The sequence below is a fragment of the Calypte anna genome, chromosome Z (assembly GCF_003957555.1).
Source record: "Calypte anna isolate BGI_N300 chromosome Z, bCalAnn1_v1.p, whole genome shotgun sequence".
NCBI lineage: Eukaryota > Metazoa > Chordata > Aves > Apodiformes > Trochilidae > Calypte > Calypte anna.
The window spans coordinates 48,352,497-48,424,240 of NC_044274.1; the positions used below are offsets into that span (position 1 = coordinate 48,352,497).

General features: G+C 42.4%; 1 protein-coding gene across 4 annotated transcripts; it reads left to right on the forward strand.

Annotated features, from left to right (window-relative positions):
- The first annotated feature begins 9,172 nt into the window (after nucleotides 1-9,172).
- KANK1 (KN motif and ankyrin repeat domains 1) lies at nucleotides 9,173-59,281 on the forward strand. Of its 4 annotated transcripts, none has more exons than XM_030466858.1 (11): nucleotides 9,173-9,246; nucleotides 32,317-34,968; nucleotides 43,833-44,051; nucleotides 44,295-44,403; nucleotides 45,652-45,861; nucleotides 47,850-47,937; nucleotides 50,703-50,922; nucleotides 53,682-53,824; nucleotides 54,377-54,577; nucleotides 57,574-57,672; nucleotides 58,278-59,281. In XM_030466858.1, exons 1-11 carry the CDS (start codon nucleotides 9,210-9,212, stop codon nucleotides 58,338-58,340), a joined length of 4,041 nt encoding a protein of 1,346 aa, XP_030322718.1. In that variant the 5' UTR covers nucleotides 9,173-9,209; the 3' UTR covers nucleotides 58,341-59,281. The 4 variants fall into 4 exon arrangements, with proteins under 4 accessions (XP_030322718.1, XP_030322719.1, XP_030322720.1 ...); XM_030466859.1 differs by lacking the exon at nucleotides 9,173-9,246 and adding an exon at nucleotides 9,972-10,045; XM_030466860.1 differs by lacking the exon at nucleotides 9,173-9,246 and adding an exon at nucleotides 12,251-12,274.
- The last annotated feature ends 12,463 nt before the right edge of the window (nucleotides 59,282-71,744 follow it).

Consider the following 71,744-nt stretch of genomic DNA (forward strand, 5'->3'; position numbering starts at 1 on the left):
CGGTCAGGGGATGTGACAGGAAAAATTGTGCATGCATGCTGGCTGCTCCTGAGGGGTGTTGTGTGATGGGGTGGGAGTGAAAGTAGCTCAGAGAATGCTTCCAGTGTGTTCCTTGGTCAGGCTGAAGCTCTGTGTTTGTGGTCACTGTGCAATGGCATCTTCCTGCATTTCCAAAGGCCACAGCAACTTAAGGGAGAAATTGGCCTATGTGTATCTACAACAATTGAAGTTGTAGATGCAGCTTAGCAATTATTTGTGGTGGACATTGGTGGTGTGGGCTGTAGAGCTGCATGGAGGGTAGAACTATACAGTCTTATGTTGGAAAGTGTGATAGAGGAAAAGCGAGAAGCTGGCCCTTGTAATGTTTCCTCCTTGATCCTAAAGGGTTCTGTTTCTCTGTGGGAAAAGCCCATTATTTCTCTGTTCCCATATAGTATGAACTGGTTGATAGAGAAGGCTATAATACTCTTATTAGTAGGGAAAAAGATGAAAAGAGCTACTTGGACTTGGGTCTTGTTTTGGGGCAAGAAGCAGCATTTAGGGCTAGGTGAGGACAAATCTTCTGATGGAGATGCTTCGTATAAAGACAAACCTTTAGCTGGGACCACCATGAAATAGCTACAAGGGCAAATGCTGCTACACAAGAGACTTTAAACTTACCAGTTGTACCACAGCATCACAGCTGCAATGCATGCCACCCTTTTATCATAGCAGACTTATGATTGCTCTAGCTATGTATAGCATCTCAGAACTAAATTCAGAATAAGAGACAGACAGAGATTTGGCTGTCTACCTCTAAATATACTTCATGCTTGTGTCACTTGGGGACTTTGTGTAAGAGTTAAGCTTGTTTATTTACCAGAGTTTGTGCCCTAAAGTCCTTGCAGCTTGTCTTAGATGCAAAATTTAAATGAGATCATAGTGCAGTTCATGAGTTGTTTATTAACATCCTTGATTGGTTTATTAATCTCAGTCTTCAAGGTTATCTACCTTAAAATTTACTTCAAATAAGGAAATTAATTTTAAAGTACTGGGATCTGCAGATGTGTTTTTACAAGTATTATTCAACTTCTAACGTTAAAACCAAGAGAGCAAAAAGGATGCTGTGTTTTGTCCTGCCCCAGTGAGTGACAAGATATGATGGATAGTTTCTGTATGTGCCATGGAGAAGAAGATGGAACTGCTTCTTGTACCAGGCACAGTAGCTCTGTTGACAGCACTGGGAGTCCACAGGTATATTGAAGCTGCCATGCATGCATCATCCCCAGTATGCATTCATTCCTCTCTTAACAACTGTTCTGGAAACCTTTTCATTTGTTATTGGTGCTGGATTTGGATCTTTGTCATGGCAGATGAAAACACTGCTCAGCACACACAGTATTCCACTTCCCTCTTGAAGAATTATCAGACTGAACTACTTCAAGTCATGGAAGTCTTAGCCCCCCCCCCCCCATTTCTCCACAAGAAAGATGTAGATAGCCCAGTTGCATCCTTCGGGCTCCTTGTCACAGCAAGCATTACAACCCATGGCCTGAATTAATGTACTTTCACGTGAGTCACTGTTCACTGCCATAAACCAAAGGGAGTGTCTTCTACATCACCCATTAGGAATTCCAGGTATAAAACAAAGTTGGCTTTTTTTCTGGCCTGGATTCTGGTGTGGTTGTTTCCTAATTTTTTTTTTTCTCTAATATAAACAGAAATTGATTTCTAACTTATGACACAATGCAGCATTCTGAAGGTGGGGGGCGTTATTGGGTTTTTTGTTTTTTGTTGTTGTTGGTTGGTTTTGCTTCTTTAATGTAAGGTGATGACATTTATGTTGTCAGGAGCAATTTCCAAAAGAGATGGGTGGTCTGAGAATGTTAGCAGCATGCAGGAAGCCTAGCAATACTGTATGATGGATGTCACCTAGACATACCTGCACAGGTGTTGCAGTTGCAGCATGTGAGCAGAGATCACATTCTTGGACATTAGACATGGGCCACAACCTCATCAGCCTGGACAAAGCAAGAAGATTTTAGCCCAGTTCTTTTGTCACAGGAGTGATGCTGGAGAAAAGTCTATTAGGATGACCTGGTGTTCGTTTTGATAGTTGGAAGGGGTTGGACCCCTATACTAGGAAATGCTGCTTGTGCTGCAGGTTAAGTTCTAGGGTTTTTAAACTCTTGCTTGAAAGAAATTACTAACCCAAGGTTTTCCTTCCCACATTAGATGGTTTTTGGAGATAAACACAGGTTAAAAAGAAATATTGAATGTATTTTACACTATTTTATAAGATAATTCTTGCACACAAGTTTTTAGTAAAGTGCTGTTTGTGACAAGTGTCTTCTCCATGGTGAGTATACATGAAAGGGTACAAATAGGACAAGTAAAATGATCTGAGGATGGAGTTGTGAGGGAATAATGAGGTTTAAAAAATCACAAAGGGTGTGGATAACCTGCACTGATAAGCCAAGCCCTGCAATGCAGGAATTTGCTAGCACTCAGTAAAATTGTAGGACCTCAGTTTGAAACAAGGAAACAGTATGCAGTGGGTTTTGACATCCTGAGGCAAGTAGCATCAGTAGAGTCAGAAAAGGGCTAGTAAAAATTCACAGGCAACTTATGTGGATAGTAAAATAACACATTAAGGAAAAACCTTTACATATTCAGTCATTGTTGGTGTTCAGAGACCTCAGAAGCTCATCATCAGGCACATCCACTCTCCTTGAACAGTTTCAGCTATTGAAAACAAGATAGTTTAGATGGATAGTTTAGCAGACACCTTTGTGTCTGCTGGGTAGTAGTTTGAAATCCTTCCCCTGTGGCTTGGTACTGGCAAGTCAATGAGTGGCTTGTGTAGAACACCTGATTCCTTTTCTGGCCCCTCCAGACCCTCTTGGGCTAATAACTCCCCATGAAGGGAAACTGAAATCCAACAGCTGATAGTAAACTATTGCTGTCATGACTAAGAAATGTGACAAAGCAATACATGGGGAACATCAGAAAATTGCTGGGTTATTTAGAGTACCTAGAAAGATCCAATGCCTTTAAAAGATTTTTTCATATATATCCATTTCCTGATGCATTTTCTGTACTGAAAGCTGCGCAGTAGAGATCAGCTCTTGTGCAGGTGGCTTAGGAAAGTGAAGTAGAAGCATGGCTCAGGAGCTGAGAAGGAAACCATTTTCAAGTATGCAGAAGAAAATCCTTCAGTAACCTCATGTTACTGAAGGTTGTACAGTTGTTCTCTACTTGCAGGAATAACTAGGCAAGCAGACAGCTTAATGCAAATCTGCTTAGGGATAAGGCTGTTCAGGGCATCCCCACGAAACTTGAGAACCAAACCTGGCATTGCAGTAGCTGTGAGTCTGTGATTCAGAAGATCAGAGCTGAAATTGATTTTTTGGGGGGGTTGTGACAGAAGGGAAGCAAGTGCCCAGGTTGAGAGCTCTCTGCTCTTTTCAGCTTGCTGACTCAGGCCCTAAACTTTCTGAGCCATCACTCTCTTTTTAACAGAGCTTAGCTCAGCTTTTGCCTGGAGCTCTGCCGTAAAGAGATCTCTTACAGACCAAAGCCATAAGTGGAGGGAGTGAGGAAGGTATGCATTCATGCTGACCGTAGCCATACCTTGTTAATTAACTTGCCTGTTGAAAGGATTTGCAAGGATTCTTTTGCTCTCCTTGTACTGCAGATCCTGCAGAAAAAAAAACCAAACCAAAAAAAAAACCAACACGTAACATAGTGAGAGTGGTTTCTTTGGTTGCCCACTTAGAAATAGTCCAAAATCAATTGCCTGTCATATTGCAAATGTGAGAGTTGTCTCTGTGTCATTGCTACTGATGAAGGAGGCTGAATCACAGCAGATTGCTTCCTGAGGGAGGCTCAAGGAAACACTGGTCCCAAGGTATTTTTACTTTTGCATTTTAGGATGGCCTAAGCAAAACCACCCTGTGATAGTGATTTATTTTGTTCAGTTAGTGAGAAGTAGCAGCAATTGTACTTGCACAGTTCTGCTTGTGATTTGGATTCAACATTAAAAAGACATTTGCTCTACAAAGTGTGCGAATGGGTGATTTTTTAGATGATTATAAATAATTAGGTGAAATTTACAAATGGTCATAGTTTACCCTTCTCTCAGAGCTGACTGCTGTGTGTCTGACCTGAAAAAAATCCTCACATGCCTGCGTTCTTAGTTGCTTTTTAATTTCGATTAGGAAAAATAGCAACCAAAATATTATGTCTCCCATACTAAATTTGCCTTTCAGTGGTTTAGCTGCCTGTTTTGATAAACACATGGATAAGACAGAACCACAGCAGGAGTACAGTTGAAAATAAAGTGTTAGTGAGATACACAGTCATTCTCTCAGGGTAGATACGAACCATAGCACATCTCCCCACATACTTTCCCTGTTGCTGCTGCTGGCTTTGGCCCTTGCCTCATTTAAATTGCATCTGGCATATTTGGTTGAGGATAGAAATTAGGTTGCAGACTTTCCTGTTTCCTGTGGAGCCGCACAAGTTTGGGAAGTGCTGGCCCCTCTGGCTGAGGAGGAGGAGGAGGGATTTCCAGTGCCAGTTTCTTCTCACAGCTAGAGAAATTACCATCCATGTGTTTAGATCAGTTTTGCATGTGTCTTGGCTCTTGTTTGCAGTAGTTATCAGCATCTTAAAAATTAAACCAGGCAAGTTCTACTGCCAGGGCAACCCACATGTGAGTAAAGTGTCAGGCAGAAGTCTTGTTGCACTGATGTATTGCAGGAATGGAGCACTACCTGTTCTTCCTCGAGCATTGGATTTTGTGGGTCGACTTATTCAGTCAAACCCCTCTATCCCAGGCCTGCTTAATCACTGCTTTGCACTTGTTGGACAGGATTGAAGAGCTGGTTTCCCTCATGGAGCCATCCTTTGACTACATCCATTTGAACAACCAGAAGCCAGTGCCTTTGAATCCTACACAGTTCTACCCCACAGTGCTCTCACTTTTAGTTCAGATCTTAAGCAACAGCATCTTAGCGTCTCAGCCACACTCACCCTGTGAGTGGCTGAAGATATCTGCAGATCTGGAGCTTCTGTTGAGTGGTTTATGTGACCATTTAGATTTAGCAGTCTGTGTGTGCCATGAGAAAAAAAGTTATATCCATATCTATTTAGCCCAAAGCCCCACTGCCTGGGAAGCCAAGGCCTGTCTTCTTGAATCCCACAGACAAGAGTGTGTGCATCACCATTTCCCAGACATGACTGGCCACTTGACAGGACAGACTTTCATGATTGCTTTTCTGAGTTAAAAGCTGAATTACTATTCTCTACTAATTACCGTGTTGCCAACATGCCATTCTACAACCACTTTTAGATCAAATTCTCCTGTGTGGATGCCTGTACTGATGTATATGTACTGAGATTTTCTGCTGCAGAAATACAAGCATAGGTCTGGGTGACCTGACAAGATGCAGCACAAAGGAAGAGCAAGATTTTTGTCCCTCATGATTAGGACAGGATTAGGACATAGGCATTATGTTCTGCCATTCTGGAAAAACCTGTAGAAGCTGGGTTGTCGTGATAGTTTGTAGAAACTGAGGATCATGTGTGTTTAAGGTTTCTGCTACTCAACCTCAGGGCAGAAGAGAACTTGAATATCTTAACACAAAACACTTTAAACAACTGCTTCATTGAGCAATAACACTTCCTACAGCTAGTCTCTGCTTGTTTTGCACTTGCCCTAGGGTCTGTAAATCACAGTATTCACAGGCAGGCATGGGGTGAGCATGTAAAAACACATGGGCAGAAAGCTGAGGAGCTGGGAACAGAATATATATATATATATATTAGCTGTTCTACTAATATTCTTTTGTAGGATGTCTGCACTGGAGAACATGCTTTGCTGTAGAACAGGCTGTGTTTTCCTCCTCTGTGCATTCTAGCTGTCCTCCAGTGTCACCCTGCACCTTGACCGCACTGGAGACTTCTATCAAAGTGCAGGTATAAAGGGGTGTGTGTTGCTGTGGAATCACATAAGTCCTTTCTAAAAATGGTCCATGGTAGCGATTTCAGAAATTCAGTTCCCAATGTATAGTTGTGCCTCAAAGCTGTATGAATGCCTTTCTCCATGACTCTGCTGAGCTAGATCAGATTTTTGCATAGTTCAACAGCTTTTTAATAGGCAAGCTTTCAGATGCAGTTATCATTTAATCTAAAAAAAAAATTTAAAGTTAAAAATAATAGAGGAACCAATTCTTCCATTTATCTTGGGGATGCAAACCATTTGACCCTATGGTTTTCTATTTTTCCCCTTTTTTTCTATCTGTGGGACTGCATTTTCTACCTGAAATATTTTATTAATCTGCATTTAAGCTCAGAGGCATTATTGTTTTAACTAGTACAGAGTTTGTTTCCTAGTAGAGGTACTTAAGCCTGCACAACTATGAAATTAATAGATGCATACCCAGAAGGGAGTTTGTACCTGGTCAATTACAGCTCTTTAAGCCACAAACAAATGTAGACCTGAGGCCCTGTTTTGGTTTTGGCAGTGTTTTTATTGATTTTATGTCTGCTCTTACCCCAACTGTATTGGCTTCTAGTTGTATTAGGAAACTCTCTTTATGCATGCCCATGACAGTGACAAGCATTTTTGAAACAGATGGGATGAAGCTTAACAGATTTTACTTTTAAACTCTTTATGAGTTTCCAAGCACACCACAGCATAGTGTTTCCATAGCATGGGTTGTGTGTCGGGGCTCTCTTTTGTGGTTAAGCTACTGTCATCTGGGGATGTGTTCTGCCCAAAAGAGGTGGCTCCCTCACAGGGCCCCCTCCTACCAGTTTGCCCATCCCCATCCATGAGTGCATTTTCCCTTGTGGAAGTGCTAGTATGTGTAAGCCAAGCAAGCTCCAGCTGCTAGTTAACATCCAGCCCTGCAGAAGCACTGAGAAAGGACACAGGATGACTTTGACCAGATGGATGCAAATCCGGTGTCATGTTTCCCAGGCATGCTTCCCTTGATCTTTCTTTTCTTCAAGTGGGATAGGAAGCTGAACATCAGCAGAAAATTATTAGGTTTACAGTGCTGCAAGCTTTCTGCTTCCAGCAGATGTGTGTAGTGAAAGCAAGGAAGGACACCTCTTACAGTGCTTTGTCAGAAGCACAGAGCTGTGCTGAAGAAATGAGAAGTCTGTGAATTAATTTAGCCCTGTCTTCTCTTAGGTGTACTGCTGGTAGAGACTTACATCCAGCTAATGACAGTAGCCCTGAGAAACTTAAGGTGGAGACAGAGATGATTTTTCCACAAAGATTCACTGTGACTCAGTAAAAGTTGCCTTTCTTGAACATAAAATGTAACTTTATATTCTGATGGAAATGGCAGGGATGAGTGATGCTTTAGAATCTCACCCTTTGGAAGGGAGTCGTTAATGTTTTCCTGAGAGCTCACAGATTTCAAACCCTTTTCCTGGCTGCAAACCAGCCAGCAACATGCTTTTCTACTGTTGTTTTTTTTCACCATGCTTCATTGTTTCAGAAATCTGATAATTATTGTTATGCCTGGAATCTTGTCATGGGCCTCTCTGCATCATGGTCTCTGCTGGATGCCTGCTTTTTTTTATTTTGTTGTTTGTAGCCTTTTGCATCTACAGTCTTCATGACAGCCTCATGTCTGACATTGCCCTCCTTTCAACAAGATCAAAAATTTAAGAGTACACAGTAGAGCCTGGGGAGGAGGAGTTGCATTAGAGGTCTTTCTGTGTCTTTGGAAAACTGATGTCAGGATTGTACTTAAAAAAAAAAAAAAAAAAAGTCATGCTTTTGTTCCTTGAAGGGGACAGCTAAGCTGTATTAGCCTGTGTGAGTAGCATCCTGTCAGCTGTAGGAGACAGACATCTTCTTGACCATACCTTTTGACTCAGATCCACATTGTGCTCGCAGTAATTAATTTGTGGATTTTCTTTTCCCTTGCCAATCTGTGTAGCTTTTAAACAATTCCACACACACACTGTCAGGGGCAAATCAACTATAACAGCCATAACTATAACTCGGCAAACAGATGGGTTTGCTGAGGAGTTGTCAGCCTAAGTCAGGATGGGGTCAGCAAAGCAGAGTGTTCTTGCTGCACCTAAGCTCCACCTGTCTGAGTCAACAAACTGAAATGCTGCTTGAATTGTAGAAAACATGAAACCGAGCCAAGCGGAGGCATTTCTGCAGCCTTGGATGAGTCAAGTTTGTTGCTCTGAGGGTGGTGATCAGGCTGCCCCTATGGTGGGCAGGGAAGGAGGATCAGGAGAGGTGCTGCAGAGAGCAAGGCTGGCTTTGCAGAGCCAGACAGCCATGAACTGCTGCTGGTTTTGGTTCTGCCTCTCACTTTGCTTCTTCAGTCACCTGCCCAGGGTGACTGCACTGTTTTCCTGTACTCATAGCTGGAGCTTCAGGCAGGTTTGAGATGGCACATGTGGGCTGAGGGAAAACCTCACATCCAGAAAACCTGTCTCCACTGGGACCTGCAAGGGACAGGTTTCACAGTCTGCCATGCACCATCCTAATGGGGGTCAGCACCAGCTCTGGTTCCCCCTCCCTGCTGGCTTCCATGTCAAAGCTGTTGGCCACTGGGGCTCATGTGCTTGGTAGGGGCTGCATCTGCTGTGGGGTGGTTCTCCCCTCACCCCACAGGGGGGACAGCAGAGCTTGGAAATAGCAAAAATCCTCTCACTGGTACAGCTCCTCTGTAGATGCTCTTCCCCTAAAAATCCCCTGACCCTGCCTACATGAATATTTGGGTAATCTAAAACTTGCATAGATGCCAGCAAATGTGAGTAAGCTGGCATGGTACAAGGGAGGCTAAGGACAAACAGCAAAAAAACTCAGGGAGACCAAAAAATCCAAGACCAATTACAAATTCAGCTCATTACCTCCTCATTGAGGACAGATCCAAAGCAATGGTCCTCCTTGGAAAGTTGTCAGAGAGCCACAATTCCACTTGACATAACAGGACAGCTGTTTTTTGTGGGAGCTACGACACTGATTAAGAGGAATCCAAGTTATTGCTATGGTGAAATTTAAGCTGAATATGAGACTTTCAACATTCAGAAATGTCTATTGCTTCATCTACCTAACTTCTTAAAATGGTATGTTTTTAACTGACTTTTTCTTGTCTGTTCCAGGTTGCATGTCTGGTTGGACTTGATATGTGACATTTGCATGACAGCTAACAGCCTAAGTCTGGATGTGTCACTGAGCAAACATGGCCTACGCAGCGAATACTAATGGCAGTGTTACAGGTAACTAGTCTTACCCCTTTGGATTATTGATTTCTCTTTTTTAAAAACTTTCTTCTTAAATTGAATTGTGAAAGTAGCAGAAAAGGAAGTAGCAGCAGCTAAAACCAAATACTGAAAACTAATGAGAGCCTGTGTGCTCTCCCACAGCCACCCTGATAATATTATACATATTTAAAGTGTTGAAAGTTGTTTGCAAAGATGTTAAGGGCTGCCACTCATCTGCAGCACTCTGTATGAGGGCTCTGCATACAAGGGCCTTAGCAGGTTTACATCCAACTCTGAGAGGCCTAAAGATTTGCTGCAAAATGTCATGTGGTTGTTATCTTGTGTTTGTAATTAACTTGTGAGATTATCCAACTCCTGCAGTCCCCCAGCCCTTGTGGTCACCCTTACTGGTCAGGCTCATTTTTGTTTCTTGCTGCTCAGGAAAACATAAAAACCATTTCTGGAGCAACATCAAGAGAAGGTGTTCAGTAAATTCCACTTTTTTGTTATTTTAAGAAGCTCCTGATGTGTCTGTTTGGGTTGAGTGAGACTTGTTGAAACAGATCATTTGGTATGTTCAAAGGTTGCTGAGGAGGACTGAGGGTCAGGAGCAGGCAGAGATTGCAGAACGATTGATAACAGCACAGCAGCAGCGTTCCTCATGCCGTTGTGTCAATATTTTCCTGTTCTCCAGAACACTGCACAAACACAGCTTTAGCCCAGTAAAGCTGAGGCTGTTCCAGTGGGATTAGATGGAAAATTTCAAGTGCATGGCAGAAACCTGTGGGTGCTCTTTTGGGATCTTCTAATGTAGGTATGATGGGAAATGGATTTATCAATTAAGGCAGCTGGGGAGGCTGGGAGCACTTGGAATATTCTGTGAAGGAATATAAAATGTCTTTATTGCTATGCATGTAAATAGAAATTTCAGCTTGCTTCACCCCTCAAGCAAGGCTGCTCTGTAGATCATGACAGGAACTTACTGAGAATAGGTTTATTTGGTGGATTTAGCACCAACCTCCTTTGAAACTACAGTCTGGTATGGAAACAAATCCTGAATTACTCACTATACCCACTGTAGAACTGTTAGTTCTAATTAGTGCAAGGGATTAAAGTGTTTTATGTGCAGGAAATTAGAAATATGGAGTGTCATCTGCAATTTAGGCAAAATAGGTCTGTTTACAGGCTAGTGGAAGATACATGAAAACATCGAAGCTAAATTTTCTAATTTTAACTCCTGAGATTGCTGAAATGAGAAATTGCTTTCTCCTCTCCAATCTCTCCCCCCCCTCCCATTTTTATAGAATTAAAAGTATATTCTCTAAGTAATAAACTATATCCTTTTATAACCTTTTGGAATCCTTTTAAGAAGGCAAACTTGAGAGCCTCTGATGTATGATATAACTGTGGCTGTTTACTGACTAAATCTTCAGCATAACTTGACTTTTTTTAGTAATATACTTTTAACTTAAGTCATGCAGAACAATTCCCTCTGCTTACAAGGAAAGAAAAATTGTGCATGGACTGTTACTGATTAGTTTACTAATTCCTCTCCTCCCTTCCCCCCTCCATGCCCACGCTAGAATTGTCTAGTGAAAAAGTTGATAAGCTTATATGTGAGTCTAAAAGAAGCTAAATGCTTTAACTGGGGATGTGTGAATGCAAGATGAAGTTTCAGTTCCAGGATTGTTATGCAAACAAGGCTTATTGCCAGGTAGAAGCTGTTTGTTCCTTTATTCGTAGAAGGACGCTATAATGAACTGCAAGTATTTAATTCAGAACTAAATTGGACAACATTTTGCAGAGACTGTCAGGACTTGTTGGCTTTGCAAACCCATGAGGCTGACGTTCTAACATGCAGCTATGTACGCCCGTGTCTCCAAATCCTCCACAGTTCATTATGGACATAATATTGGACTGCAAATACCTGTGATTTGTTACCCTGCTGTGCCGCCTCGGAGAGAATGCTTTTGGATGAGTGGGAACTGATTTGGGCGTTGGAGGCATTGAAGCCAGCTTTTTAATTGCATGGAGCTCTAAGAGCAAAAAGACAAACTTCAGGGTGGTGTTTTCTGCACCCTCTGAATCAATCAGCGACAGGAAAAAGAACTAGAAAGACTTGTTGTGGACTACTAAGCTGCATTTATGTTACTTGAATATTTTGGCAAGTTTGGCCACATGTTCAGCTGCATTCAAGTACGAGGTGACTAAGGAGCAGTGGTTTGCTTTGGTTAACTCGAGAATGTGAGTACTTGAACTGTTAAATGATTATGCCTGTGTGCTGTTTCTGTCAGTTTTATTCAATATACATGCCTAGATGGAGCCCTGCTGCTGCAGGAAAAAAGTGTAAAAGATTGATAAAATTTGAAACTTGTTTCCATCAAATGCTAAAGCTAATTTGCATTTCTGTAGTAATTGATTTTTTAAAGGATGTTTATGGGAAGTACATTTGCCGTAAATATTTTCAGTGAGCATGTATGTGAGATAAGCTACAAAACTTTATAAACCCCCTATCATAAATTTCTCTGCCTCTTGCATATCTCAGTAAAGATGTGAACTTTAAGCATGGAGGTTAAATACCAGTCTGGGATTCAGACTTCAGTACTTTTTTTTCCAATATTTTTTTTTGCTGCTGACTTCCAAGTTTCATTGCACAGGGGTCTTGTAGCAAGCTGTAGCTGCAAGCTTTTTTGCTTTTTGGAAGTAGCTTTTGGGACTTACTGATTATGGACTAGGCTCTGTCAAAGTTGTGCCACTTGCTCAGAAAATAGCTGAAGTCTCTCTGAATAGCTGAAGTGACAGGTAAATCTGTGCTTGTAGACAAATTTACTTTATTAGTTGTGTGCTGGGTAGTGTCATCTGTTTGCTGCTTTGAGTCTGCCCTGGTGGCAAGTGAGCTTATTGCTCAGTTTAGGGAACTCAGCAGGGCTAAGGTGAGAGGTTGAAGTCCAGAAAGTGTCATGCACTTGTTCATGGAGCTGCAGCAAGAGCTGGGGAGTACCTCTCATCCTTGGGGAGCTGTTCGGAGCATGGACTTGTTTTGGTGCGTGATACAAATTAATTTCTCTTTGCATAGTACAAAGGAAAAAAAATGAGGTGATTGTTTCTTGAAATATTATTAGTCTCTTCATTAACTGCTGGGTGAAACTTCCAGTAATTGTTAGCTTCTGTGCTTGATAGGACTGATGCATAAATCATCTATTACATGCGTTTATGAAAACATTTCTGTAGCAGTAGCTGTAGAAAGGTCCTCAGTCAGCTACTAGAAACACAGTGCACACCAGCCTAAAACTTACTAGGCAGTTTGGAAATACTTATGGCTGGAATTTCATTCCTTTCCCTAATACATGTTTAGCTGAAACTTTGTTGTCAAAACACATGTTCTGAAAGGCATGAAATTCCAGTCCAATTCCGTTTGTTCTGATGTAGAAAGCAAGGAAGCAGCAAAACAAACATTGGAGACTGATTAGAAGAGATAAAGGATTAAAACCTGTATTTATTTCTAACCTTAATTAAAATATCTGCTTTATTTGACTTTCCTAGGCACCTGATGTTCTGTTTCCAGAGACTGCAGAGTTGTCAGTCTTTTCAGGGAGTAGGAAAATCATTTTAATGGAAGAAAAGCTTTTGCAGTTTTCCAGAGCAGGATGGGCTGCAGGGGTGTACAGCAAGGCTGTTACACAAACCTTTCCTTTACTTCGCTTTGAAGCATAGGCATATTGTTTCTGTACATGGTGCCTGAGATGTCCCTGCTTCTTTCTCTTTTCTCCCTTTAGTCTGCACATTCCCCCTCAGTTGTGCTTAAGGATTTGTGTTTCCATACAGTTTCCACTCCCCACTTTTAACAAGGAGTACTACATCTCTCATATATTGTCTGAACTACTTCCCTGTATTTAACTCAGCTATATGCTTTACCTCCTTCAGATTCCTACATGGCTTTTAAAGCAGTGGCATCATGGCCACTCACCATCATTTTTAGTGTTGGTGTCTGCACCTGTGAAGCAAAGAACTGCTGTTGTAACATGCAGCGTGTAGGCCTCAAGAGTCTTTGCTCCCAGTTTACTCCTTTCACTTTCAGCCTCCCAGGGGTGGGGAGAGTGTCACCCCCAGAAGACCCAAGCAGACACCTTCACTTGGGAGAGTGTGCTCAGGACTGCTGGTGGTCTCATGGCAGATGCAAGCTGTGTTGGACCCTCTATTTATTTTATACATGCACTGTTACTTTACAGTACCCCATGGTTCTCTGGCTAGATTTTCTTTGCATCAGCTCAGTTTTCTTCACTCCTAAATGAAGTTACAACTATGCACCAGTTAGCTGGAGAATGAGGCTTGTTGCCTGAATGAAAGTTGTTTGAGATATTAACGTCAGCATGACTCAAAGACCAAATGTTTAATAAATGTGTTTTTCATCTGCTGGGGTATAAATGCTTAAACAACTGTTGTAAAGAATTATGAAAAAACCCTGTTGGCTTATTAACCCTGGCTGGTAAATGGAACACACATTTGCTTAAAGCAAATACACATACACATCCTCTGCATTGGTTTGTAACAACTCTTGCCAGACATTCTTACACACACTTTCCTTTCAGTTACTGGATTATTTGAGTTAGAGTCTCTCCTACTTTTGATTTGATTTTACTGGTATGCATAATCTCAGGCAATAAGCATTGGAGTTTTGCATGATTCCTGGCCTAATACTCTGAAGTGTAGCCTAAGAAAGTGCTGTGCACCAGAACACTACCACTTCTTACTAATTTTAGCAGAGCATACACCAGTTTTTGCTACAGACTCTCAGTCAGTAAATGGCCAACTTAGAGACACGAAGAAGCTAGCAATCTGAGTGTTTGATTGCTAGGTAGTAGTACTCAGGCAGACAGAGCACTTCTTCCTGAGAACCAGGGCCCAGGGACAGCCCTTCTGCTGCTCTCCTGCAGAGCAGGTGCCAGCGAGGCATCCCTGAAGTGCTGCTGACACCCCGAGCTTCCCAGCCTTAAATGCACCGTGGTTGCAGTGAGTTTGCACTTTTATGGTATCAGCTGAAAGCAATGGTAATTTGGGTTGAGTCAGGGCTGTCTGATGAGAGACTGCCTAAGCCTCTGCTTTTTCCCCCACCATGCTCTGAGCCCACATTCCGATAGCCATCAGCTAATGGGAATGGGTGCACAACAAAGATGTGTTGTGGCAGCTGGTGGGAGATTTCCACCATCAGGAGAGCCTGCTGAATTGCCATATAGTCTTGTACTTTCTGAATGAGCAGATGACATGCAGGGCTGTCACTGGCATCCTGCTTCTGCCTCACCCATAAATGATCTCGTGAGTCACTCTGGTGGTGCCCAGGATTTAAAAGCAAGCGAGGGTGGGACCCTGAAATGTGTGGGGTTAAGGGTGAGTGAGCCGCCAGTGATTTCATATCAGGCCTATCATAAGGCGTATCAAAATTTCCATCAGTATGCTGTAGTACACTCACTGCTGCCATATCTGCCTTAAGGACAGAGGGCTGGAGATAGACCACATCACCTCACTGCCAGTGCCTACTTTCTACTTGAATTAGTACTTGTGTCTTCTGTAATTGCTAGCTGATATCTGTAATCCAAGGGTGCATTTTTTGCTGCAACTGAAAGTTTGAAAAAATGTTCACTTGCATTGGCTCAACTCAGAGGCCTTTATCAGACAGATCAGAGATCATGTGTCTTCTTTTACATAGAACTTGTTGCCTGAAGAATGCCCTTCAGGTCTGACTTTGGAATCTGCAGGAAGGAGTTGGAAAGGACTCAGTGAATACTGTGGCATTAGGAGTTGAGGACATTGCATTGGGTCCAGATAGCCCAGCGCATAGAAATGCAGATTTGATGTGAAGGGAAGCAGATGGCCCGAGAAACAAAGCATATATGTAAGATGCAGATGCTTTGCAGAAGGACAAAGTGCCATGACAAATGGAACAGATTAAACTGGTCTTCTTTCAGAGACTATTACAGTTGCATTTTGTTCTGGATTATTTTATGCAGCTGCCCAGAAGCTTCTTACATCTCACTTAGGCAAAGGACTGTGTTCATTCCTCTCCAATGCAGGCTTGCTCATGGAGTAAAATGCATCCTTTCCTTGTCTGAAATGTCAACGTGCACTTGCATGGGCAGCACCTGAACCTTCCCGTGTGACCTTCTACTGCTCCCTGTGGAAATATGAGTCCTCTACACCCTTGGAGGGAGCTAAGGGTTCTGATTTTATATTTTAAAGCCAATAATGCTCTAGGGACTAAACGGGCATATCCTGACATTTATGGTACCCTGCAACCTTGCTGAGCTGTTGGTGATTTACAGTGATAAAAGCACTGATCTTGTGGTGGTCCTGTGAAAGGTGCCTGCCTGGAGGAGCAGCCTGTGGGGCTGGGTGAGGGACAAGCACTGGTAGCAGAGCAGGCGTGTGTCATGAGAAAAAGACGAGTAGTAAAAGTCTTCCTGACTTGAAACTTTTTCTCTGCATCTTCTTCCTTCCCCATACTCTCAAGATACACAATGTAACATGGGAAATCTTTTCATGTCTATTTTACCCAGGTTATTCTACAGTATTCCTTATTCCCTTCCCAGATTCTCTGGCAGAAAGAATGAATAATTCATATGAATGTCCTCCCTGTATAAAGGGAGAGGATTCAGTTGCCTTTAAAAAGATAATGTTCCCCACGGAAATGGCTTGGATGGAAATAGCCTGCCTGCAGCTGGTTGTCTTCTGTTCATGAAGAGTGAGTGCCTGCATTTAGACATGTTCCTTGCAGAGGGGTAACTGCTGGAACAGAAGTCCTTGGGAAGTTTCTTGTAATAGCCACCTCTCTCCTCCTCCCCTTTCATGCCATTTCTAAGGCTTTGGATTAGAGATGACAGAAGAGCAGCACTTCCCATATCGTGTTTTCACAGCAATTTTAGGGGCTGGAGGAATGCTCAGGTTGCCTACTTTGGCACTGCTGCTGTGTCTCCATTTCCTTCCTCTGGAAACATGACTCCTTGTGGTGGCAGAGTACAGATTCTTGCCAGGATGTCCCCATGTGACCAGCTTCAGGACAGAAGCATGCTTGTGACTATCCTTCCTTTTCTTTCCCCCATTCCTTCCTCTGATTTCATCTGGAAATTGCACTTAACCATATTGACTGACTGACCTCTGTGGGTTGCATGTTGCAGTGTCTGGGGATTAGCTAATCAAACAGGTCCAAAAAGACCTCTCCCTCCCCCATGTCTCTAACTCTTTTAAAGCATTCATAGCATATACTTGGTCTGCCTTAGATACAGTCTCCTGAGATTTTCCTTCACTTATCTTCACACAGACTGTGACAAAACCAGGTGCCAAGACACTCAGGTAGGTGAATGTGAGATCCCATCACGTTCTCTCATGCTTTCAGTCCATCCTTCCCTAATTAAAATACCTGTAGAAGTAGGTAATGTGACCCTTACCCCCTCTCGAGGGCCATCCTTTTTCTTGCTTAATTTCCCTACCCTAGTTATCTCACACTGTAACGAGTGTTTTATGTAATTGGGTTGGCTTGGGTGTTTTTTTGTTTTTATTAACATGTCCTGTATGTTTTTTCTTCATAACATTATGTTGCTTTCCTTTAACACACAGGTCTTGTCCATGTTATTTCTGTATTGCCTGTAGCATTTGTTTGGAAGTAGGAGAAGGAGGATGGAGGGAGAGGGAGGAAATTGTTTTTAATAGCTGCATTTGAAGGTTTGGTCACATTAGGGTGAGGATCAAATTAACTGATAATTGGGAACAGATTGTTCTCCCTATATAAACCAGACAACTCTGGTCTCTTATTGCTGAGGGGCATGTTTGTTGATGTTCTCCTTGCCCCCTCCCTACTCTCTTCACAAAACCAACCCCTCTGCCTGGAGCACTGTCAGATGGGTTGCAGAAGATCTAATAATGAAAAGAAAACACTTGTGCAACTTTGCTGCTGTTACTGGAATTTCAGGTCTAGTTCTAGCAAACAATTCAAGTTTTAACACTTTATACACACTGACTGGTAAATATAAAGTGTGCAGATTAAAAAGAAAAAGCACAGTGCACGAAAATACAACAAAATGCATGATTGTGGTTTAAAAAAGAGGAGTTGCATTTGCATATGATGGAAACATAAAGAGAAGATGAGAGCAGTCATGTTTTGAGGGATTACAAGAACTGACAGTGGGCTTTTATCTTCAGAAATTTCATGGTTGAGTTCTTTCTTGTCCCCTTCTCCCTCCATCCAGGAGAAACTAGTTCTTAAATTTTGGATGTGTTTTCCCATATCTTGTTAAAAGGTTAAAAATTCATTCAGAATAATTTTCTGCTCCTGTCCTGTTTTTCTACATGAAGACAAATGGCTGTTAGGTATCTTTTAAGCTTGCCAGTACTTGAATTTACTCACAAGGGTGTGCAACCATGGCATCACCATTTAAACTTTCACCATCATTAGTTACAGTCCTGTTCCCCTCCTCCCCTCTCGAGATAGTGTGCATGCTAGCTAGGATGCTTGTCCTTTCCTTTCTGTTCCCTGATACTCCTCTTAGCCCCTCTCTCTGTTCTCACCCCAGCTCTCCCTGAGGACTCTGAGGAACTCCTCCTCTGGTGCAGTCACTGGGGAGTGCAGCCTGCACCTTCCCCCTTATATCCAACCCTTCTATCTCTTTAATGCTCAGAGACTTTCTCACAATGTGTCTTCGAGTGCTGTGGAAAAATGAATGCACTGTTGAAATTTGTGGGAAAATTACTTCCCCCTCCCTTTGCAGAGAAAAGCAAGAATGCTACAACCCTACAAGCACATGTGTGGCTCAGCCAGACCATCTCAGCCCATATCACTGTAGGACAGGACACCAGATACAGCCAAGACCACAGAAGCAGAAGAGATGTGTCTGTACAAAACTGAGAGCTGCATCTCCTGCTCCACTTCAGCTTTACCACCCTCCCATCCTGCTGCTGTGTGGTGTGCAGCACATGGTGTTTATCTGTTACATGGAACATGAAAAATGGACATGCATGGTCTTGCCCAGGGGTCCTCCTTAGTTATGTGTGACACTTGGCTTTTTTTCCAAGTTTGTTTGGCACGTTTTCTTGCCTCAGCCTTTTGTATAATCAGCATGCTATTGTGGGCAGAAGTGCAGTATTTCTGGATGAGTAGTAGTTACTAGAAATCCATGGTGTTTGATTGCAGAGTCTTGATCCAGGTGGGAAAGAAGTGCCTAAAACTGTAGCCTGTACAGTCTCCCTGGCAAAGCCATGATTTCATTCTTGCACCCTCAGTCTCTTCTCAGCTGGGGAAGTAGGGAGTGATGACTGAAGAGCATGGGATGACTTCCATGTTGGTAGGAGCCACCACCTGCCCCTGAATGACTTGGTCTGTTCTTTTCAAATGCACCAGGAGACAGGCAGTCACAGAAATATTGAAGTTGGAAGGGATCTCTAGAGATCATCTAGTCCAATCCCTCTGCTAAAGCAAGACTGTCTATAGCACATTACATATGATTGTGTCCAGGTGGGTTTCAAATGTCTCCAGAGAAGGAGACCCCACAACCTCCCTGGGCAGCCTGTTCTAATTCTCTGTTAACCTTATAGTAGTTTTTTTCCTCATGTTTAAATTGAACTTCCTGTGTTCCAGTTTGTGCCCATTGCCCCTTGTCCTGTTGCTGGGCATAACTGAAAAGAGTCTAGCTCCATCCTCCTCACACTCACCCTTTAGGTATTTATACACATTGGTAAGGTCTCCTCTCAGTCTTCTCCCCTCCATGCTAGAGTCCTAGGTCTCTCAACTTTTCTTGTAAGAGAGAATCTCCAGTTCCCCAGTCATCTTTGTTGTCCTCTGCTGGACTGTCTCTAGTAGTTCCCTGGCTCTCTTGAACCAGGAATGACAGAATTGGATCCAGTATTCCAGATGTGGCCTAGCCAGGGCAGAATAGATGGAGAGGATGAACTCTCTCTTTACCTACTGGCCCCACTATTCGTAATGCATCCCAGGATACCATTGGCCTTCTAAGCCACAAAGACACATTGCTAGCTCATGGTTAACTTACTGTCTACCAGGACTCCTTCTCCTCAGGGCTGCTTTCCAGCAGGTTGGCCCCTAACCTGTACTGATGGGTGAGGCTGTTTTGCCGCAGATGCAGGACCTTACATTTGCCACTCACGAGGCTGATGCCTCTCTGAAGTTCCCAACAGGCAGGAGTTCACCTTAAACCCTTGGCCGTGGCATAAGAATCCTGTGCATGTATTTCCACATTTGAAAACGTGTATTTTCCTTTTACAGATAGGGATTTGCCTTTACTCTTTTGTTAATGTTTTGTGTAATTCACTTTTTGTCTTCACAAAATGGGAAAGTAAAGCTGACCCATGAAGCCCTTCTTTGGCCTGCAAGCTGAGTTGATAACTCACTGATTTCTAACATCTCAGTGGAAACAGGCAAGTATGTCTGACTGTCCCACTTAAAAAAAAAACCCACCAAAACAGAAACAATCACCAAACTTGAAGACTTCAGTGGTCTACTTGCTCCCACAAGCCATAAGTTTTTTCAAGGAATCATACTGGGAGATGAGTAGAGGCCATGACTTGCTTCACAACACACAAAATGCCAAGTAGTTCAAGTTTGTTCTATGTGGATCTAAACCAGGTGGACACGTAATGATGATATGGGGGTTGTGCGTTTTTCAGTTGCATCCTGTCTCTGGCTAGATGCTAAGTAATGAGTAACTCAGCAGACTAACTGTAGACTGCAAAGTCTCTCACATGGCAGTTTTGAATGTTACATAGTTGTTGGGTCACATTATTCATCCATAACTGTGTGACCAGTAGATCTCCTTACATTACTAACATATCAGCTGCAGTCTGACATTTTGAGTCCAGCTATTGAATACCTCCCAGCTACCCTGAAAATAAACATTTGACATTGTGACTAAAATCCCATCCTGGAGCACCCTTGATTCAGGAAGCTTCTGGATTGCAGGTTTCTGGAAGTGGGCAGGAGAAATGTTGCTATGTGTTTGTTTTCTTTTTGTGCCCTTCCAGAAGCATCTGCTTGGGAAAAGAAGGGATCAGTCTCAGGCCTGACATACATGGCTAGCTGGTTGTAAATCATCCTGTGGAAACCAGCTGACAAATTCTGAACGGCTGTAAAGAAAAAACAAAACAAACCACGAAGCCCCTCTCCCTCAGAATAAAATCCACCAAAATAAAACTGAGAAGAACCCTGCACCTTCAGCAAAATGCAGCAGGTGTGTTTTGTGGGTAGGAACAATAACTTGATATTGATGGGTCAGGCCAAGCTCTCTGCTAGCTTGGACAGGATTGTTGTTGTTGGGCAGATTATTTCATATTTCCAAGCAGAGCCATTCCAGTGCTGAGGAAAAGTCTGTTCAGTATGTTGGAGGCAGTGTTTTCAAGAGCTGTGTTTCATCCATTGCCTTTCACAAATCCATTGTGCCCTCTCTGCCTTTTGGCTTCAGAAAGGATGTGATACAACCTGCTCTTTAGATGAGAATTCACGAGCTGAGTGGTTGCCCCAAGATTATATTCACTCTGCTGTGGACCAGGTCAGGTTTTTTTGTCACTGGGGAGCTGTGCTCTGACCTCAGTTTTGTTTCTACTGCAAACAGTAGCCGAATGAGTTTATTTGGCACCATAATGGTATCAAAGGCCAAGAGAATAATTAGGCATGTGCTCTTTGCCTTTAGGCTTTACTGGTGCCAACCCAGACATATGCCTCCATATTTGACATGCTGGACAAGGGGCAAAGTGCTGATACACATCATGGGTTATTGTTTTCACTAGTGGCAGGTCTTTTTCCCCCTGCTGAGTTGACTGAGCTTTGAGGAGAGCCCACAGAAGGTGCATGACTTGATGCAGGGCTCATTCAGATGTCAAGCCCTTGAAACCACAGGGTAATGATAAACAGATGTGGAGACAGCTGCTAAAATTTGTTCTTCACTAAACAGGATATCATGATGTCTATTTTTAGAAAAATGAAGTCATATAATGTTTGAGGACTTTTAAAAAAATTTTTTTTCCTCTGAGCAGAATTCTAACTAATGAGGAGGATATTTTGGCCGTACCTTCTATTCTCATACTTTATCCTGGATGTCACAGTTTTTTCACAGCAGAACAGTAGATGGGTATTTTCATGTTGTCTTCTTCCTAGTGTGAAGAATCTGTTGATGGGGCTACAGATGCCCATCTCTTCACATCCTGTGCTACCCTGCTTGTCCTCACCTTGCTGGTCAGTCACTCTGCAGGGAATAGGGTACAATGCACTCAAACAGGGTACAGTGGCTGCAGGCTCCAGGCAGTGTTTCAGGGACTAAATTTTTGGTTTTGTTTCCCTGAACAGAAAGCATGGGTCAGGTTTCAGCTGCCGTACAATTTCTTTGTCTCATTGGAGGAACTTCAAAGCATGGTTAAAAGCTGTTCCCAAAGGGTTGTTCTGATTTTCTTTATGGGTAGGATGGTAGGAGCAGAAACCACAACCATAAAATTCAGTGCCTTTGTGGCCCATATATGAAGGAAGTTAGCTGCATCTAGGTACCTTCTTCAGGCTTCTTTTAGGAGGAGCTCATGTTTTATAAGATATGCCTCAATGACTTGTAATCTGAGGAAATAAGTGTAAAATTATCTAGAGGGCAGGACATAGTTTACAATCCAAGACCTGATGCTTGTAAGTATTAAATATTGCTTTGCTTCATATTAAATACCACCAAAGCCATTAGACATGTTCAGGAAACTCTTTTCTTGGAAGTCTGTGCCATTTTGGCTGAAGGCCCTGTAGAAGACTTGGACGTCTTTCCTGTCATTTCAGTGCAGGATCCCATTCTGTTTAAAGCACACCTCTTCTAGCCTTGGAAATTCATTTTATGATTCACTACCTTTTTAAAAATGTATCTTTAGCTGTTCCTGTGAATCTGGATGGAAGGCATGGTAAAACAAGACTCTTTTCCTTTAGTCCTGTGAAGTCTTAGGACTGTTATCTTTGTTAAATTGGTGTCTCCCCTTGCCCACTCACTTTGGCAGTCCTTGTTTGGCTGTACTGCAGCAAAGGTTAATGAAAGCAGAGGTGAAGAGAGAGAGATCTGAGGCCTTTGAGGGTGCGTCTCTATGATGCTGAGAAGTGACCTTTTTTGCATCTGGAATCTCAATTATCTTTACCTGAGTGAACAGTTTGTGTTATGTGGAAACAAGAAAATTGAATATGAAAAAATAAGTGTGCATCATTTCAGAAGTGCTTGCACTAGCATGAAAGATGTCTTGTGTTTTGGCTGTTTCAGGAAAAAAAAAGAAAGCTGTGTCTGCAACTTTATACTAAATTTTATTTTTATCCATCAAATTATAGCTTGCATTTGAGAAGAGTAAACAAAACCAGATTGGATGTAACACAAGCAGAATTGCAGGCAGTGGTGGTTACAACAGAGGTAATTGTTCTGCCTAAATTATATCAATGAACCTCTCTGTGCTCTCAGTCTATCCGTGGGAGTGAGAAATGAGGGGGGTGGGGGTGAAAAGCTTGGAGAGAAAGGGAGAACTGGTGAGAGAGGTCACCTGAACTTTTTATTTCCTCCTGGGAATTAGATCTGTCTTCATCAGAAAAAACAAAATTATCTTTTTAATGTGTCATTTGGCACAGTTTTGTTTGCCCTGCTGCCCATTTCATTCATTTTAACCCTTGGGGAGCTGGAAGTGTTGTGCAGTATCTGAAGTGCCATGAAGGAAATCACTGGTGCTGTGCTGGGCTGGCTGCCGGGCTGGGGCTGTCTCAGGAAATTCCAAATGAGTATAAATAAATGCTCTGTAGCAACCTCTGGGCTCCTTGCCTGCTGATGTGTCAGGAATACGCACTCCCTTTAAGGCAAAGGAAAATGTGCTTCAGGCTTAATTTCCTGAAAAACTAGAGGCAGTGATGTCCAAGTGTTTGCTTCTGTGTGGATCGGTGAGTGAGACCCCCGAAGGGGGAGTGGGGGGAGATGTGAGGTGCAGCGGCTGCCTCTGCTGATGCGGAGGGCAAGCTGGGGAAGGGGGTCGGGGGCAGTCCAGCCTAACACACCTAGAAGCAGCCCTCAGTGTTCTTTTTCAGGATATTAAGTTGGGATGATTATTTTTCATTGTGGGTTTTGTTGTTTGGGTTTTGTTTTGGCTTGGTTTTTTTTAACATCACCTGGTTAGCTGGGTTGTCTTGCCGTGGCTGCTGTCTGAAGGGAGTTTGCACTTGTGGTTTCACACAGGTCTTTGTTTTTGTTGTTACATACAGAGTAGTTTGTTTCCTTCATCAAATGTATGTTTTCTAGTGGGAGATCAGTGTTGTGAACATTCAAGTGAAGGGAACACTTCCTCACTGTCAGGCATCATTTCACTGCCAGAAAGGTGACTGTTACCCATCAAGTTTCTAAATTTGAATACATAGCTTTAATTATAAGCCACTGTTTCTAGCTATTTAGAATGTGCATAAAGAATCAATTCTAATGGTGACTTATCTGTATTTTCTCTGCTGAGCACTTTTTTCACTTGTTTCACTTCATCAGTCTTAACTATTTGCAGTGCAGAGAAAAAGTGTTTTTTGAAAATGCAAATCCCTTATGCTTTTTAAGTCTGGAAAGCAACACATTCCTTATCTCACAGAAGAAATCAGTACAAGATTAATATAAAAAGGAGTAGGAGGGAACAATTCCAGGTATTTGAAGTATCATACTGATTATGCAGCATAAACCATATTCCTTAAGGAGATAAGCATGTGACAAAATAGCGTCCTTCCAGGACTCATAAATACAAATATTTGTAGAACTATTCTTGCAGAAGACAGTTCTCCCATTTTTTCCACTCTATGCACAACTATAAGACCAAACTGAAACTGTAAATCACTTTTAATATTCTGTGGCAGTTTTATATCCCACGAGTCCAGGTTCTTTCCTGATGGTTACTCCTGTTACAATAGCCCTATGTATCTGTTCTCCACTCCTCACCACTTCAGAGATTTATAGGCATGGAAGGGTAGTGATAGTATAAATCCAAATATTTTGGTTTTGTGATTCAGTTGTTCTTGGCCAGAAAGCAAACATAGCCTTCTTTGGTTGGGCTTCAGCAGGTAACACTGAGGTATGGTTGTGTTAAGTTATGTTTTCAGGCAAACACCTGGCTTCATGGGGAGGTTTATTGGATGAGTGAGGAAGGAAGAGGAGCATTTGGGGGTTTGCTCCTCTTCTGCTCTGCCAGCCCTCTATCTTAGTTTTCTGAAGCCATCTGACTGTGTGGATGCAAGCCTTGGTCTTTGAGATTTTTTTTTCCATGTCATTTTTCTTGTGACAACCAAGTGATGTAAAGCAATGGAGCCTGATGTACTGTTAGAAGAGTAAGGCCATGTTTTTAAGGGTTGGCAAAGGAGGTAACAGAGCTTCAGGGTTTCTCCTGTGCAGCAGAAGACAACAAGGTGCCTTACCAACACTGGGACTCAGCCTCACATTCAGTGGCATTGCTGGCTGAAACAGCACAGATATATTTGGATGTATTTTTGGAAAGGAGAGCTGTGGTGGTCTGAAACTGAGCTGCTTTCCTGCTTTGTTTGGTAGATCACATTGCATATCTTTCTCCCAGGGTGCAAGGAGCTTGTCAGTGATACCGACTGTTTGCCAGAATCTGGATTATTTTGCTAGGCCTGAGTTAGTCTGATTCGGAAAGTGTCTTTAAATGTTCTTCATTTGTCACAAATGTGCCTGGAGCCAGTACGTGAACACACAGTTGAATGTGAATGAGCCACATGCTTCAGGAGATGATGGATGGAACTTCTCAAGCAGACAAATACTGCAAGGTGAAAAAACAAATGTGGAATGAGGTGGTTAAAAATACTAAATTCATACTTATTTGGAGTTGCCTTATTGACATATGGTTTTAAAACATAAGTGAACAGGACTGAGATGCCCCCATTTCAAGACTAAAAGTAAAGGATGACTGTTGGCATCTTGTCCCTCTTCCGAGTGATACCTGTGAGAGCAGAAGGATAACTCTGCTCTGAAGAAATGAGTGTCTTTCAGGGGAGAGCATTTTCTGTGTCTGGGCCACCTAAGCCCTCCTCACTGGTTCAGTGTTTGCTTTCAATGTAAGGCAAGGTCTTTCTTGCTCAGATACATTTCTTGACACGGCAGATTGGTTAAAGTGCCATTGGCAGAAGATGATTTGGGAAATGCATCAGTGCAGTGCAGCTAAGGCTAGCACTTGCTTCCATCTTGCTTGATAGTGGGCCTGATGGTCATGTTCAGAGCCACAGGGCACCCACAAGTCACTTGGGACAGCAAGTTGCCCAAGTTTTTAGAGTAGTTTCTACTCAGAGGTGGCAGTGGTGTTCACACCACCACCAGCAGCCCCCCCATGGTGCCTGCTCTGCTCATCCCTTCTGCTGGACAGGCTGTTAGCAGAATAAGCTGATGACTGCCCCTTCCCACTCATGCCCTGCTTCCTGACAGCCACAGTTATTTCCCCTGGGACCTCATGAGTCAGAGCTGTCATGGAGGCAAAACAGACTAGCCTCTTACTTTTGAGTTTCCATGGTTAGTAGCACATACAAGATGTTCCACCACAGAACTGCCAGATCTAGAGCTTTTCCACTATGGTGAGAGCTGAGGTAAAGGAGATTTATTACTGGCCTCAAGTATGGGAGTCAAGAATTTTGAGGAGAGAGCATACTGCAGTTGCTCTCAGGACATTAGGTTGTGCTTTTCTATTTCCCCCCAGGAATAGATTTCTCATAAACAAAATAAATCCTTTATTCAGGGTAAATTAATTTTTCACAACTTTCTTATAGTCTGTATTTTATATTTTAAATTTACTTCTGTTTGAGGTGCAAGTTTTTAGTTCAGAGATTCTAGAAGTAAAAGTTTTAGATACTAAAAAGCCTAGAGAAGGTTAGGAGGTGTTGGTTTTTTTAAGGTGGTTTTTACTTTCAGCTTACAGAAAAAAAATTAGCTGTGGTTATAACATTCAGACACATACTTTGTAGGTGTCTCTTTTTTCCCATATCAAAGAAAACCTTTAATACTGTAAAAAAGTGTAACATGACCTTGAAAGACACTCTCCTAATACCAAAAAGGCTATTCACTGTATATATATTTTTATATGCCTTTGGGTAGCAGGTTGGTGAGCATTCTGAGCATTTTCTGTGTGATACCAAAATGTTCTGCTTTTATAACTATAAACAGTAGTCAGCATGCAGCAAAGAGAGATGAATAAGTGAAAAAAACAGTATTCTACAAAGTTAAGAAATGGTTCTGCAGCTTAGGAATTCACTCTTCAGGAGGAGGTAGCAGTGGGACTAGTGCATCCATCTGATCACCAATACCAAGGTGAGAGTGGGCTTGCTTTTGCTATAATGCTACACAATTGCAATTTTTTATTAAGTTTTTATTATAATGATAATGCTAGTATAATGCTAAGCAACTAAGACTTTTTGAGTTCAGAGGAACATAACGGTGTGAGAAACTGTCTTCACTGTGCATTGATCAAGTCAATGAAAGAGACCAGTTAATTCAGTGGAAAGACTTTTAATGGCATCTGCATAGTGGCTGTGATTGTTTTTTCTTCCATGTCTGTAATGGTCCTATTTGCCAGAAAGAGCAGGGTATTAAGACAGCAGATCCATTCTTACAATGCCACCCTTTACCCTTGTGGTGTGGTAAATGTGGCATCATAGCCCAGTGCCCTTGTGTTAGTGTTCACAGTGCAATCAAAACACAGTGGTCCTCTGAACCATCTTTCTTCAGCTTTGCTGCTGCTTATGTTCATTGATTTAATATGGTGTCCTTAATTCACCTCTGTGAATTCTGTGAAGCGAATTTGCCACCACAAATATCTGAGCTGAAGCTTGTACATCTTGAAATAAAAACATATGTATTATGCAGTGTTGTAGCTTTAGTCCTTCTCTCTTATTATTTTCAGGGAAGTTGCTATCCCCCATTTTTCTGTTACAACCCCCAGTTCAAAGTACTGAGTATTTAGATGTAAGATTTAAAAGTCAGCTCTCCAGCTAGGGTATTGAAAACATATATTTACACAGTAATCTGAAAACCATATAAAAATTTTTATTTTTTTTTTTCAAGACTAGGTTTGCAGCAAATATTTTACACTGGTGATATATTTCGTCAGTAAAACATGCAGTAATGGAATTCCTCTATAACAGGAGAATCCTGCTGGATTTTGGTTTGGACTGTAGAGCTGCAAGTGCCTCAGGAGTTAACTCCTATTTGCTCCAGGCATAGCTGTAGCTGTGCAATAGTAAATTACCCTTGTAATTTCATGCATCTTCTTTATATTGATCACCAAAAGAAAGGTGATCAAATGACTGTGCTGCAAGGCTTAGGTCTATTTTCCAAATGCTTTTGTTGTTGTTGTTAACTTGCATACAAATCTCAACACCTGAAAAGCATAATGAAAGAAAAAAGTTAATTATTCCAGTCAGCTTTTTCTTCTTAAGCTAGTGCTCAATCTCATGGTCCCTTTCCAGAAATTGAGGCTGATATTTACATAGGCTTAAGAGCAGAAAGAGAAAGGAACAAAGTTAGTATTAGGGGTGAGAGGAGAAGGGGAGAAGCATGGCTATCTTATCTGTTGCTTTAAGAATCAAAAACTCAGAACTCTTTTTTTTATCTTCCTTTTTCCTGACCCAGATTACTTTTCAAACTGAAGCTGAGCATATGTAAGTCCTGGCTGACTCCAGTTATTCCAGATATTGCCTATGTATTTTTCTCTGCAACATTCTTCATAAATTGTCTTATGCCATAACTCTGTAAGGAGACTCTGTTATTCATAACATTATTGGAAAAGTCTTCTTCAATAGCAGTCAGATCCAAGATAAAAATTCTTTAGAGCAGATGGGAGAGAAGGCTTTAGATGTGATGTCTGTGTTTTTCAAAGCACTTTAGACTTCAGAAATTAATCTTCAGTTGTTTCTCTGTGCTCTTTCTGGACCCTCTAAGGTCATAGTACAATTAAGTTTTTCTATCTTACAGAACCAAAACTCTGTGTCTGCCCATTCACACAAACATTTCACTGCTTTTTCTCCCTCAGGAGACTTGAAGTGCATCAGCTACATCATTTACTGTTTTCCAGTTCTCCTGGTCTAGGAGCAGACATGATTAGTGTGGACTCTGGTAGGGGTGACTCAATATTTTAACATACTGATGTTCTTGTGTACTGCACTGGGTAGGATATAATTTAATGGAGGTTGGCAAGACTGGAGTGTTTGGCCAGAGCCAGTCCCAGCAGTGCAGGAGGTGAGAATTGAAGAGTGCATTTTTAAAGCACTGCTTGTGTCCTGCCTGTGGTTGTCCTGCAGTAGGGAGAGGAAGATTAAGTCTTTGCATACTTCTGGAGAAAGCCATTAATAACACTGCCACAATGAGGCCTCTGTGCTTCACAGTGTTCTACTTCACAGGTGCCGGCCTAAAAGCATGATGTATTTGTGTCTTGTTGCATTTTAAAATATTTCAGAATAAACCAGGAGCATCTGAAGCATTTTCACAGACATGTGTATGTATATCTGCTTCAGTGTAACACAATGAGATGATTAATGTTTACCTGAGCTACTGTAGAGTCTGAGGTATAGTTATAATTTTACCAGTCCCGATGGATGAGACAAGACACCTAACAAGAGTGTTTGTGTTTGTATTTGCTGCAGTGCTTCCATGTGTGTTGGGGGTGAATGGGGTAGGAATTTCTGCTCACTTCAAGGGTCTGGCAAGAAGGCTTGCTTCTCTAGCTAAAGGACAAATAGATACAGCTTCCTCTAAGGTTAATTTGAGGTACCTGCTTGTGTAGCTCTTGGTACTTGCCCACCAAAGAGAGGCATCAAGGGCATCAATGCTTCATCCAGGACCCAAGGGCTGGGAAGAAGGAAGAAGGGCTATACTCTTATCAGGTGTTTATTAATTTTTTAAAATTATAATTCTTTTTTCTTTTGGACCCAACACAATTATTTTTATTGCTCGAAAAGAGCCATCCATTTTGCTTTGTTTGATATTTAACAGGCACACCCATTTTGGTTCTTTCTCTGAGACAGCAAAATGCACAAAGGCTTGGCACACCTCCTGCAGGCTGCATCAGTGTTGTGTTGTGGTTGGTGGGTTGCATGCCTGATCCTCATCTGTCTTAACATATCAAGAAATGTTTCCAGAGATCAACTCATAATACTGGGACTGTGTTGGTGGTGTGCCCACTATTATTTTAAGGAAAAGTAGTAGGCAGTCAGCTTCACACAGTCTTGTGCTCATGGAGTAGCAGATATCAGCTGTGTCCTGGCAGTACTGCCTGGTTAAGCTGAGGACCAAAGGAATTTTATTTGAAGCACTGAGGTGCCTGCGTGTGTTTTGGAGATGTTTAGTGAGGGATTCAATGTCAGTGTGATTATGCTTTTATTAGTACTTTTTTTTGATAGGTTTCTAATACCACTCCACGAAGAAGAAGAAAACATATCTGAGATTTCATTCTGGCTCTTGTGAGTTCACATGAGATTTGCATGTCTTTTTAGAGGCTTTATTAATTTATGCTTTTCCTAAAGATGCATTAATTATTAAGTCCTCTGACATCCAACACTTTTGCATTGTGCCCAACGACAGGTTAGAGGAGCTGCCTGACTTCGTTGGTGTAGTGATGTGAGAATTGAAGATATTGCAGGTAGGATGACAAGGGCTAAGACAAGCAGAGGAAAGGAACTGGGAAAAATATGAGAATAGGTAAAATGGAGCTTGAAGTTACATGAGCTGGGTGAATTAACTAGAAACACACCTGGGATGAGGGGTGAGACTATAAAGAGATTTTGAGCTAGAACTGGTGGAGCAAGCAAAGGAAAGAAAGTAAAGAAAATGGGTGAGAAATCCAAAGCATGGGAATAAGACTGGGAGACCAGACTACAGGGGACAAACCTAGAGTGCAGACAGGTAGTAACAGTGACCAACCTAGGGTGAGGAGCTGTAAGGTGTGGAAAGGACAGTTTTCTGTCTGTAGGGAATGCAGCCAAGATGAGAATCTGGGAACAGAGCACTGAGTCTGGGAAGGAAGAGGAGTCATTCAGAGAGTATGCTCTGTCTCATTCTCTCCCTGTCAGTGGGACTCCTAGAGATTTTTTTTCTGCCTGACATTGAGATTGTCCTGCTGGAAGGAGCTGTGTGTGCCCAATATGCGTAAAGTATGTGGGTATGCATGTATTTTTGCTTCCACTCCCGTATTTAGATGGCTATTTTGAGTGCATCTGTAAGTAAATACCACAGCATACTGAGACTTTGGTCTTTCAGCAGAAACATGTCATCTGGGAGTGGTGGTGGTTTCATATGCTGAACGGTCTGTCCACACTATAGGACCTATATAGCAATGTGCTCGGGTCAGCCCCGCTTCTGTGGCTCTCCCGTGTGCCTGTGTCTGTGTCTCCATCTTATTCTTTCACCGTGCGGGGGAGGATACGTTTTCCCTGCAGCAGCATCCTCCTGTCTACCGCTCGAGGTGTCCTGTGGCAGCCAAAAGCGTAGAGGATCGCCGTGAAAGCAGTTACGCTGTCTGTAGACAAAGATTTTCTTAAGCATGCCAAGGAAACTGGAAAAACAGGAGCTTTCCCTCGCCCCCCCCCTTCTTCTAAGCCTTTTTTAGGACAACATTAAGTCACTTCCTGCAGCTGCCGTAAGTCGCGAGTTTCTCTTTTTTTTTTTTTTTTTTTTTTTTCCCTTTGCTTTCTTTTTTCTCTCCGTCCCTCCTCCCGAGGAGTATACTCCTTTAAGAGGACGCGGTTTCCAATCCTCTCCTTTTAAAAAACCAAACATCCAGCTCCGCTTCCAGCCTTGGTACCAGGCTGCTGCGCCCCGTGGGGCGGGCGTGGGCTGGGCGTGCCCGTCGGCGGGGGCCGTGGGGCGGGAACCGCACCCCGGGCGGCCGGCGGGGCGGGCGGGGGCACCGACGGGGTGGGCGGAGCTCGGCGGCGGAGCCAGCGTGCGGGGCTGCGCCGGGGGGCGGGCAGCTTCTTCCTTATGGGGAGAAGGAGGGAGCCGGGAGGGAGGCTGGGCTTTGGCGTGTGACACATGAAGTTGGGATGGCCGTACGTGGCTGGAAAATCTGCTGTATGGGGGCAGAGGCGTGTGGCTAATTCAGGTAACCAGAGAGCCGGCCTCGGTTATTCCTCCAGCTCATAACTTGCAACAGTTGTTTTTTCTTTTTTTCTCTCTCTCTTTTTTTTTTTTTTTTTCTTTTCTTTTCTCAAGCGGGACAGGGATGATCAGGTTGTATGGCAGTGCTGCGTATATAAATAGGCAGCCCAAGAAAGCCCAGCAGATCTGGTGAAGGTTTATTTGGATTGCTTTGGGGACAGGCGGGGAGTCCTGTGCCTGGAGGGCAGACAGGTTTTCCTCCCATGCAAGGTGACAGTCTCCCTTAGCAGTGGGATTTGGAGCCCTGCTGGAAGGGGAATCCTGGTGCCTGCCTGTCTTGTTGCTGGGGTCTTTGTGCTGTTTAAAACGAAAGAGGCAGGAGCGTTGGTGGAAGTAATGTGAGCTGAGGTGAGAGCGAACTGGTATTGCAGCTCCTGCGGCAGCAGTTCCCAAAGCCATAAAACAGCTGCAGATCTCCGTAAAGTGTAATGGCATCAGTTGCATAAGGAGCAGGGTCAGAGTTCCCACTGCCTGCTCAAACGCACCCGCTAGAGAAGTTGGTCTCTGGATAATTCGTGTGGTAGGTTGTAATCCCGTGGTCTTTCCGAGACGGCAGAGTGTGTGTGAAAGCTTGGTGTGACACAGGAAGATGGGAGGGACTGGGGGAAGGACAGCTTTGAGCTACTGACAGTGCCACTTCTGTGCCCCTTTGTTAACAGGCGTTATCTGTGTGTCTACACATTTATGTGGTTATGTGCTTCTCAGCATTTGAAAACCTACTGATTAACTTTTTAAAAGTTAATCGGGATTTAGTGTTGAGGGTCAGTCAGCGGAAAGCTGGTCTGCCCACTGAGCTGCAGCAGCAGTTTCTGCCTCTGGCATGCTGTGAGTGCCCATCTCTCTGCGCTTGTGTTTCAGTGGGTAGTTTACTGAGACAGTTTCTTTTCCAATGCTGATTTAGTTTCTTCTTTTCCAGAAAAAGAGGAAGCTGTTATAAATGGAGAAGGTGAGAAAGGACGGAAAGACCCCTATTTCGTGGAAACACCTTATGGCTTCCAGCTAGACTTGGATTTTCTGAAGTACGTGGATGATATACAAAAGGGGAATACCATTAAGAAACTGAACATCGGAAAGAAGAGGAAAATCATACCAGCCTTGGCACATACCAAGAACTCTGGTGGCCAGTGCAGTGGCTGGACCTCCACAGAGTCTCTCTCTTCATCGAACAGTGATGAGAACAAGCAGTCTTGTTTGTCAGCGAGGAGTCAAGTAACCTTATCTGTCACTGCAAGACCCTTGGTCTCTTTTGAAGCATCTCCTTCCTACTTAACTGTCCCTGAGAGTAAGCAGCTCCCTCCTCTCTCTCCCCAGCCTCCTCGGCACAACCTCCATGTAACAAAAACCCTCATGGAAACACGGAGACGACTCGAGCAGGAGAGGATGATGCAAGTCACACCTGGAGATGTCCGCAGGCCCAGGCTTTCTAGCTTTGGAGGCATGGGCTCCACAAGCTCCCTCCCCTCTTTTGTGGGATCCAGCGGGTTTGGACACATGTCTCAGCATCTGCAGAATGGATATCAGGGGAACGGTGACTATGGTGCCTGCCTCAGCTCCTCCTTGGGCAGTTCCATTCGTCATAGCCCCATGAGCTCAGGAATATCCACACCGGTGACCAACGTGAGCCCAGTGCATCTGCAGCACATCAGGGAGCAAATGGCAGTTGCCCTCAAGCGTCTCAAGGAGCTCGAGGAGCAAGTCAAGACCATTCCTGTGCTTCAAGTCAAAATTTCAGTGTTGCAGGAAGAGAAGAGGCACATGATGGCCGAACTCAAAAACCAGAGGAAAGCCACTCAAAATGACATGTATGGTTTCAGGAAGAGATCTTACAGTGCGGGAAATGCAGAGCAGTGGGAACACATATCTCAGGTGAGAAGGGGTGGAGAACTGTATATAGACTGTGAGGAAGAGGTGGAGAGCATGGAGCAGAGCTCTCAGAGGATAGAGGAGTTCAGGCAGCTGACTGCTGAGATGCAAGCCTTGGAGAAAAAAATTCAGGACAGCAACTACGAAAGTCCAGCAAACCTTCGAGTGAACAGAGAAAGCCTGGCAAAAAAAGCCCGATCTGTTGCGGTAGGTGCTGATGAGAACATGAACGATGTGGTTATATACAACAGATCTGCGAGGCAACACAAAGAAGTATCTGTGGGGACAGAGAAAGAAATGAGAGAGTCTGGGGTTGGGGTTACAGAGGCCATGCTTGGCTTGTCTACAGAGGTTGAGAAAGAGATAGAGCTTCAACAGCAGACCATCGAAGCCCTTAAGGAGAAGATTTATAGACTAGAGGTTCAGTTAAAGGAAACAACCCATGACAGGGAGATGACCAAATTAAAACAGGAGCTGCAGGCAGCTGGATCCAGGAAAAAAATGGATAAAGCTATGATGGCTCAGCCCTGTGTCGTCAGCAAGATGGTGGAGGCCGTGGTACAAATGAGAGACCAAATGGTGGGAAACCATGTGGACATTGCTGATTCATCAGTGGGAAACCACCTACAGACCAGCAGCATTGGCATCTCCTGCAGACCCACCATGCAGAGTGTGGCTGTGGGCCCCGAGCTGCTGATGAGCCAGTGGCTGGTGAAGGAGAGAGCTGAGGTGCGAGAGCAGGGCACAGGGAGGTCAGCTGAGCTGTGTGAGAAGGCAGTGGGCACACAGACAAGCGTTTGTGAGGCAGGCATCAACACAGAGGAGCTGGCAGGCGTGCCAAGTCCCCTTCTGACAGCACGTCTGGTTGGAGCAGTGAGGTCTGTGGGCTGTGGGGATTGCTCAGTGGATGTGATGGTTTGCTCTCCCAAGGAGCACGTGTCCCGTGAAACAGCTACAGAGGCTGTGGCCAGGGCAGAGGCAACAGTGATGGCCGTGCCTTCTACAGCCAGCCAGCAAACCAGCACTGCTTTGGAGATGGTGAGCCAGGGCACCAGCACAGAGATGGCTTCCTTGGTGGACTGCTGCACAAACACTTCTCTGAGCAGCTGTGATAAACAGACCAACACAGAGAGTTTGGAGATGAGAAGCGTGGCAGTAGGAGATGGCCGGGTGAAGGACATCAACGCCTCTGCTAAAACACGTTCTGTTGGGGTGGGCACCTTGCTCTCGAGCCACCCTGGCTTTGAAAAGCCCTCTGCAACAAAAACCAAAGACTGTGGTGTTGGGCAGATTAATGTTCATGAGAACTACCTGGTTGGTCTTAAAATGAGGAGCATTGCCTGCGGACCCCCTCCATTGCCAGTTGTGCCAGCTGGCACCAGGAGCATCGGTGTTGGTGGAGAGTCGGTGTGTGAGCCCATGAGTGGTCTTTTGGAAAGCCCTCTGCCTCCACCTGAGCTGAGAACAGGCTTGGATCATTACATTGAGCGTGTTCAGAAGCTGCTGCAGGAACAGCAGATGCTGCTTGCTGAAAATTACAGTGAATTGGCAGAAGCCTTTGGGGAACCCCACTCCCAGATTGGGTCTCTCAACTCGCAGCTCATCAGCACCCTCACCTCCATCAACTCTGTCATGAAATATGCCAGCACAGAGGAGCTGAGGAGCCTGGACCTGCAGAAGCAGTGCATGGAAAGAAGCACATCAGGTAAACCCAACGTCCAGTGTCCACTCCTTGCCAGAGCTGCAGGTCAGTCACCTGCTAGGCTCTTGCTTGAAAGGAAAGCATGTAATCCTCCCTGATTACATGTGTACATAGCATTGTTGCTGGATGTACTGGTTGAGTATTCTCTCCAGTCCATCACTGGTAAACTTGAGGTTGTTTCATTTTTTCTAGTGCAGCAGATTCTGAAGGACCTGATGATGATGGCCATGCAGGAGAAGTATCTAGAATTATGCAGGGTGTGACTGCTATGCAAGGTGTTGATTCCACTTTCTAACTCAATGTGAGGTTAATGCCTGTGCACTTGGAAATTTCTCCCTTAAACTTAGCATGCAGTTTTCATAAAAACAATAGTTTCAGATCTGTCAGAGTTCAGAGTCATATTCAATATTTGTATCGAGCTGGCTTATTTCCACAGACATTCCCAATGATTTTGTAGTGTTTTCTTCCATTGTCTTTGTTCCCTCTTTCTCTCAGCCAGAGAGCTGTGGGGTGCTTTCCCCATTCCAGAAGGCAGATTGCTTTGCATTAGGCAACTCCAGAGCACTTCACACAATCCACAATCTTGCATCTCTACTGTTCCAATAACTGTTCTAATCCTTAATTACAGCCTCATATTTGAAAGGCATAAATTGTAATTACTGCTGGAGGTTTTGGTGACGCTCAGGAAAGGCAAGAATTGAGATTTAAATACACATTGCATTTTATTAAATTTAAAATCTTTACAATTAATTTGAGGGATTTATTTATTTATTCCCCAGGGTGAAGTTGCTTACCTTCCTTTAATTATTATTTTTGGGTGTCTAATAGTTTAAAACTTTCCCATTTTTTCCTAGTACCTTGTAGATGAATCCAACCACATTAATAGCAAATTTATAAACATTAGCTTAGTGGAAACTGTATGTAATGCCTAGCAGTGACTAGTCTTCTTGGGCCTGCCATACAGTCACTGAAACAAGAGGATAAGGAAACAGGGAGAAACTTACATAAATTCCTCTGTATCAAGGGTGAACTGGAAAAAAAATCCTGAGTGACATTTAATGTCAGCATAACATTGGCTAATGCACTGTTACCTAAAGCTCTCAGAGCTTATTTACTGCCTTAAAATTTACCTGTTTTTGTTAAAAGGCAGTTTGGTAACTGACTTTTCTAATGTTCATGCACTAAATGGAGCAATCCATTAAATGAGTTGAAGTACAAATTTTAGCTTCCCATAGTAAAGCAATAAGCAGGGTATATGTAGAGGTAAAGAAAACACGATACCCCGTCTGCAAACATGCAATGTGATCCTATATATGTGATATTATTATCATTCTGCTATGCACTTTGTATTTTTGGCTTCTTACTAGCAGTCATACTATAATAGTAAGAGAATCTAACAGAGACCAGAAGTGTCTACAAAAAGAGTGAACTAGCTTTGTTACTAGCTGTACATCCTCAATCCCTTCCCTTGCTTTTACTGCACGGTATCGAATGCACTAGTCCAGAGACTTGAAAGTATTTAGACACAGGTGGAGCAATGGATCATATTTTATTGATCATGTTCTCACTCAGATTCAGATTTCACATTCTTGATAAAATTATTTTGGAATAATTTTATTTTAACTTGTAATGCCATTATCTTAAGCTACATATTCTGAGAGTAAAATATGTCTATTTTTAGTCCCTTTTTAGTCCCTGGTGAGAACTACCATGCCAGGACTGCATGCATAAATGAAGCTCTGGGCTATAACAGTTTAGACCCATGGAGAATTGGAGAGAGAAGGAGGTTATAAGCCTGAGATGTTTCTCTTCTCTATTTTGAAAGTATTGTCTTTTTCTGTATTCATCAGCTGTTCCTGCTGCCTGTTCCTATGATTTGTTATCTTACTTTTTCCTGTAGAAGGATTTTTGCAAAATGAAGCACTAACTTAAATAATTGTGTGAGCATTGGAGCTAACAGCCTCCCCCCCCAGTCTATCACTATCTCATATTAGCTTATGGCCTCTTCATTAATCTTTCCTCACATTTATGTCTTTTGAATGCAGCTTTTCAGATGTCTTGTGTGTGAAATCAGCCAGCACCCTTTCTCCAAGCATGGCATCTCTGCCTGATTCTTTAAAACTTTTATATATATGAAAGTCCTTCAGAGCACTGAGTACTCTAGTCTGATTTGGTTAAAATCAGCAATTGGCTTTAAGTTATTTTAATAAGCATGACCTATGGGTTGAAAATAGAGGCAGAAGTGTCTGGTTTCAGATTAGCAGCAGTAGTGTTGTCTTTAATATTTTATTCAAAGAGCATCCTTATGAAGTGCCTCTTAGAGACTCTTTTAGGGCCCTTAGAGGCCCTTTTAGGGCAAAAATACCTGAGCTGGGTTTGAGGCATGTGATTTGGGTACCAGTTTGCCATGTTAAAAGTGTGCCAGTCCATACTGCTTCTGATCTATGAGGGAGCACATCAGTCAAAGTCTCAGCTTCACAGACTTTTTTCCCTGCTAGTGCTGGGAAGGTGGGAGTTTGCTGGAGGGTTTTCTGCCATCTGCAGCCCCTAACACAGCTTGTAGCAGGCATTGGAGACACAGGTATGAGAGCTGGAGCCTGCTGAGTGGGCTGGGGGCTGGCCCTTCAGTTGGCATCCTTAGATGCAAGCCAGGTGGGCCTCTGAGATGATCTCTGAACCAGGTCTCTTAGCAGGATATTGCTTGCTGCAAAATAAACACTCTCACTTCTGTAACTTAGCAACTCATATTTACACATACACTGTCTTTCATAAGCTGTAGTGATGTCAAAGAAATCAAACCCACTGGCCAGGGAAGCTGAATTTCACTCTTCAAAGTCATGTTAGCCAGCATGGGCACCCTATCAGTGTGCAGCTAAACTGTATAGAGAGACCTGGACGCTCACTGATCCACACTCTTAAACCAGACAGCATACTGAAGGACTAAGAGACAACAGCATGTTCAGGTTCTTTTTTTATTGCCAAAGAACTTGTGGGAAGTTTCAGAAAGTAACATACGGGTGTGCCTGTGCTAAGTTTTACAAAATATCAGCCAGAGGTCTCATATCACTTGTCGGAGTTTTAATTATACAGACTTTTTAGAGGTCTTATAAGTGGGTGTCTTTCACTGGCAAGGAGTTTGCAAGGTTGGATTTAAAAACAACTGCTCCACCGTTGTCCTGAGAAATTGCCTAAGCATGTTTGTCCTGAAAACATGTTTATTTTGCCTCAGTGATCTTTGGAATGTCAGTTTTATGATCACTTTTGGAGCAATCCAGACCGCCCTCCCCAGTGGAAGCACTGCGCTAGTCATGGTGTAAAGGCAACCTCTTGAATTAAGACTTCAGGGAGTGAAAGCAAGCAGGAAGCAAGTGGTGTTGGAAGGTCTCAGGGGTTAAGAAAACATGGCAAGCCATTAGGTGGGAAAATATGTCAAGGTTTTAAATTCTAGCTTTCTCCCAGAACTGGCATGGCAGGCTGAGGGGGAAGACAGATGGTGGTATGAAAAGCAGCTGGTTATCCAAAGCTGATGTATAGGACTAGTGATGTATTATGGCCATGGTTTTCTCTCTCTCTCTGTGACCATTCATAATGCAAAATCAGTAGGGAATAGGAGAAAGATGTTTTCTCTTTACAGCTCTTCCATTTGATTAAGTTTGTACCCTTTTCTTTCAAAGACTGTGTAACTTGATGGACTAGTATCCTCTCTCCTGGCAACATGGACCCCACTGGGGTGGTTCAAGACTTGAGGCTTGCCTAGGGCTCAAGAGCCAGCACTGCTCTGGGTGTCAGTGGGCCCCACAAAGCTGTGGGCTGCTAAAAAATCTAGCATTGGTTGGCTACATCCAGGCAACTGAATGAAGCCCTCAGCTTCAGCTCTGCCACAGACGTATGCCTTAGTCACAAGGTTAAGTTTCTGTACGGATGTGCTTGTTTGTGTAGCCAAGAGAATCCATCCATCTGTCTGCTGGGGAGAGGGTGGCTGACATACATTAAACATTTTTCATATTCCCTGGAAGGTAGCACATGATGCAAATCAGTCACACAGATGGTCCCATCTGTATGCCAGATGATCACTGTTTATTCACATGTGCCTCTCTGGCATCTCAAAGAATACAGTGCCTCTGCATCTTTCGTATGGTAGGTGGTATCCATTGAGCTGCTATGTGAATGTAACAACATATACAACTCAAATGCCTGTGTCATTTGAAAATAGTAGTGACCTCTATATTAGAAGCTGAGGCATTTAACAAGGTGGGGGTTTTTCTGCTTTAAATACCAGTCTGGTTATATCAGAAGAGGGACAGAGACCTGATCAGTACTTGTCCTATAATAAAGACATAATTCAAGTGAAATTCTGTAAAACCTCTATAAAGATATTTGACGTACCTTTCTTGGTCATGTGTTAACTTACCATTACTATCATTAGAATATTTGCTGCTTTCATTCTATAGCAGAACTAGGTGGAATGCTTGAATTTGAATGCTGCTCTATCTATTGTTTCTGCTTCAGTTAACAAAGACTATAATATGCTATAGTATAAATAATTTTTCCTTTCAAATCTATCTCTGCTTAGAGTGACGAACTCCAGCCTGCTAGCTTGTCTGTTAGAGTGACTTATAAAAACCTCAGTGACCTCCTGGTGCTATGGTACAGGGACATGATGTTCAGGCATTGAGCTTCATTCAGAATTCAACTCCCATTATAACAGGCACATCTATGAATATTTAATGGCAGGAGATTCCCATTCTTCTAAGAAAGTGTTGTCGTATTTCAGCAACAATAAAGCATCAGCTGAGAAGGTCAGCCTCTCACAAATGAGAAAGAAATAAAAAAAAACTCTGAGATGACCTTCCTGCTGTGCTCAGCACTGTGAGGTGCTTTGATCCACCACTCATCAGGAAAATCAAGGATGGCTTTCACTGAGTTTCACACAAAGTTGTCTTGGAAAAGAGAACATTTCAAAAATAAGATTAGCTGCTTCACAGACGTGGGTTTTTTAATTTTGTTTTTTAATTTTTAATTTTTTTAAAAATGTTTAAACTTACTAAATTAAGGGAATTGGTTTTGACCTCCAGTTTCAACAATCTGGCTTCACAGGTTAGTTTGGGGATAGAAAGCAGCTTCTCAACACAAACAAAATGGTTAAAGCAAGAGTGAAAATGAAGTTGAGTTTGGTCTTTTAATCCCATTAAAGAAGCCATCCTGTCAGAAGGAGCATTCGTCCTGAAGCCTGGGTACCTGCAGGATTTACCTACACCTGGGCCCCAAGTGAATCTGGTTTCTGTTGGTTTACTATGTAAAAAGTTATTATGTGGCAATATTTTGTCCTGAAATTTTAAATTCACTGATTTATAATGTGGAATGGTTCCAGAGTGCCTTTTAAAATGATACTACACTTAGTCTTCTGAAGGTAAACATTTATCAGGTGGATGAGTTAATTGCTGTAAATGTTTAAACGTAATGTATTTGCTCTTCACTGCCTTTTTATTTACCTTAGTAGAATGGGTGGTTTTCTTCAATAGTTCTGACCAAATGAAAAGTGGTATAAAAATTATTTCCATGAAAAAAAAATTTAATGATAAAGCAACAAGATTTAAGACTGATGGAGAAGACTTTATGCAGCTACAACAAGTTCAGAGGGAGCTTACTGCTTCCCTGAAAAAATCATGCAGTGTGAAAGAGAACACTTCTTGGTATATATATATGTTCAAGACTACATTTATGCACTGTCTTTAATAGGGAGTGTATAAGTTGTATCATTGGCTGTTATAAACATGTGCAAATAAATGCTCACACTGATCAACAGGTTAAAAATAGAATCCCTGGGCAGATTGCATACAAGCAGCAAGCTCACAGACTTTTTTTAGCTGAGAAGCCTGTGATGTTCCATGCAGAGAGCTAAGTTCCTATCCTGATGGTAGATGGTTCCCTTGGCCTTATTTGCACTTCTCTTGATTTCTGGTGTTATAAAAGTACTGACAAGCTACAAGGCCAGACTTCTATTATCACAGTTTCAGTAGAAATTCAAGGATAAATTTGCTGTTCAGAACTCAGTGGTCAAGTTCCCTGTACCAGCTTTTAGCGTGACTACTCATACCCTCATCAATCGGAGGGAAGTTCTGCAGTTAGGAAGAGAAATAAAATGTTAATAAGCAGATTTTATAGGTGATGGCATGGGTAGTCTGCTACTGATGCATAGTGGTTTTGCTGTCACCCTGGTTTAAATTGGAGATTTTCAAATGGGATCAGAAGTGATTAAGGAGAGGGGAGTCCTTCTAAAATAAATTAAAACAGGAACTGTAATTCCCTCAGATCACTGGGGCTAAACCATTGAAGACACTTCACGCCCTTGTTTCAGTCACTGAATTTGCTGAGAGTAGCTCTCTGCATAAGGGTTTACCAACAGTTGGCATCTGTAAGTTTTTCAGTTTGTCTTATCATGTTTCTGCTTCCAAATTATTAGTGAGCTTTTCCTAGGTCCCTCTACGATATTGCAGTGTACATTTAGAAATTCCGAGCAGCTCTGGGCTGTGGTTAGCAGTGCTATTTCAGTACTGAGAAGCTTTTATCCAGTTTGCATTATTTGCCAGCAACACTAAACAAATGAGCAGGGTGGGTCTGCCTGAGTGGCTGTGCATGGAGGCAGTAGCAGACTAAGTGCTGTGGGGGGGTGACAGGTTGCTCTGAGGTGCTGTCCTTCAGGTTGGGCAGGACCTCTGCCCTGCACTCCACTCACAAGTCCACCCGTGTCTGCAGGACATTCTGTGGTTGTTGCAGCTGCCTTCAGGGGATTGTGATGCCTGGCAGAGGATGGAAAGACTTTTCAGCTACAGTAAATCCAGGCAGCTCCAGAGGCTTTGCATATCTCTGCTGCTTCAGAGCAAGTTTCCTCTTCCTTCCGTGCCCGTCATGGTGAGGCTGGAGCAAAAGGGGTGACCTGGTAAAACCAGCTGGGGCAGCCGCCACAATCTGCAGCTGGAAGTGTTTGCTCCATTTGGCACTCTGTAATTGTAGCTGTCACTGCACCAAGCAAGCAGAGAGAGAGGTGGTTTCCTTGTTTTTCAGCCGCAGGAGTTTAAAAATCACTGGTTTTGGCTCGGTGCTTCATTGCCTTGGCATCACTCTTCTTGGCTGGCTGGTGGGGGATGGCACTCACTGTCAGGAGGAGACCTGAGCAAAGTTGGTGGCTGCTGTGAAGCAAGGAGAGGTGGGGTGGCAAGGGCAGGACTTCCCTCTTGATTTCCATGGGTGCCTGTTTCATTCTGAGTGTGCAGACGGGTCTCTGGAAGCACAGGGAGTCTGGGGTAGCTGCAGCCTTCACCCCCACTTCCTTAAGAGGGCAGAAGTTTTTTTGGCTGTACCTGTAGTGACACGTCTGTCCATACCCTGTGGTTTCCCCAGTAGCTTGGAAAAGCTGTAAGCAACGGTGGGAGTAGGTAGTAGGTCTCACTGCTGGAGCAGGCACCTTGGAAAAACCATGTGAGACGGGGCTTGGCTGGGAACTCGGAGATTTGGGTGGGAATGAGAGCAAAGAGGAGAAAGCTGCTGAGAAGTGGCACCATTTGAAAAAATGAGCTTCGTTATGTCCTTTTATGGGCAAAAGAAGTACTGAGGTGAGGCAAGAAGGGGGAAAGGCAGTCTAGCAGAGCAGTAAATATGTCAGCTGTATTTCTAAGAGTTAACATTTGGCCTTTACTGCATTATGTCAGTGTCTAGTGCGGTGCCACTCATCTATTTGAATGAGGAGTCTGTGTGTTAATTCTTGATAAATACAGAGTATTTACATACAAGTCATTGAAGCAAACTTTAAGAGAAAGACGTGATAGCTTTTAAAGTAAGTTAAACATTGTCTTTTTTTTTCTTTTTTCTTGAAATGCTAGCAAGATCACTTATGGAAGAATGTGTGTGTAAAAAAACAAGTGTGCTCTACAAACAAAAAGCATTTGTGTGGCTTTGCTAAGCAGTTGTAATAGCACAGCTGGAGGAACTCCAGGGGAATCTGTAAAAGTGTGTGCATAATTAGCACAGCCTTTTAAACACACTAAAGGGAAAAAATGAATAGATGCCAGCAAATCAGAAAAAAATAAAAGCGTAACCCAAACATTTGGAATTTTATTTAAATACAACTATTATTACAGTACAATCCTGTCAAAAAAACAACCAACCAACCAAAAAAAAAAACAAACTCCAAAATGCAGTGGGTGGTACTTTATTGCAGTTGTGTCAGTAAATGGGTAAAATATATAACCTTACAAATTAGTGGAATGCTGGTAGAAAGCAAAGTTTCCTTCAAATTTTCAGCTTTCATGGAAAATGCCATTTCTTTTTAAAAAGTAAGATTAAAAGGGCACTGCTCTTGCAGAAGGAACCTGGAGAGCACTTGAACAACACTCTTCAGGCGTGCCAGCAAGGAGCAGCTTGGCAAATCTGCCCTGAGCCAGGGTGGCAGGAGCCAGGACCATCACACATACCGAAAGTGAAGGAAAGGGAAGGGCCATTCCTTTCATCCATCTTAAAACCAGTATATTTGTAGTTTTTCCTTCTATTGTATGTTTCCATGGAAAGTAAAACTCACCTTTTTTTCTGTTATTTTCTGAAAGTTATTTCACCCTTTTCCTATTGGATCCTGGGAAAGGGCATTGTAAAAGCAGAAGTGTTTCAGTGTTGCACCATTTTGGTTTTTGTGGGTCCCTTTTCTGTTTGGTTGGGTTTTTGTGTGTTTTGTTTGTTTGTTTTGTTTTGGTTTTTTTTTTTTTGTTTGTTTGTTTGGTTGTTTTTTTGTTTGGTTGTTTTCTTCCAGCTTGGTGTTTTCTCCCTGTTGATTACAGTGTTGACAGAAATGTTTTGGTCTGACTCTTCCCTGGCAGGTGCTACTTTGGAGTATATCCCTCATGGCCAACTTGCAAACCCCCATTTAACTTCAAATTTGAGAACGCTGAAATTGGAGCAGGACATTGTGCCTGCACAGGAGGAGAGGAAGACTCCCCTGGTGGAAGCTGTTCGGGGAAGGAAGTCCTTTTCTTCTCAGGACAAAACTCTTGCTGCAATTAACCTGACAGATGACCAGCTTGCCTCTGGCCTCTATGGTAATAACCGGCTCACATTCACCTTTAATTGTACTGATGAAATTTGAATATGAAATATAGTTCAAGGAGGTTTTCAGGGTTCTCAGAGTTCTGAAAGCAGGGGGAGATGCAGGTACAGGGAAAGTCACATTTTGAGACCCTGTGTCTGCAGATAGTGCTTAGCTCTTTTTTTTTTTTTTTTATATAGTGCTTCCATCAGAGCTTGCTACAGATTTGTACTGATTATGTCTCTATTTTCAACAGTATGCACCAGTAATGAAAGCACACTCAAATCTATCATGAAGAAAAGGGATGGGAAGAGGGATTTGAGCAACACCAAGAAGAACCTTCAGTTTGTCGGCATTAATGGCGGGTAAGAGACCTCTCCCTGAAAAGTCTGCCCCTGCAGCATTTTCTCAGTGGGAAGGGAAGGAGAAAGATGGGGGTTCATGCATAGCCTTTCACAGTCTTTCAGGCCGAGGTGCATCTGCTGAGCTTAAGGGGAGATGAGAGGAAAAAACCCAACAGCTGAGCTCATCTTAATCCTCTGTTAACCTTTTGTGGTTGTAAGTCACACATGGGATCACTCTCAAGTACCTGTAGATTAGATTCCTGCTAAATTTAACACAGGAAAGTGAAACAAACTCAGCCATGGGAGCATTTCTCAGACAGTATTTTAGTAAGGAAAACTTCAGTTTGGCAGCTGACAAGTGCAGCACTGTGCTGTTGAACTATACAGCATGAGATAGTGCTGCCAGAGATTTAACTTTACAGGCTTTGTGCTAGGTAAATACAAGAGCTTTTCTACACAAATACAGAAAACAGTATGGAAAAACGATCTTTTAAAATATTACTCACCCTTGCAGGATGTTGCAAAGAACTTTTAAAATGATTTCACCAAATATTTTTCAAAATTTCTTATATATCTTTTCTATCCCATTTTAAAAATTTTTATTTCGTACAAATGCCTTGTGGAGTGTATAGGCTTAACATCACAATTACTTAATTTCATACATATTGGCTAAAAATATTGTTACTTGTAGTGGGGGAATGTTACCATTTATAAGTCAGTTATACATTAGAAGAATAGATGTAGTGCATTAATTTTTCAGATGCTGAGGTTAATGAAGTAAGAGAGTTGATTAGAAGCAGCATTGTAATTGTCCAAGTTATCAGTATTTCACCTAAAATATAAAATACTTTGCATAGTCACAGGACAAAAAGTGAAAATTGTGTCCATTGTGTTTAAATAGGTTATATATATATAAGCTATATATAGCTTATCTTCTGATACCTACCTGATGATGCCTGGACAGTAAGGGAAAACCCACAATTTACTCTGAACAAAGTACCTTCATTTTTCTGTTAAGGCAATGACTGACAATCTTAATGCTTCTGTTTAAAAAAGGTTTTTCTTCCTTCATTGCATGTAATAATCACAGTGTCAGTTGGCAGTGATACTGAGTTCAATGGGTAGAAAAGGTCTCTGAATTGAAAACAGGATTAATCCAAACAGGACTAATCCTTTTTAAGACATTTTTCAACTTGGTGCAGTGCAGGCAGATGCCGACCATTGCTGTATGGCACTGAACAAAAGCATCCTTGCCCTTTCTGCCCCCAGGTACGAGACGACGTCCAGTGATGAATCCAGCTCTGAGGAGAGCTCCTCATCAGACTCGGAGGATGAGTGTGAGGACCAGGAGTATCCCCATGTCCAGCACGCAGAGGAGGGGCAGCCTGTGTCTCATGCTCCAGAGGTGTGCGCCATGGGTGCAGAGAAGGACAGCATTCCCCCAGAAAGCGAGGCTGAGGAGGTGGAAATCAGAGAGAGGTAGGCTTGGTTGCCTTCAGCTGAGCATCTCTGAGGGGATTAACTCCACCTCATTTCATGGGGCCAGCCACAGGCTGTGCCCGGGCTGGTGGAGAAAGTGCCAGCCTCATTGCTGCTCATCTGCTGCCTGCTCTCTCCTCCTCAAGTGGGTGAGGGTATCAGAGAGTGTCCTTTCTGGTGACTTTAAAGTGGTCTGTTTATGGTGAGATCCAGAGTCTCTGCCAGATCATGAAGGACACTTGTTGGAGAGCAAGCAGTGCTGTGTTAAGAAGCCAGTCTGTGAAATAGTAAACAAGCAAACAAGTGATTCCTGAACCAGGAACACCAGGTCTGCAGCCTGCTGGGAGTCCATTTTGCATTTGCACCTTCTACAGTATCTCAGCTGCTTGAGAAGGCACTGGAATACAGCAGTGAGGAGGTCCTCCAGCCATGAGGTCATACACTTCATATGAGATCGGATAGCATAATATACCTTCATAGACTTTGGGGCCAGCATCACACACTTGTTCAGTATTTCGTGTCTAAATTACTCTTCAAATTGCTGAAGTTTTCTCAAATTGAAGAGAAAGAGCTGTGTAAAGTTGCATTTGTCAGGCAAGGCATCATTGGTTTTGGCACATAGGAAGTAGCAGTGTAGTGAGTGTTTACTGATTCTTTGTTAGTGAATGGACAAATGGAAGTATAAATATAGACAGTGAAGGGATATTTCATAGATACAGGGTTTGCCAGATGTTTACAAGTATGCTAGCATGTAAAATTATGAAAGTGGAACAATAACACTCACAAAGGTAAGGTGAAATTAATGTCATGTTTCACTGGAGATCTAGCTTAGTGTCAAACTTACCTGTAATTATCAACTACTAAATAAAGGAGAAGTAGAAATTCATTAAGAGCTTTTTAGGCCTTTGAGCTGTGAATTTTGAAGTGCCCTGGGTTTTACTTATACAGTACTATAGGATGGCCTGTTATTTTACAGGTGGCATAAAAAGATGGTCATACTCTCTAAGGAGCTCTTTTAAATTATATTTACTCAGCGAGGGGGGATGGTGAAGGAGTAGCAGGACAGCATATATAGCCATGTGTACTTGAAGAACATGCCCTTTGCAAGGTGGCTGCCCTGGCAATGCCCTTTGAGGGGAAGAGGCAGGGTGCTTGGCCACGTGGGACCAAGTGTGGTCCTTGTACTGGTGGAGCATTTCTCTGCTGCGGAAGCACCAGCATCTGGCTTGTAACCTGGACAACTAAAATGCTGACCATACGTATGAGTGCAAGCTTCTCTGCTTTTTGGGAGAATTGTCCTGGAAAATTGTGCTTTTCCTGGAAAATTGCCACTGTCCTCTGTGGCAAGTTGTAGGCAGAGGTGGTTGGCCACAGCCTGATGTGCCATGCAGCACAGTCATGGGTCTTCTTCTTTTCAGTTGTTGTCTGAGTTTTGAAATTTGTGAGGGAAAAAGGGCAGAAGTGAAACCATGAAGGGGGATGGAAGAATGAGAGTAAATTTGCAGAGCAGATGCTATGAAAAAGTCTGGTTCCAGTGACTAGGAGCTGTTAGGGAGGCACTGCCTGTGACCCTTCCCACCAGTTAATTTAGTTTCCATTGTAACTACTGGCATTTCCTCTTGTTAATCAAGTAGACAAAGCACAGAGTCTAAAGTGCATGCTGTGCAGCTGTGAAGCAGTAGGTGAGACTTTCCACTAGAAGGGCTGGCAGGTCTAAAGCACAGAAACTATGGGTTGCCTGCTCTCCATTCCCATTGCTCCCTCTCCATACATCTGGGAAACACATTTTCCTCCCCAGGGAGGTCCTGCTTGCAGCTCCAGTTGCCCTAGAAGGAGTCTCTACAGAAAAGAGCTGCCAGAGCAGCTTCTGCATTGCAGCAGCTGATGGAAGCATTGATTCCACACATATTTCAGAAAGATAAATGTTTCTTTGCTGAAACATTAGGAGCAAAATCGAAGTGTGTCATGTATTCTGTTGTCTTCCTCAGATATGAACTAAGTGAAAAGATGCTTTCTGCTTGTCACCTGCTGAGAAACAACATTGATGACCCCAAGGCATTGACCAACAAAGATGTGGTAAGCAATGCAGGGCAGAATTCTCTTTGAGCTGCAACAGAAAAACTTCAGGGAAGGATAACCTCTGGTTTTGCAGAACCAGCACATCAGTGACAAGGCAGAAAACAATGTCATTGCATGGAAGAGTCACAAAATGCTTTTTTTACTAGGACACTTGTCTGGAGAATGTACTTGTGCTTTTTGTGGTGGGGTGTTGTTGTCTCAAGGCACACACATAAAAATAGTAACATGAAAACACAGTTTCAACATATCCTTGCATTCCCACATTATTTTTGGAAGTGTTGCTTGAGCACTACTCTGGGCAGCTTCCAGGCCTTGCTTTAAGAGACTCTGTGGGGTGAGGAACATGTTCATTTCCATGACAAAAGCCCCAAATGTGTTCTGAAACTGCATGTACCCTGCCTCCTGCTAAGCACAGGAATACTCCTGTCTCACTGAATGCTCTGGTGGCTTGTATCAGTGCAGCAGGGAGTGTGGAGTATTCATTGTTAATACTCAATCTCAAGAAGCAAGGTTGTATTTGCATCATATAGGAACTGCCTATACTACTTTATGAGGATCATTTGAAAGCAAAGGAACACTGCTTGGTGATATGAAATGGAATTTTGCATTTGTTAAACTTGTGGATGATGTAAAAGGCAACAGTGCAGTGCCAGTCTCCTCTGCTGTAGAGCATCTGCAGCTTCTTAAGGACAATGGTACTTTCTGTAAGACATAGATGATAATACTTTCTTTGTCCAATTCTAATATTGGTAGTCCAGACAATGTTTTGAAAGTTTTAATACAATTGTGATGGGTAGTTTTTAATCCTGGGTCAGTCCTTCAGGAGCAGTTTAGGCATTCAAGCAACAAATGCTTCTAGGCTCAGTCAGAATTGAAATATCAAAAATTGCATAACGAGGTGGTAATCTCTGCCTTAGAAGTGTAATTAGAATTTACATGTTTCCTTCTTGTGCTTAAAATGCTTGTCAGCACAAGTGGTGCTTTGTAGCTGGAAAGTGCAGACTAATCAACTCTTGTTCTCTGTCTGTCTACTGATTAAAAAGTCTTGTCCAGAAAGGGTAAACTTCAGTACAGCTAGGGATCTGTATAAAGTGTCCCAGCCTGTTCCAAGACACCGAGCTCTTGTATCTGCTGTTTACACCAGAAAGAGGTATGGACTGCTTCCTTAGGGATGTGATGGATTATTTGAGTTTTTCAAAAAAGTATACCATTTACTTAGTAATGCATGTGATACTGTGACTGCAAGAATCATTTCGTAGTAGTGTTTTGTACTTAGTAGTCCCTAAAGTAATAATTAAAGAATTGTTTTGTGTCTCTTTTATTACCACTTTTGTGTTTCAGCTCTGTATGTTGACACACATGGTCTCTTCACTCAAACGGTTGGACCTTTGAAGCTATTCTTATAGTAGTACTAGTGTAAAATATTCTCTATAAAGAAATATGTAGTACAGATATATATTTAGGACTGACCTGTGCAGAATATTTCCCCTTTACCAGATATGAGCCCCTTCTAGAGCTGCTAATAGAGACTCTCTGTGTTTTTCCTAGAGGCTAGAGAAGTTTGCTGTCTTCTCTTCAGAATTGTCCATGAACCTACTGGCAGCAATATTGCCACCTTGCAGGTGGGGGTGTGTGAGAAGGACAACATGGTGATCCATATGGGTTAGAGAAATTGCCTCAGTGGCCAGTGACTGCAGGAACCTCCTTAGCTCTCAGATAGGTCTGCTCTACCTACACTGTTCCCAACAAACAGACAGCTGCCTGGTCTAAGAGGCTCCTGCCTCTCCACCCTCAGTCTCTACCAATGGGAAAGTTTATCTTGAATGTCTTCCCTGCATCTGCTCTCTGCAGCTAAAATCCCCTACTACTACAGTCAGTCAGTCTGCAGGTGAAGAATGGTTTGGGTTTTTCCTCACTCTGACAGCCCTTTGCACTGTGAAGATGTTTCAGGAGTCTTTTCTCCAGCTTTCTTTCTGCAGAGAATCTCCACTCCTTCCCATCTGACAGATTTTCTTGACCTAGTAGTTCTCACTGCTTACCTTTGAAATCTTTTTTTTTTTTGACCAAGTCTTTTATATCATTCAGTGATCAGATCAGATAAGGTGGTGCAGCTGTTGCCCTCACAGTGCTCGGTGGAGAGAAGGGACTGTATCACATGCTGTGCCAGCTTTAAATCTGTTTATTCATCCAAAACAAGTATTTGCCTTTTCCATTACAGTGTGATGTTGTTGACTTAGGTTCAGCTTGTGATCTTTCATAATACCCAGCTTTTCTTCTTCAGAACTGCTGTCCAGCCAGTTCTCCTGTACTTTATGCATTTGGCAATTAATGCCTTAGGATTGGACATGATTTGCTTGGCATGCTGTTGTTTTAATTCCCTGAGAAACGTGTGTTCCCACTGCCCTTAGTGTTTGGTTCATCACTGATTTGTAAGCCTAAGCATTTAATGGAAATGGTTACTTCAAGTCTTTTTTTCTGTTCAACCATATTTGATATTCATTGAATCTAGGGGTAATCTCATCCTAAAATTCTGCGCCCTCAGAAGTGAACCATTTCTGAAAATAAGGTGAAATGAGAGGAGGTAAAACAATGGATTAAGTCAAGAGAGGGAATTTCAGTCCTTACATCTTGATTGTGTGCTGAATACATTTGTCCCACATCTGACTAAAAAACCCTTGACCTCTTGCATCACTGACTTGTGGGATGGAAAATCCTTTAAATTGATTGCCCATATGCAAATTTTTGTATCTTGGTTTTGGCAGAGGTTTTGTTTAAATACCATCCAGCACGAGTGGTTTCGTGTCTCAAGTCAGAAGTCGGCTGTCCCGGAAATGGTTGGAGACTACATAACTGCTTTTGAAGAGATTTCCCCCGCTGTCCTCAGGCATATTATCAATATGGCAGATGGAAATGGAAACACTGCTCTTCATTACAGTGTTTCACATTCTAACTTCGAAATTGTAAAGCTTCTTCTGAATGCAAGTATGTTGATTTTTAAAAATATTATTATTGGTGGTGGTTGTTATTGTTGTTGCTGTTGTTGTTGTTATTATTACTATTATTATTATTACTATTGGATTTTAGAGTCCTCTTGGATGAAATTCTTGATGAACAAAAGGTTTGAGCTTCCTCTAGCCGCCAATATAACTGTTAACAGTTACACATTGTTAACTCACTGCGGCTCACTTGGGTAGTCTAGAACTCTTGTTTCTAGCACTAGCTTTGGAAGTGATGGAAGTTGTTCTGAAAGAAGTTACAGAAACATCCAACTAAATTATAGACAGAGTTGACCCATGTTTGGAACATGGAACGTCATGATAGGTCGTTCCCTGACTCTTGAACTGTTGTCCGAGTTCAGCAGCATCAGCCACCAGTAATTTTCTCTGCAGGCAGTGCTGCCTGCTGCATAGCCAAAGGTAGGATGCTGGTGGAGGAAAATGCATTCATGTAGACATCCATGTTAAACATTCAGACTAGTCTGGCTTTATCTTACTGGAGTGGTACAGAAGCTTCTGGCCACCACCTTTGCTGTCCTGAGAAACAGGAGCAATATGATATTACACCATATGGGAGCATTTTCCCAAGTCGTGATGAATGTGATAATGCTCCACTTAGTTGCTTTGGTTGTTGCTTCTTTCTCTTGATCCACTAACAACACACATAATACAGAGAGGATAGTGGCAGAGGGCAGAGACTCCAGAGCATCTGTTCCCCAAGTGTGCTAAGCCAGAAGGCATCCAGCAGAAGGTGTCAGACTCTGGAGCCTGATCCAGGCACCATGTGATCTGTTTAAGCCTCTCTCTGCTCCCTTACTGAAGTTTCTTTCTCTAAATTAGATACAAAACCTGTCACGACCAGTTGTGAGGTTTAATTAGGCCAATGACACGGTTGGAGTATAAACCTAGCAATATTTATAAATCCAGAAGGGTAGTATCAGATAAACAAGGATAGTAATGATACAGATCTCAGCTTTGGTAACCCACAAAACACATCTGTCACACACACAGAGACTTCCTCTGCAGGAAAGCTAGCACTTTGAAATCTCTGGTCCTGTTTGAAGGCAGCCTGTTGGGAAGAGTGAGTCACAGCAGGGGAATGCAGGGAATGTCAGGAGCGCAGTGAAATGCAGCAGGCTGGCCCTATACCCAGCTCTGGGAGGAAACTGCCCCTCGGCTTCCCTGGGTATCTCAGGATAGTGTGGGCACACTCATTCCTTGCTGAAATTCAGGACTCTTGTAGTTTACAGCAGTTGGTGTATTCCTATCAACACAGCAGATTTTGACTATAAAATCCAGCAACCACGACTTGTGCCATGTGTGCAGGAATACACTGCATTTGCCAGCACTTGGAAAATGGTTGTGAACAGGCAAATTCCTTCAGATTTCAATAGTCTTCCTCTAGACGTTGTCTAAATGGCCACTACAGTAACCTTTAGAGTGTGGCAAACTCTTGGTGCAAAAACTACACGTCTGTGAGTTTGGTGGAAGAGCAGATGAGACAAGAGACTCCTCTGTGTCACCATGCAGTGTTAGTTACCAGGGGGACAAATAGAAAACAGCTCCACTTACGAGCTATATAGAAAAGAAACTGAAGTGTGAACTCAAACAGCATGCCTCTGCTGAAGTAGCCTAGTTAGGCTAGGAAAGCATTGTTTCCAGCACTTGTTCATTATTCATGAAGTAATGCATGCAGCACTATCATGTTCTGTGGCTTCAGTGGCTCTTAGAAGTGACTTCTGAAAGTAAGGTTGAGCTACTGGTTACGAGTGAGCACAGGTATAGCCTATGGAACATGAAAAAAAATGTGCATTTTCTTACATCTGCACTTGTATGACTTCTGCAATGTTCTCTTCACTTTAAAAGAAAAAAAATCAAAAAAGTAAAGAAAAAAAGAAGAAAAAGAAGCCTTTGGCAATAAATCTGAAGAATTTCCTGAAACATTTTGTTTGTTAAGATGTCTGTGGTGCATTTTAACCCCAAGTCTAGAGATTCTGTTTCTGGAAGTCTGAGTCCTTGCTTTCCAGTATGAAAGTCCCAGTGCCTGGTAATCTGCCCTGTTGGATTTCTGTAGAATTTTAGGAACAGAGACAGACTGGAGAACTCCTGTCATTTGTTGGCACTAATCAGAGGACTTGACTGTGTTTGTTCCAAGAGTAATTTTCTTCACGGTAAAATACGCTTTAGAGCTGGGAACAGTCTAACTGAAAGTTTTTTTTCTGCAGCTCCAAAACACATAAAAGTACACTTGATCTCTAAAGTAGCACCAGTTACAGGAAAATCTTTGTGCTGAGGAGAAAGTACTTTCCTGATGACCATGTTGCTGGACTGTTTTATTTTACAGTATGAATCCTCTCAAGAGAGGAGCTTAAAGACTCTCCTGACCATATTCCTGGGATTCTGACCCGTGACCATGATGGTCATGTCAAATTTTAAACCAGTTGCTTTTACATAAGAAAAGTATCACACAAAGAAAGCACTAAATGATGACATATAAAGTAGTTTTGTGCTCTCCCTTGTGTTTCATGCACAGCAGAGAAGAATTCTTTTCTCCCTCAGGCTCAAGAGTACCCCCATTTCTGTTTTTTTTTCTTATACACTTTCCCTTGAATTACTTCCATTATGAGAGCAATTGCTGCTTTCTCTTTTTATAGGCTGCTCTAATAACAGTTTATTCAATTCATTAGCACAATTGCTGCTTTTTGAGTTCCTGCTTTCCAAAGAAATTATCTCATCCCCCTGCAGATGTCTGTAATGTAAATCACCAGAACAAGGCCGGCTATACCCCCATCATGCTTGCTGCACTTGCAGCTGTGGAAGCAGAGAAGGACATGAGGATAGTGGAGGAGCTGTTCAGCTGCGGGGACGTGAATGCTAAAGCCAGCCAGGTCAGTCAAATGGTCAACGAGACATTGTCCACACTGCCATGTCGTTTTTTTTTAATCTTTTCATCCATGCTCTGATCCCAGCCCCATCAGTTCAGCTTTTGCACTCATTCATTTTCACCCTCTTCAGTCTTTGATGTTTGTGTGTATGTTTCTAGCTGCTATATACTAAATGGAGCTGTGAAAGCGCAGTTGAGCCTCGGGTCTGGATCTTTTCTAAAAATGAAGATTCAATATTATACAAAAGAATCAACACTGAGTTTTGGGAGGCTGCACCATTTAGCTGCTTCCAAGGAGCTCCAGATGTCTGGAAATAGACCTGGTATCGTCCATGAATTTAATAAATATCTATGTGAATGTGGGATATATTAGGCATGAGAGGTATTTCAGCAATGGCAAGCACAGCCTTGACAATTCTGTATAAAACAACAATCTAACTGTCTTCAGTGCCAAAAAACAAAAACAAAAACAAAAACAAACCAACGAAGATTAAAAAAGCATTCTTTGCCACAGACTCTCTGTAGTTACCTGGGTTTTCCTCTTCTTTCCATGCAGGCTGGTCAGACTGCGTTGATGCTAGCTGTGAGTCATGGGCGGATAGACATGGTTAAAGCTTTACTGGCCTGTGGTGCAGATGTCAATATCCAGGACGATGAGGGCTCTACAGCTCTGATGTGTGCTAGTGAACATGGACACGTAGAGATTGTCAAGCTTCTGCTGGCTCAGCCTGGATGTAATGGCACCCTCGAGGACAATGTGAGTTGCCTTTCCTATAATGCTTGATCAGACAGCTTCTCCACTCTGGAATGTTTTTTGTAACTCAGTTATTTTGGGGCAGTGAGAGCTGCTGAAATCTCTGACTCATAGTACCGAAGTACCAAATACTTGAATCCTCTTCCTAGGGGTAGCAAGTGCTGTGTTTATTTGGCTAGTATCTGCATTTCTAACAAGCCTACTCAGTAGCACTTTTTTATGGTTAGTTGTAGATGTACAGCAGCCAGAACAGGGAAAAAACACAACATTTGCATTTGCATTCTCATGGTAAAACATCTTGCCTTCTCACATTCATAGAATCAAAGCATGGTTTGGATTGGAAGGGACTTCAAAGATACCCTAGATTAAATGTCCCTGACATGGGCAGGAACACCTTTTATCAGACCAGGTTTTTTAAAAGCTCATTTAGCCTGGCCTTGAATGCTTCCAGGGAGGAGGCATCCACAGGCAACCTGGGCAAACTACATGCCCTTTCAAAAAGGCCCTCTCCAGCTTTTCTGTGGGTCCCCTTCAGGTACTGGGAGGCTGCTATAAGGTCTCTCTGAAGCTCTCTCCTCCAGGCTGAACAACCCCATCTTTCTCAGCCTGTCTTTATAGGAGAGGTGCTTCAGCCCTCAGATGGTCTTTGTGGTCCTCCAGTTGACTCACTCCACTAGGTCCAAGTCCTTCTTGTGTTGACTGCTCCAGAGCTGAACACAGGATTCTAGGCAGGGTCTTACCAGAGCAGAGAGGAAGAATGGCCTCCCTCAATCTGCTCATCATCCTTTTTTCCCCCTGGTCACACTCCTTCCAATTTCCACAGGAGTCTTCCAGTTTTCAGTCAGGACATTGTCTGGGGACTTAACAGCTTTGTTGTGTTGCTTTTCTGTGTCCATGGCAAGCATCAACCGTACGGTTCTTTTCACAGGATGTTCACATAGTATCAGCACCATTACTTTTGAGGGTAAATCTTTGGTCTCTGTCATGAAGCTACGTTCTCCTGGCAGTAAACAGATATAGACTGGGATTTCAGTGCCAAGTGAAGGACTTGTGTATTTTTTGGTTAAAAGGATCCTAGCAGCCTATGCTGTCAGTGGACAGTTCGATCTATAGACTTCTCAAGCTTGGAAATGTTGACTTAGCTTGACACAGACTTAATAGTACTGTGTTCTCTTTAACATCACTTTTACATTCTTCCTATTGCTTTACTCACTGAGCAGTGAACTGGGACCTGAGTTTGAGATTTGGGAAGGCAGTAGGTGGTTATTTGTTGAAGCTTTTGTAGAGAGGCAGAGACATCATTTCATTCACTCACACGCTGCAGGAGCTGGCTCAGTTGCCCAGTGATGACAGTGGTGTGTAACAGCTGTCCTGAGAGGAATATGTAAGAAGGCCTTAGTGTAACACTTTTGGGTCTAGGTTCCTGCAGTCTGGGTACTGTTAGCACTATTAATCATCAAACCAATAATTAAAGTCTTTATGGCTACAGGACACTTAACTGTTCCTGTAGGCAGGAATACTGTTTCCCAAGCACAGCTTGTCTGCTGCTTATTATTCATTTTGTAATGAGTTTGTGCTGGGAGAGTACAAGATTTTTAGCATTCCCTCAGCTATTCTGAGTGTGTCAGTGATGCTTTTCCAGTCAGCATGATCAGTAGTAAGCTGAGCTCCATGATACTGATGTGTGCCACTTTAACAGTGATTCAGCATCTCTCTTTAAGAACTTAACTTTTCCTCGTGTTGACTGGGGAGCTTTTTTTTCTGCATATATAGTGCATTATGTTGTGCTGTAGTGGAGAGCTCTTCTAGCTCCCTGTCTGCCCAGGACAATTAGATTTATGTATAATCAGTCCCTGTAGTCTCATAAGAAAATCTTGGACTTGGATGCTGCCTCTCACGTCCCATGCTGCAAAAAGGATCTCCTTAAGAAACTAATGCTGCCCTCTCTAATAGCAGTGCTGTGGCAGTAGCTGGAAAACATGCTGCATTCAGAAAGCCAACAGAAGAGGCAATCCCTATGAGAGGACACTTCAAGTGGTGGTATTATTCTGGAAACTTCTATGCAAAAGTATCAAAAGCCAGGGGGTTGACTAGCAAGCCGCTGTGAGATTTGTTCTGAGGCCGTAGTTGCCCACTTTGTAATTTATACACCATCAGAGAGCAGGATCGTGTATCCCTGTGATGCATGCACCAGTTTCAGGAAGGGAAGGAAGCATGGAAGGCAGAGTTCAGAATATGGCATCTTCGTACATATGTGCCCCTCAGACAGATCAGAGGTTCACATCACAGGTTGAATGATGTCTACTTCTTCCTGGACCAAACATGGTCTGAAGGTCAATAGGTCAGTAGGTCAATAACTTAACCTTTCAGCGAGTGCACTCTTTGCCTCTAGCAGCCTCAATAACTATGGCTGCTGAAAGGAACAGTATCTTGAGAGAAATGGAGGTGACAGTATTTGATTGGGAAGGTCCATATCTTTGTAGCTAGGCTTTCATCAGGGAGCATTTGGAATTATTTATTAATTCCAGTGTTCTTAGTGTTAATGGGAGCTATAACACAACAATTATCATTATAACACAGCAAGTATCATGGTATTAGACTAGCATTTCTCCCTCCCTTATCATCTCTTCCCACTCCTTACTGCCATTGTAGTTTCTCTCAGCCTGTCTTCTGAAATCACTGGTCTTACACAGCACTACATGTAACATTATTGTGATAATGGCATGCTCATTCTTCCTCAGTAATAATTGAGTCTCCTCAGTGAGAGAAATTATGAGGTCTCTGACAATGGGACTGCCTCATAAAACAGCAGTGCAAGGCTTATTGTCACTTAATTATAATAAAACAAAATTAAACAAGACTCTAAATTAACCCGAATGTCTGTCTAAGCAGTAGGGTCTCCATAACTTCCCTTCTCTGTGGGCTAATGGTGCTGTTAATGCACACAAGCACTAATTCTCTTAATACTTCCTTTTTTTTTTTTTTTTTTTTTCTCTCAGGATGGCAGCACAGCACTTTCAATAGCCCTGGAAGCTGGACATAAGGACATAGCTGTTCTCCTTTATGCCCATGTCAACTTCTCCAAAACCCAGTCACCGGTTAGTATGCAACCTACTACAGTTTATACTTTAAGTTGCTGGTCCTGAACATCACAGTAAAATAGAAGCAAAGATTGACCTCCCACCAGCGGTAAAGGCAGTACAGCACATGAAATTTCGAGTTTATTCGCAAGATAATTTTTATGCTACTAAATGGAATGTACATTTTTAAATACAGGTTGACTGCTAAAGGCAGAGCCCTGGCTGAAGGACACCTCCTTCCCTTTATCTGGAGTACAGATAGCTCACTATGAGGGTTCACTGACTCTGGCAAGTTTTCAGAGGTGCTTCTTGCATCACTGTAATGCTAATTAGTTGACTTGGTCACCAAAACACAGCCAGTAGGTACAGCTGTCCTGTGTGTTCTGACAGTTCTACACCTGCTTCTGAGCCCAAACACACTCTTCTGATAAACTGCTGCGAAACAGGAGCTACTCTCAATCAGTAGGCTGTATGATAGCTGGCACCATTCTTACTAAAATGGAGGGAAAAAAAAGGAAAGATTAAGCTGTGTAATTAAAGGACAGGGACTGAACAGAGTGCTTGTGAGTGCTACGTGGTTGTAACAATTTCCCTTTGATTAATTATTCTTTCCTCTTTTCTAGGGCACTCCTAGGCTTAGCAGAAAGACATCTCCTGGTCCCACCCACAGAGCCATGTTTGAGTAGTATTGCTTGAATATCTGTAAAAATCTCTATGCCATCTGTAAGCTGCTAAATGTTACTGTTTCACTGAGACAGACACTGAATGTAATTGTCTTGTGCCTGAACTCACCAGCAAAGTTAAAGCAGAGATCTAGTACTAAAGATAAAAAAACTGTAAACTTGAAGCAAGCATATAGTTAAGTAGTGCTCAGCTGAGAACTTTAGCCACAATGGTTCTTTTGCTCACCTACTCATCTTTCCATACACTGGCATAAATCCTGTTTTTCTTTGCTGTAGAGAATCCTTTCCTGTGTTATGTACAGCCTAAAACTTTTAAAGCTATCTATGCAGGGGTGTCCTGGTGTCTTCTTTTTAACCATTCTAAAATATATTTATATTTACTGCACCTAGACTTCATCACAGTAACCTTTCCATAAATTTCATTCCAACATGATTTTGATGTTTTTAATTACTTTGAAATTCAGAAGTTGCTGTTGCTTATATAGTCAGCTCCGTGGATCTTGAGCTGGTGGGTGAGTGGGTAGGTATTGGGGATAGAGCCTCTGGTCAGGTCTGAAGTTCACTAAGTAAGTTGTTGCTAATTGGGGATAATGTATAACTTTTTATATGAAAGATACTAGTATCTATAAAATTAACTCGCACAGTATTTTCAACATTTTATATTCCTTAATAATTAAAAAATACATGAAGAATTACATGTCCTGTTACCATATTTTTATTAACTGTGTCAGTCTGTAAGCTCCATACATGTTTATTGGAGAGTAAAATTAGAGGTACTAGCTGTATATTCCCCTTCAGTGGAATTGAGCATAGTTTTTGGTGCGTATTTATGGAATGCTATTACCTTGTCACATTCACTTTAGTCATGTGTATTGAAATGTTTGAAGTGCCTTAGACTCTTGCCATATTTTCAGAATAAAATTTCATTATGCTGTTTTACTCTTCTCCTGTTTTACATGTGATTTTTTTGTCATCCACAAATGCTGCAAATTACAGCTGCAGCAGCAAAACAGAGTAGATCGGTGAGACAAGGCTGGGAGAACAGGGTAGATCAGCCCTTAAAGGCTGGTGATACAAACAGCATCTGTGCCTAAACTAGCTTTTTCCTGCTGACTGGCAAAATCAAAAGGTCTGCCTGAGGCGATACGCCTTCCCTGGTCTTGCACGTGCTGCAGAGGTTGGGCCCTTTGCTGTTTAGGAGTGAAGTGACCTGTTGGCCATGTGAAGCATCACTGAAGGATGGTGTTCCAAGTAGTTTGCTTGAACTGTGAAGTGGTTACCAGCTGAAAGCTTTTTTGCCCTTGAGCCTTGAGCTTGATGAATGTGGTGGGTTTTAGATGGCATTGGAGCAAGTCCTAAACTAGTATCCTTATCAATTCACACTTACCTGATGAGACAGAAACACACCTCAATGCCTACCTTTAGAAGGAACCAAACACTTGTGTTCTTCTGTGTCCTTCCTCCTTCCCTTCATAGCTCCTTACAGAACAGCTTTTCCTACATAGCCCTTTTGAAACGGAGACTGGTCTACATGGACTTCATAGCTTGGGCTGCGTGAAATTTCTCTGAGCTCTGTCAGAGCTGATTTGTTCCAGCTTTTCAGGTACTGTGTGATAACAGTGCTAGGCTGGTACTCAACTGCTTGGACATGTCCTCTGGGTAACAGGCAGGTGAAGTCTCTCTGCTGGGAGGTCACATACAGCAGTCCCAAACAAGGCTTACCACCCCTGCCCCCCCCCACCTTGAGGTCAGGCCCTATTACGCCTATTTTTCCTATTACGCCCTTCTGTGCAATAAATAGTCCTTCTTTCTCGTCAATTAGCATTAATTTTCTGTGGATGCTACCTCACCTGGGTCCTACCTGCTAGTTAAAGAGTTGTCACCAACTTGCCAAATTACAGTGAAAATAAGGTCTTCCCTCTGATGACAAATGGCAGCAGGCAATTCCCCTGGCACACCCAGTCAGACAGTGGCTGTCCTGTACAGCAGGGAGCTGAGCTGTGCCCCATGTGTGCGTCCACCCAGTGAACTGAGACTTTGTCACACACAGAGAATAACACAATCACAGGCTTCCCAGTAAGTTCCTCATTCACTCTGGAGACATGTGGTTTTCTTGTTCAGCGGGATTACTGGAAGCTGGATCTCCCCACCTTTGGCATGGCAAGAGTGAATTCAGTTTCATTTTCAGATCTGCTGATCTGCCACCTCTTGTCACAGTTTGAACTGTCTGGAAAGCAATCAAGATCATCTGTTCTTGTCTTTATGAGTCTGAAGCACACGCAGTGCTGGAGTTAAACAATCCAAGCTGATGAAGTGGAGAAGAAGGATTACTCCTTTAATCTTTCTCCAGAACTTGTTCTGATTTTACAGAAAATCCTGTTCATTTATTTATGCGTGCTTGCCTGTATCTAATGGACTAAATTCTTGTCTGGTGGGAGACATCATATTGCCAAGACAGAATTTGGAACTGGGACAGTGTCACGGTTTAACAGTGGCCCGGCAATTAAACCGAATAACAGACGCTCTCTATTAATGTCTCTCTCCTCCTTGATAAAGAAAGGAGAGAGAATAAGGGAGAGAGGCTTATGGGTTGGAAACTAAACTACACAACTGTAATGAAACAGTAATGATAAATAGGAAAAATTACTAAATATATACAAATATACAGGAAAATGGATACCACATTCCTCCCCCCTTTTTCCCAAATAACTCTCACGTCACCACCGAGGCTGCAGGGCAGCCCTGGGAAAGTCCAGGCTGGACTCCTGGAGTTGGCAGCAGTCGGGAACTGGAGGCAGGAACACACAGATATGGGCTGGCACGGATCAGGACCACAGGCAGACGAACGGACGGGATCCTTCCAGGATGCCGGGTGAAGGAAGGGAAGCAGGAAATCAGGAAATCTGGAAATCCCTCATGATCCCTCAAATTTACACTGAGTGTGACATATATGGGGTGGAATACTCTGTTTGATCAATTCTGGCATCTATCTTGTCCATTCCTCCCCAAAGGAGGGCTCAGGTGGGACCTCTTTATCCTCCTGGACGCTAAAATGTTCTCCTCAGAGCTGAGCAGTGTCCTTGGCTCTGCATACGAGTCTCTAGCAGTAACTATAAACATCAAGTGTTATCAATCCTAGAAGCACACAGTGTCTGAGAAACTTGCTGTTAATTTCAGCAAGTGCAACTACTTAAAGAGACTTAGCTAAAAGCAAAAGTACAAGACAGAAAATCACCTTTATCCTGGCCCAAACCAGGACAGACAGGTTCAGTTTTACCAAGAAAATAATGTTTATTTACCATTGTTTTGACCAAAACCAGTCTATAGACTCTGTCTCTAGACAGTGGTTTAACATACACCTACGAGGAGCAGGGAGCTGTTACACAATGATCCTGATGGGCCCCATCCAACTTGACAAACTCTATGACAGCAGTTTTAAAGCCTTTAGGTTATGCTCCAAAGTCTGACTTGGTTAAAGAGCAGGCTGAACTGTCTCAGAATGTCCTCTTCAGTAATGCCACTGTATTGCTGTAGGAGATACCTAAATTAGTAATATGGCCAAAAAATAGTTTGTTAAACACTTATCTTTGTTGCTACAGTACTGCCTTTCTGCTGTGCTTAATTTGCATACATGTGTATTTATACATACTGTAGACTGAGGCTAAAAAAATATAGTTGTAAATGCCTGTGAATTTAGCTTTGTAGAGCAGAGGACCAAAACTTATTTTCTGGGTTTGCACAGGTCCCTGTCTCTCACTCTACAAACCAGTGGGAACCCTGGGTGTGCAACTATTGTAGAAGGGTTTAAAAAAACTGGTCCAGTGGTTCATGGTTCATAATGACAAAGGGAGACACCAAACGTGCCTTAATACATTTTTTTTTAACCTGGAAATAATTATAGGAAGAGGGATAAAAAGAGGAAGTCAAAATAAACATGCTTTCCTTTTCTTTTTTTTTTTTTTCCTTTTTTCACCCTGTGGGGAATTTGTATATCAGAAACCAACACATTAGGCATTAAAATTTTCAAAGAGATTGCATTGCTTTCTTATGTCCTTTACTGCCAGAAGACTGAGGAGTAGTCCAAGCCCTCCAACAGCATGCGAGAGTCAGGTTATGCAACTTAAGAATTCCTGGATTTATTTATATGCCATTTTCCTGGTAAGTGAAGGAGTTCACCCAGTATCAATCTCCTAGAGCTCTAGGAAATATTCAGTGAAGCTGTGTACTCTGCATCTCTGTGCCATGTTCAGTTTCTTCCCAAAAGTTCGTTGTCTTGGGTTAGAATGCCTTGTAAAGCAAAGTGCCCCCAGTTTTAGCTGTATTGTGAAGCAGGCCACTGCACTATGACATGTCAGAAAGACTCATTAGCAACCAAAACTTTGAATACATTGGTGGATATACGTGAAAAGTACAGAAAAAACTGACTATTTTACCAAAGTCAGTGACTGTCATTTCTAGCCTACAAAAAAAGAAAAAAAAAAAAATTACTTCCCCTAGTATTTTCTTATCTTTGATAAACTCCAAGATGTTAACACCTGAGCACTGTGGAAGTCAGACCTTCTATCAAGATATAGTTAAAGAGATTTCACAAAAACATTTTTAATCCACCAATGCCCTGTGCAAGCCAAGTTTAATTCTAGTTGTTAATGCTGGATAGCTTTTATAACAGATCTGAGCTCCCCCTACACACTCTCCTTGGCATTTGTTTTTCAGTTCAGGTGAGATGATGATTGACTCTCAATATAACCAAGCATGATATCGTCATCACCTTTGGACTCCAACTGTCAGTGAATATATAAAAGCTCTGGCACTATTTCAAGACTGTAAAATACATCACTGTCTTTTTCCAGTTATACTGTCATACATTAAGTGAAGCTGCCACTTATAATCCCCCTAAGAGATAAGAGGTGAGGGTTACTGGGACTGAGTTTTAAAATTATGGAAATCAGCCAACTCAATATTGATCTAAATGCAGTGACTGAGGAACACATTTCTGCAAGACATACTTGCAGAGGTTTCATCTTCTCTATACAGCTGGAAGAACTCAAGCTATTACAGAAATAGCTTCTCTGTCTTTCTCCTGGTGCCTCATACTTTTGGCTGAGAAGTCTGGCTGCTCTGGGTCCACATTGTGAATAATGCAAGACTTGGCATCAGTCCCTGACACAGGACTGGCTCTGTTTGCTGGGATGGAAGCAGCCCAAAGGCTACAGACCTCCTCCTCCCTTTGCAAGTCAGCAGCAGAGTTTGCAGTAACACTGCTCACACTTCAGCTGCAATCAGCCGTCTTCACCAGGGTCTGTCTGCATGCGGGTCTGTAAACTTCATCCCTTCCTGCTTTTGCACCTGCATCCAGGTCCATCAACTCAAACTAAAACTAAAACTAAAAGCATTTCCTCACTAAAAAGAGACATTTTCAGATGTTGTTCTCATGGAGATGCTTCAGACTAAGAGCCTGATGTAGGGAGAGAGGTAGAAGATCAAAGACCAATGCTGGAAAACATGTTAGAAGAATTTTCCATCAAGCACTCATAGAAATAACTACACTGAGATCTGAGGAAAGGGGTATGCAGATTCAAGTTCATTTCATATTTCAGTTGGGAACTGTGAATATATTAATCTTCATTACTCACGGCCTATTGCAATGCTTAGGGAAGTAAACTAAAAAATTACTGCCAGTTTTGCTATTCATCTGTTCTGTCTCTGTGTGTGCATACAATGCAAACAAGAGCCTTGGTAAAGGTGTCTCTTCTCAACAAATATATTTGGGAACCTCCTTGTAAGACACCATGCAAAAAATACTATAAAAATTTATTTACTTTTCAGCAAAGATGGTTGTAAGAATTTACTAGAGTTCTCTGTAAAGCAACACGTCTGTTTTCCTGACAGTTCTTTAAGCAATGGGAACAAAGCGTGTGAGTAAACCATGCTGGAAGTAGTACTGCCTTACAGTGTTATACATACACTTGCCAATATATCAGATGGTTCTTTATTATAGGTGCCCTAAAATGTCTGCTGTAAGTGTTCAGATTCCTTAATGATATGCACTTTCAGGTTTTCCAGGGTTTGCTTTTTTTTTAAGGAAAAAAAAAAAGCCTCACACCAATGTATGATCTCTGAAAAGACCACAAGGATGAGGAGACCATCAGGGAAAATAGGAGCCTTCAGGCAGATGGTACCTGCTGCGAGTTTATGGGCCCATAAACAAAGTGTGTGTGTGGGGCTTGGGGATGCACAGAAGTTTAACGAACCTTGTTTTCCCTCTCTGTCATTTTACCCATTTGTGCTTTGTTCCTTTGCTCTGTGCCACCAGGCAAGTGTTAGTCTTTCCTCTTGGCCACTTCTCACTGGAAACCTCACCTGTTCATTTTCTGTTTGGTTAGCTAACACAACCAGCACCAACAAAGATAAATTGGCTTTTAAATAATCCTTGCTATAGAAAACTGCCCTTCAAAGACCTCTGTAGTAGAGACCTGTAAATAAAGGCATCACTATACTCTGGAGCACAGTATTATTAAATACATTCAGGCATGAATAGCAGACGTCAGTCTCCATGTCCTCTAAACACCACTACATATATTTCCTGGAGTATTATTTAGATAACGTGAGGGGTAACAGGTTTTCAAAGCAGTGCATGCTTTTGTATGATCTGTACGTGCTGATCTGGATGGAAGTAGCAAAAAGATATTTCTAGGAGATTTACTGGTAAATTCTTTTCTTCAAGTTTTTACTTAATGGCTTTAGCTACTGTTGCAGAAACAGCCCTTACTGAAATCTCAGAGCTCTTTCAGAGGATTTAAAGGGATGCTCACACTCCCTCAGTAATACTCTCCTTCTTCATTCAGCCACATTCACTTCACTGAGATGAAGATACAACTTTTTTTGTTTGTTTGTTTTCCATGGCAAAGAGACAGATTAATAAAGGTCCTTCCCTACCTCCTGGCTGTGGTACCACACCTTTCTCTGAGGCATGAAAAGCCACCTGCTGTCTCTGGCAGTTGTTTTGTGGTGCCCCTGCATTGCTCTTGGACATTTTCTAGGGCAAGAAGAGCAACTTTTCTCCAATCCCAGGGCTGCGTGAGACTAAAACCAGCCAGTTACAACCCCTTGGTGCAGGGGAGGTGTGAGCAGGCAGGAGTGTGAGCAGGCCCACCCCCTTGTGCACTCGTTCTTGCAAATTTATCATGAGAATTTTCCAGTCCAACCACATACATCAGCTCAGATGCCCTTTATTGTGGTTGATTAATCTGCATTTCTAGCCTAGCAGGAGCATGTTAATACCTTCCGCATTGGATGCTGATTTTGGAGGAGTGTGAGCAGAACAGCTGTACAAAGAGATTGAGAGAGATTAGAAAAACAAAATGATAATATCATGAGATTTGGTTTAGGGAAAGCATATTGAAACAACTGAGGAGAAATAATGTAAGTTTGTGGAAGTAAGAGTTAGAAATCTGTAAGGCAGAAAGAGAACTTGTCAGTGAACTAAACGAGCTGGCAGTGCAATGAGAGCAAAAATGGACCAGAGTTGTCAGTGTGAAGAGAATAAAAAATGGTTCATGCAAACTTCTGTGCAGCAGAGACGCACCTCTCTCTGGAGGATGTAATACAACTTGGCACTGTTTATGGTCAGTGTGTCCCCTGAAAGACATCTCCAGAGGCTGACACCATCAACCCTACCAACAATAGCTGTTAACAAGCTGGAAGTTTAGAATATGGACAAAGTTTAAAAGGAGACTTTTGGTTTGCTAAGACACAACTTATGTAACTAAGAAATTTAAAACATCCCACAGTGTGTCAATAGTAGACCCATACAGATGATTTGTGAAGGGGCACTAAAACGAAGAGAAAAAGCTGAAGGCGAGAACACTCTTTTGGTTAGTTTTGTAAAAAAAATAGGGCTTAGTTCTTGGGGACCCTGGGTGAGGTTTTAAATTAATATGAGCTAATCACCATCTCTGCTGTGTCATGAGATAAACATCCATTCTGGCCTTCATACAGCAATTTGTAATTGTCTCAGAATTGGGTCAAGACTTGGAGACAAGGTGACACGCTTAGGTACATCAAAATGGGCAAGTGGATGTGTGAGTTTCTGAAAACATGCTACAGAAAAGACTATAAATCTCTCCTTTAAGCTGTGTGAACAAAAGAGTCCGGTGCCTTCCCTGCTGTGATCTGCAGGGCAGGAGGAGACTGGCTGTCCTCCCCAGCTGCCCGGCCCCTCCTGTGGCTTCTGTGCAGAGCAGGGAGACCTCTGCAGGCGGCAGAAATCCAGCACTGCTGCCAGCGTTACAGGAATAACAAACAGAATCTAACTGAGCCAGTAGTTAATGGGGGGGTTGGGGATTTGGTTTGGTTTTTGGAGGACTTTTTTCCTCTTTTTTTCCTGGTATTGTTTCATTAATAACCCCCCTTCCAGAGCTGGAGAAGAAGATAGACCTGGGGTCAGAAGATGGAAAAGATGCTGTGGCTTTTGCCCTAGCATTGCCTTTGGAAGATGTGGTAAGTGGTCCAAAACAACTACTAACAAAAACGTAAGCTCCATAGACAGATAAAGGAACCTCACCATACAACCCTGTGTTAAACTGCAAAACCCCTACTGCTCTTCTACCAGCCCATCACTGAGAAAGTTTAGTATCCTGATATTACCTCCTAGGAAATCTCTAGAGTTGGCTTTTTTTGTCAGTTACTTTTACTGTCTTTCATGAGCAGTCAAGTGCAGCCCCTTACAACTTAATATTGATAGCAGCAATTATTTTAGAGACCTTCTTTAAACAAGAAGAAAAGGAAGAGGTAAGTGCAAGATACTCCTTGTGACAGCATTGCCAGACAACATTAACTGCTCCTCTTTTAGAAATTTTCATGATGTGACCAGGTAACCACTCTTCCCCGTTGTTTTTTTGTTTTGGTTTGGTTTGGTTTGGTTTTTTTTTATGAGTGTGTTTATGTGTCATTTTCATTTTATTCTTGAAGTTTACTTTGAAAAAATGATAGGAGAAATCTTACTGGAGCACCTAAGAATAAACAGCTGCTGGAAGTTGGTTAAGGCATGTGTTTTCACCCAGTGGACCAGAACATCACAGGCTTGATGGGCTATAGGGCTGATGAGCAAACAGGAAGGTATATAAAACATGTATCATTCACCCTGTAGAACACATGGAGTCCTTCAGAGAGGAGATACGGGCTATTGTGTTAAAAGATGCTTGGGCAGTTTTCACAGGTGCAACCTTCTTACATTCCAGTGCCTAATAAAAAAATCTTTCAAGACGTCATCATTGTGATTTTGCAGAAGCTGCCTTACAGTAGTGAAAAGGCAATTGCCATGCCGTTGTTTCTGGAAAACAGGTAAGAGAAAACAAGAATGAGCATGCAGCAAAACTGCTCTTTGTTCTCAACCTTACTGTGTGTTACCCGTTACAGTTTCAAACTCATGACATTTGAAAAGACTTTACCCAGGCAACGCGAATATTTGCATGCACTTAGCCAGGATGTATGAGTGGGGCTCACAACACCTTTATTCCGGCATCTGGGAGAAACACTGTGTACATATAGATGACAGAAAATAAAAGATTTCTGACTAACTAGTTGCCACTCAATGTTTCAATCGCCTGAGAAAGCATCTCAGTGTCTAGACAAAGCCAGACTAATTAGATTAATAGCCAAACAGTTGAAATAATTTGTAACAGTGTATCATCTTCCTTAGCACCTTCTAGCTAGCAGAACTACTGAAACTCTATTACTCTTGTTAGCCTGCATGCGAACAAGGAGTACAGAGACAGTCAACCTTGCCACTGCTGACCAACATGCAAGTGATTGAAAAAAAAATGTTACCTTAAGGAAGCCAACTAACTTAAGTGCTCTGGTTGTATATATCTTGATACCACGAAGCAAAGCCTTACTTGAGAGGTGTAGGTCTTCTGGGACCCAGATTTCCCAAGTCCTTCCTCTGAATTGGATTTCCAGCATGGAGGAGGGATGAGCCCTTAAAGATGGGGAATCCCAAGACACTGCCTGCAGCATTTGGGAACCACCTCTGAACCGTCTGATTGCTCTGGCAGCTCAAGAACACTAAGGGCTGACAAGAGAGTCTGCAGGGAAGGACAACCAGGCAGCCGGGGAAGAAGAAATGCTTTCTGAATTCAGGAGATGCAAGAGGTCAGCAGCTCACATCAAGCCATTTCACAGCATGGCTGATTAAGTAACAGTCATTTGACTATGATTAAAATATTTGGAGGAGCTCAGCTGTGGCTGGAGGCAATACTGACAATCCTGGCCCCCTTGCCCTGCACCTCTTCAGGGGATATAAAAGATTCCATGTGTAAAGGGGGAAGAAATGGGGGAAAAGTATCACAACTTTGCTCTTAGACATGTGCGCTACACTGACTGTTTTTAATGGTAAGTCCTGCAGAATGAAATGTGCTCTCCTGAGAGCAGAGTATTAGGTGATAATGATAAAGCTGAAAGAAAGAAGAAGAAAAAGCATTCAGAAGCTGTAATGAAATATTTGCTTCTATCAAGCATCAGAATTAGAAGCAACAAATAAAAATGTACAAATAATTAAATAAATAGTACAACCAGTAAATCAATACAGTGAAACTTGCCCCTTCAGTTAGCTCAGTGGAAACTATCCCTCACAATTATGGAGCTCCAGCAGTTTTAGGTTACAGAAGATCAAGAGTGTAAAACAATAAAAACTCCAACAATTCAAAAGAAAGCAGAGGTAAAAAAGCATGTGCTTTGTAATTTGAAATGATCTATTTATTATTTTAAATACAAATTATCTTGTTCAATGAAGTGAGAATTTAACTGTATCCATTATAAGACTAGGGATCATAAATAAAAAAGTAACCATTAATTGTGTTGCCTATTTATAAGAGTCTGGAGCTCAGTTTGTCACACTCTGTCAGTCCATCAAACTCAGCTCCGCTACCAATATCTCAGAGATGAATTGATGATGATATTCAAAAATAAGGGCATTCTCTGCAGTAGTGCGACTCTGATGAAAGCGCTCAAATGTTATGTGATTCTATAATTCGTACAGTGTGAATTACAAATGTTAGAAATGTCAGCTTAATGAGTCATGCAAGAGTCTGCAATATTCCAAGTCACTGGATCCAATTGACTTTTAAGTGTGGTGGTTTCTCTGTACTCACTTTTTTACTTCTGTTTTCTAAGTTGGACCTAATAATGCTTCCAAATAGCTGTCCAAATAAATTATTAACAATCACTGAAATTCCCATGGAACTGACAGTGTATTCTCTTCAGCCTTTAACTCTGCAATTAAATTATTCTGACTTGCATGGCAAAAGAGGAAATAGAGAATGTAGGTGTTACGGGAAAAAAAAATTTTCCTTTCTTCATCCCTGTTACAGTGGTCATGTGAGAAGCACATGCATTTTAAAAATGCTTCCATTCTATTTACTTCACTGTACTTGAAATCTGCTTTAACATTTAACATTACGCACCAGAATGAATTTTGTTTTCAGTAAATTGTGTTTTTATTGAGCACCGTGGGCCAGTGCCATTGGTTGAGCTCATAATGAAGAAGGGTAAGCGCCATCTGTTGTTACAGGAAGGCTCTTACTTTATTTTTGCATAAATAATTTTTACCACAGCCCAGACATTTGGGCCATTAAACTCTGGATTCTGACTGATCTCTAACTCTCCAACAAACATGCATTTGCTCAGCCAAGAATCTCTGGTGGCTTTTCTCAGCTGTAGCTCACCTGAAGTTTGTGATGTGGTAGCTCCTTTTCCACGTCAGGAGAACAGCAGCAAGCCATGTGTGACAGCAGCTCCCACTTCAATGGCCATTACCTGTTGTGGCAGATATGTCCTCTAATGTGGAACAGAGCTTATGCTGTTCCCTGCACCCTCGCATCCTTTGGGGAAAGGTCCCTTGTATTGGTGTCATATCTTAACTTCCCAGTGGGTCTGGATTTGCAGCAAGAGAAAAGAATGTGAACTGAGGGTGCAGAAGAGCCCACACATTTTGAACTCCTGCAACAAACACTGGTCTTTACAAGCAGAGCTGGGAATGGCAGCTTTTCAAACTGCTGCAGAAAGACATCCCTAATCTCACTGATGACTGGCTGTGGACCTCCTCCCTCACCTTTCTCAGTGAGGAAAAGCAGCAAACAAGCAGGTGGTGCCAGCACCATGAATTTCCTGTTTTTCACTCAGTGAACATGAGTCCCTGAAACCAAGACACCAAAGGATTTTGAGGAGAAGAAGGAGTTTGAAGGAGAAGAGGAGCTAAGTAATCACTGGGGCTCCCTGTACCTACAGTTTCCATGGCCTAGAAATATTTTTTGGAGGAAAAAAGAATGAAGCACTTGAGATCTTACTTCTGAATGAAATATTCCACTTGACTGAATGGGCTTTAAGCAAAAGCCATCAGTCACTTACCAGATTTCACTGATCTTGAGTAAGGCTGAAGGTGACAACACTGTAGCATCATAGCATCTAGCATCATAGTCTGAGACAGTAGCTCTAAGGCTGATTTAAAATTCTTTCAAGGCAAGGTTTGGGCTCAGATCTGCCTGTTCCAAGAAGAAACCTTTACATCTTGTTACAATGCAGGCTGCTTAAGAGTTATAACCTGAAAACAGAATGTATTAAAACATGAATACAGAAAAAAACCAAAAAGCACCCAACAACTGGTTATATGCTGACAGAAAGTGTGGAGAAAATTCTCTGCCTGAAATACAAAACTTAAGGTGGGGCTGTGTGTTAAGAGTCAGGGAGCAAAATATGGGCTTTCCTCAAAATCAAAGGAAGTTTAAAAACAGCAGTGAATAAAAGATACAGGAGAACGCATGAGTGAACAAGTAAAACATCCAGAAAATGCATGGCTTATTTATGCCACCTGCTGGATTTTTCCTGAAGTATCTTTTCATTCCCTCTAGTTCACGATCTTGTTTGTCACTCCTGCAAATGCTCATAGTTGCAAGGGAGGCTACTCACGCAAGTAGCCCACATGAAAGCAGAGTCGGTAATTCACTGAGTACATGATATATGTGGACAAACACAGCTCTAGGACGGGAGATGGAGGTAGCTGTACACCTGTTTATTCTGCAAACTTGGTGCACATAGGGCAGCCAAGATACCTATGCAAAGCTGCAGGCTACCACTCAAGTTCAGCACTGAGGAGTTTTTCAGCCCCTGTAATTGTCTCAGGGGAATGTGCCATCCCTTTTTCCCTCCTTCGCTTGACTACCTCTGCTGTCTTTGGTATTTTGTTCTACATATCCAGAGAGTTTATGGACATGTTGATGTTCTCAAACAGTGCAGACTGGCAATACGAATGCTTTATCTTCTATCCCTCACCATTCCAGCAGCTGAGGCTGTCAGGAATCCAAAACCAGCACTGGTGACAAGGTCTGTAAGATGACCTGAGAGAGTCAAAAG

Excerpts from the sequence above, each read along its gene's own strand:
- KANK1 (XM_030466858.1), top strand. The coding sequence starts at position 9,210 with ATGGCCTACGCAGCGAATACTAATGGCAGTGTTACAG. Across the intron at positions 9,247-32,316 it reads TACTAATGGCAGTGTTACAG|AAAAAGAGGAAGCTGTTATA; the intron begins GTAACTAGTCTT and ends CTTCTTTTCCAG. Across the intron at positions 34,969-43,832 it reads CATGGAAAGAAGCACATCAG|GTGCTACTTTGGAGTATATC; the intron begins GTAAACCCAACG and ends CTTCCCTGGCAG.